The sequence below is a fragment of the Urtica dioica genome, chromosome 7 (genome assembly GCF_054948205.1).
Source record: "Urtica dioica subsp. dioica isolate 48M chromosome 7, U.dioica_male_clone48M_v1_H2, whole genome shotgun sequence".
Classification (NCBI taxonomy): Eukaryota; Viridiplantae; Streptophyta; class Magnoliopsida; order Rosales; family Urticaceae; genus Urtica; species Urtica dioica.
This window is the reverse complement of record NC_142762.1, coordinates 37,790,943-37,842,967: the sequence shown is the minus strand read 5'-3', so window position 1 is coordinate 37,842,967 and position 52,025 is coordinate 37,790,943. Positions and strand designations below refer to the sequence as shown.

Here is a 52,025-nt window from a genome sequence, read left to right as displayed (position 1 = left end):
AACGTAGGCTAGATCCAAAATCACATGTTTAAAGTGGTCTAATTAGTTACAAATCTCCATTTATATTAGCGATGTTGCTCTCCCAATAGGCGATACCCTTAAGAGTACGTGAAAATCATTTAAATTTTTTGAAATATTAGAAATATTTTGGGACAAAAACCAAAAATCAATATTTAATGAAAAATTTGAGAAGAAAATTTATACAATTTACGGACTATTATCATCTTGGCTTCTTTACTATTAAAACAATCACACACGCAGTACGAACAACAATTCAAACGATTACACTATATTTTAGAGTTTTCTACTAATATAGAAAAATTTGAGAAGAAAATTTATACAATTTACGGACTATTATCATCTTGGCTTCTTTACTATTAAAACAATCACACACGCAGTACGAACAACAATTCAAACGATTACACTATATTTTAGAGTTTTCTACTAATATAGGTCAACAATGACGATTCGAATATGAGAAAGACTATCTGCTCTCTCGAAAAACAAATAATATTAGATAACAAATCTAATGGTGATTAATTACAAGAAATCATAAAGCGCACTTCGAATCAAGCAACTATGTAATTGAAATAAACAAGCAGAGATCTGACTCTAACAAATTTTTCAACCATCATCAAATTTCGACTACATCGCAACCATGTGAAATACTTAGCCCATAATTGATTTCATAATCAAAATTAAACACACAATAATAGAAATCAACAAAACTAGCGCTGAAATTAAAAACAAACTCATATTGAATAAAAATTCGATGTTCAACAAAAATCTAAAGTGTACAAAGTAAAGAGAAAGGAAGAGGAAGAAGAACTAGTTAATTTGGTGAAGAAAAGCTCGTCAGGTCGTCGATTAGGTCGAAATCCTTTTTCCTTGTCCAAAAGCTCTAAACAAACTAGCCAAACATTAGTATAATTTATAAATCAAAAGCTAAAGTGTGTTTTTAGGTTCTCAATTTCGTGTATATAGGTTACATGGTGAATTTATGAGCAATTTGGGTCTTTGGATGAGATCCAATGTTCCAAATCACTCCAAAAATTAAAATAAAATACCTCAAGATTCGTGACACTGCAGCGCGAAAGAGGGGTCCATGTGCGGAGTGAGAATGGTGTCCTCCTGGATGGGACCGCGACGCGGTATAAAGCGTTTGCGGCGGGGTGGACCCAAAATTTCGATTTCTTTACCCCAAAAGCTTATGTTTGACTCATTTTAACCCCCGTTGCTCTTAAATAGTTCCAAACGGCTTGAATGGGATCGCGTCATTACATTTTGAGCCCAAAACATAACATTCACCATACATACTTCAAAAATTCATTAAAACATTTGAGAACAAGCTAAATTCAAGCTCGAAAGAGATTTATGTGTATAAAACACGCTCATTACATATCATTAAACTTGAACCATTGTTTGTCATCAAGCTATTCACAAAAACTAAACAAGATACATTACAGGTAAACACCAAAAAAAAGATACACTACAAGCAATCGGTGATCACAAAACTCATAGCGATGTCAAGTATTTGTCAAATGCTTCAATCTAAAGATATGAAAGAAAATTCTAAACTCAAGTCAACTTGGAGATAAAAAAAATATATATATATATTGACACTATTGCAAGAAAACATTCTCTCATTCTAAATTTCCTATGTGTGTGAAATATGTCACGAAGTAAAGATTGGTAAAAAAGAAAGTTCACTACGCTCTCGAATGTCAAATGTTCAGAATAATAATGTCGTTTCAAGACTAAAAACACCATATTACTTTTCGTAACTCACTCTTAACTAATGCAAGACACGAGTCGTTGAATTCTATCTATAGGGCTTTATCGGCATGTAATGTTAGCCTAGGGCCAGTGGAAGGATAGGATAAGATTAGGCTCAAGCGTCGACCTAATATAATTTTGTATATTAGTTAACGTTTGATTACTATTGTAATTTAGTCATTAACGAAAATAACAAAATAATAAGTACCATAATATCCTCATATTTACCAGCCCACGCTTTCAAAATAAATATAAAAATGAAATTGAACTAATTTTAAAAGGAAAATAAATCAATAATATTAATAAAACAATTCATATTCCACGTTTTTAATTAGCAATTAGTTATTTTTGAACTTTTTATCTCTCTCTCTCTCTCTCTCTATATATATATATATATATATATTTATATATATATAATATTCTTTTTCAAAACATCACATTAAAAAATAACTGAAATCTTGTTCCCTATTTTGTTGATAATGGTTTATTGGTATATAACGAATTTAGCGCATGCAGACAAGCACATTGTAATGGTTAATGTTGCAGCTCATTGTAAACAATCGTTAATTTTTTTTTAAATAACGAAAATGATGTATACATACAAAGTTCCACACATTTTAAGTTTCAAATACTAAATTGAATTAACAACAACGAAATATGAAGTAATTGCTTCTTAAATTTATCGTAATAAAAATAATTTGTTAAAACATAATTGATATTTAACAGAACTTAGTAGACGTTGGCTAGAGAGCCTTTTTACACAGATTCATAAGGAATAACAAAGAAAATCTCTATTTCATAATAAATGTCATGTAAGCCATTTGGCTAGTTTTCAAAAAATTTACAACAGTTGGATGAATTGCAATATGAATGTTTCTAGTGGCCTATTTAGTGTAATTTTTTCTTATTATTATGAGAAAATCCTATTACTCGACATGTTTAAAACTAACATGTCGTTCAATGTTATTATTACCGTGTTAGTTTATGGTACATGAATGTTCGTTGAATATTACCGTTTTAAACATCTTCTCTATTTGAGGTAATTCCAACATGATAGCAAACTAATTTTTTTTTTATATATGTGGATAAATATTATTATTGGATTATTATTATAATTATTAATACTCGACATGTTTGAATACTATCCATAATGTGATCATATAGCCAGACTTGGAGAGTGACTTAAAATGATTATTAGTAAAATTCATGTTTTTTTCTAAAAACAATGTTATAAGATCGATTATCTTTTTTCAAACCTAATGTAACTTTCAGTTTAAGGAGAGATAATATTTTAACATCTTATTTTACCCTGCAACATGCACGAGCCTAAAGTTAAAATGATAAAATATAATATATAAGCACACATTGTATGAGCTATCAGTAGTATCTAATACGACATTCATCTATCACAACACAAATCTTATTGATTTGCTCGAATATTATTATCAATTAAAATGTCGTGTGTACACTAAGTACATATTTATTCTTAACTTTTTAGATATTTACGTAAGAAAAATTGGTGATAAATAAGACACTATGCCTTTATTAATATACATATATGACTTTATTTTTCGTATGTCTTATTGACTTCAAAATTTACGTGATTCTATTTCAATATTTGTTTTTCAACGTTTTTTTTTTATTCTAGCCGGTCATAAGTAACTATTTCATACATATAGTAGAAATTCAACAATATCTCCACTACATCAATATAACATACTAAAAAATAAATATGGAAGTTACATGTGGTAGTTAATTTTTATAAGTTACCGCGAAAATTACGTGTAGTTATCGTTTTGTATAACCTTTTATTGTTATCCATTTAAATTTGGGCATTGTAGCAAAATAGCCACTTTGAAACTATAGATTTTGTTTTTAGCCTATGTTTCATAACTTGTAGGGAAATAGCCAACGTGTTTAGGTGTCAATAATTAATAGACTAATTTGCCATTTTACTTAATCAAATGGAAATAATGAATATATTTATATTAAATAATAGGCAATAATAATATAAAATAACAGAAAATTTCAAAATTGTTATACGTGGCACGCTAATCTAGAACGGCTCACCAAGATTGGCGTTACTGTTGAGAACCTGTCAACACAGATAATAAACGTAAATTACTGGAAATTATCTCATTCCTGAATGGAAATAAATGGAAATAACTGTAAATAAATCATCTGTAACAACACAGTCTGTACTATTTTTTTAAAAACCAGATCTGAGATCTGGGTTAAAAAAAAACCCAGATCTAGTTTCGAAATAAATGGAAATAATTGTAAATAATATACTACAGAAGCTTAATTGTAAGGTGCGCCTCCCATCGGGGAAGGCCGGGCACAGGCTGCCCGGGCCTCCATCGCCGCCGCTCGCCTGCCAAACAGTCTCGGTGTCGCCGCCCAGGGCCGACACGACCATCCCAGCGCTCGGCTCGACCTGCGCGACTCCACCCAGGCCGCGCGCGCCCCCAGAGCCGCCTGGGTCTCCTCTGGCGATGCTTCCGGCGCAGACAGCGCCGACGAGGGCCGGCGCACCTTCGCCCGGGCCCGCCTCGCCGAGCACGCCTCCACGCCGGTCGACTCGGCTCTCCCCGGCGCTCCTAGGCCGACGCCACCCGGTGCCGATCTCGCCGGGCGCAGCCACGCTCGGGTTGGAGAGAGAGAGAGAGAGAGAGAAAAAACGCCCAGATCCGATTTGCGGAGTGGCTGGAGAGAGAGAGAGAGATAGAGAGAGAGAGAGAGAGAGAGAGAGAGAGAGAGAGAGAGAGTGAACGTGGATAATGATTCAAAAGCAAAATAACTGCCTCCTACGTATCAGGAACAATTAACGCACAAAAAAAGGAAAAAAAATATGCTAATTAAAAAACTGATGACAAAAAAGTAACACATAATTTGCCACCTATTACGTTTGACTATTTCCCTAAAAAACTCCAAACATAGGCTAGATCCCAAACCTAACGTTTTAGGTGGCCTAGTTGCTTATAAAACTCTTTAAATTTTGTATATAGTTCAACAAATGTAAACATATGTATTATTAAAATATTATGATGTTTTATAGATGCATACATACTACTTAATTCTACACTAATTGCATGCATACTAAAAACTTTAATATATTGGTAATGTGGGAAATATGGTCAAAATATGATGATAAAAAAAAATCCATGCCCTGGTGCTAGAGCATACTATCATTGCACAGTCTCCACTATTTCTCATGTGATAAAATAATTAAACATATTTTTTTTTTTCAACTTGTCTTTGTTGGAATTATATTTTATCGTGATATGATTATCAATGGGGGAAATATGGTCATAAGATATCAAAAGGGAATCCATTTCCTATAGCTAGGGCCTACTATTGTTGCATAATCTCCACTTCTTGTCTTGTGAAAAAAAAAACTAATTAAATAAAACTTTTTAAATTTGTCTTTGTTCAAATTATATTATATTATGACGATGATGTCAATAGGAGAAATATGGTCAAAAGATATCGAAAGGAAAAGGAAATTCATGCAATAGAGCTAGAGCATACTATTGTTTTAGTCTCCACTTCTTGTCGTATGAGAAATAAGTAATTAAATAAATATTCTATTTTCATTGTAACAATTTATAGTTATTAAGCGAGTTGGTTATTTCATAATCTAAATGTTAGCTTGTGGAACTTTATAAAAAAAATGAGTCATTTTTACAAATAGTTGAAACACCACTGACAAAGTTTATTTATCAGAGAGATTTATAGAAGGTTTATTTGAAACAAATATGATAGCAAAGAGCCAATGACAATGTAGCAAAATTACTATTTGCAAACATTAAATTTGTAAAATAACTAGTCAGCATTTGACTAATTTTGCAATCTAATCGTTAACAAAAATAAACAAGTTGATAAGTACCCCATTACCTTTATATTTAGTAGTCCACGCTTTCAAAATAAATAAATAGAAACTGAACGAATTCAAAAACAGAAAATCTATCAATTTAAAAAAAAAATGATCTAATCTATATTTCACGTTTCTTATTAGCAGTTAGTTATTTTTAATACTCTCTCTCTCTCTCTCACACGCTCTCTCTTTCTCTCTCTTCCAATATTCTTTTCCAAACAATCGTACTAAAAATAACTACAATCGTACTAAAAATAACTAAAATTTTGTAACCATTTTATATGTTCATACAAGTTTATAGCGATTAGTTGCGACAAATAACGAATTATGCGCATTCAGATAAACACATTGTAATCGTTAATATTGTAGCCCATTTTAAACAATAGTTAATTTTTGCAAATAATGAGTATGACGCATATAGAAAAAATTTCACACAAATTATGTTTCATATTCCAAATTGGAGTAATCAATAACGAGATGTAAAAATAACTACTTTCTAAAATTACGGGATATAAAAATCATAATGGATATAAAATATTATTGATGTTTGTGTAGAAAAAACTTGTTAAACGCGGGGGAGAGCATTTTACACAAATTATTTCATAAGGAATAAACAAGATAATCTCTATTTCGAAAAAAAGATAATAATAATAATAATTGAATGACATGCAAGTCATTTGGCTAGTTCCTAAAAATATTATCTTAAATACAATCTAAATGTTTCTACTTAGTGTAAGTTTTCTTATTATAATGAGGTGATTTTATTACTCCACATGTCTAAAAACTAACATGTTTTTAAATTGTTATTATTATCATGTTAGTTTATGGTTCATGAATGTGGGTTGAATATATTCTTAAGACAGCTGATAAATGGGACACAAAATGTTAATATTCTTATAAGACTTTACTTTTTTTTTTTTCTTAACTTACCTCGAATGTTATAAATGATTCTTTTTCAATACATGCTTTTCAATATCTTTTTATTCTAACCGTTCACAAATCGTCTAGTACCTTATCTTCCAATTCCACTAACTTTCTTCCATTGAAATTTTATTTTTGAATGTGTTAAGGAGATAAGTTTTAGTAACCTTATTTTCTTATTCACGTAGGTGATCTACTCACCATTTAGTAAAAATAACATACTCGATTATAGTAAAAACAACATATAGTAACCTTGTTTCATACATATAGTAAAAATTCAACGATATCGTGGTAGTGGGTTTTATAAAGTTATCGCAAAAGTATCGTGTGTAATCGTTTTATATCGAAAATAGCTCGTGTGCCCAGTGAAATGTCAATAAAATTTACCCTTATTTAATCGTTTTGTCTAATGTGTCATTGTTACGAGTTTGATTTTTGTGTATAGGTCAACAAATTTATATTGATGTCTAATTAAGTATTCTAATATTTAATACATGTATACATACTACTTAATTGTATATTTGTTATATGTATGCTAAAAAACCCTCTGTCGATGTAGGGAATACGGTCGAACAATACCTTAGTAATTGTGTATTGGTTGCATGTATATACAATTATCTCCCTCTCTCTCTCTATCTGTCTCTCTATCTCTTTCCCCATCTCTCTATAGTGGTTAATTTTGGAAAATAATGAATTCGGTGCATGCAAAAAAAATAAAATTGTAGTGGTTAATTTTGTAGCCCACTGTAACAATGGTTAATTTTGGTAAATAACGAATACGGCGCAGACAAACAAAATTTCACATTATGTTTCAAGTACCAAATTTAAATTGATATAAAGTCAAATGTTAAAACGTAATTGATACCAGTTCTTAGTGATTTGTATGTTATAAAAAACTTGTCAAATGGGGATTAGAGAATATTTTTACACGGATTCATTAATAAGGGATAAAAAGACAATCTCTATTTGATAATTAATGCCACGTGATTCATTTGGCTATTTTTTTAATAAAAAAACCTTACAAACGTGGACTGCATTGCAATCTAAACGTTTCAACTGACCTACTAAGCATAGTTTTCTTGTTTGGGCATTTCCAACCGAGTATTGCAAATTATTCTCTTCGTTGCAGCAAATTTCACATCAAAGATAAACTCATCTCCAATCGAACTCCATTTTCAACTGCATATATAATATATATTATGTTGATATTCCATTTATCTCTTATTTATACCCTTAATTTATTTGTTGTTTTTCAACTAAATCACTTTAATTTAGAATTATTCTAATGCTAAATATTTACATTACTCCATAAATAATTTAAATATTAATACACATTCACTGAAATATATAAATACACATTTACAACAAAACACATGAATGAATTATTCCACAAGTTGTATTTTCATCCATAGATTTTCATATCTACACATTACTAAAAATTATATATAAGCTATTTTTAAAGTAATCTTATTTTTTTCTTCTCAAATTTTCTAGAATTTTTTAAATCTCTCTCTCTCTCTATTAAATTGGGGGTAAACATAAAATATTTTATTTTTATTTTTGGCCATTTGTATAATTAAATAAAATTAAAGGTCAAAAGTGTAATCACTGAAACATGTTTGCAGTAATTAATAGTACCGCACTATATATTGCTACTATTCTTTCTCTCTCCAAAATAGTATTTAGGAGTGAGTTATAGTTCGATTGGAGCTCAATCTTACTGCATTTGTAAAAAAATGAAGTTTCAGTTGGAGATGACCTTAATGGATAGAACTATCATAATATATACGAGTGAAATTAAAAAAAATAAAATAATTAGAACCATATTTTTATTTGCATTTAACTTTATTTGAGGGAATGTTCAATTAAAAAACAGTAAACTGGGAGACGAAATATGATATTTCTGAAAGCTAAATATAGTTGCAATATTTTACTTAAATTTAGAAAATATATATATATATATATATATATATATATATATATATAATATACATATTACCATTGTTAAATTTAGAAAAATATATTGCAAAAAAACTAGTGCTGTAATACTAGTTAATTATATAACATACCAATGTTTTTAGAAATTTTATATTAATAGTCAATTAAGTAATCCTATTCTCTGTTATTATTTTTAAAACCTTAATTTCCCTTATCTTTTCATATTCTATAGGCCAATGACAAGATGATTATTTTGAGGCTAGCGAAGATCTTCTCTCTAACTTGAATAACACTGCGGCATATATAGGCCAATGACATAAATCGTATCTACAGCTATTTATTGTCGTTATGATACGCGCATTTTAGGACGGCAATATCGATGAATTATGTCATTATAATAGGTTCATATCATATCAGTGGACATATTATAACGATGATGCCGTCTTAATAACACGAGACAACAACAGAAAAACAATATTTCCTTCTCAATAAAGAATTTCGTATTTTAAAATTTAAATAACTGTTAAGCCGATAGAGCTATCTTAATAGATATTTGCTTGTTTTGTTGCTTTTATCATCCATAGAGACGAAACTATAGTTTATATATCCCTTAGTTTGTTAAATATTTTATTCATGAATTTGATAATAAGTTAAACTTAAAAAAATGAAAATAAAAATATATGTAATTAGACCACTTCAAACATGATGATTTTATTTTAGTCATGATTTTGAAATCTTTAAGCAAATAGCCATATCGTTGAGGTGGCAAGGGAATCAGCGTGAGCAAATACCTAATGTGTTCTCGGGTAGTGTATAAGAAAACAAATTCAAATCATATATTCATTATTTGTTTATAAATTAATAATTTATTTCTTACTATTAAAACATGAGTTAGTTATTGCTGAAATCTCTCTCTCTCTCTCTCTCTCACGTTTATTGGTTTTGTAATTGAACTTCGTGTTTTGCAGAGATGAAGAACAAAGATACGACAGCCATATCTCAGGCTCTCCTCCTTGTTAGCGTGTTTGTCTGTGCATTGCCGGTGGAGTCTGTGCATTGGTCGGTGATGGTGATGCAGTTTGTGGTGATTATTAAGCTGTTGAAGTGAAGATACGATTTATTCATGAATATTCATTTGATGTTTTATTTAGGGGTGAAATTGGATAAGTTCGGTTCGGTTATTGACATTTTTAGTATCCGAATCCGAATTTTCGGTTTTTAAAAACTCGGTCCAGTATCCGGTCCAATTTAGATTAAAACCGAAATTCGGTTATCCGAATATTCGGTTATCTGTTTTTTTAAATTCAGTATCCAGTCCAGTATCCAATTTTTAAAATTCGGTTATCCAATTTGTAAAATTTTAGATCTAGTTTAATATCCAGATTTATAAAAGGGCATTGTTGCGAAATAGCCAAAATGAAACTATGAAATTTGTTTTTAGCCTATGTTTCACAAATTTTAGGGAAATAGCCAACATGATTATGTGGCAATAATTAATGTCTTATTTACCCTTATTTATTAATAAATTCGTCATTTTCTCTCTCATATTTTTTTCCTACAATTTTTTTACATAAAAACTTCAAAAAACCAAATCTATCTCATATGAACTCGAAATTGAGTGATTCCAAATCATACGGATTCGTGACGCCGAGATCTTCAAAAATAGATCCATTGTGTTTGATGAAAAATAATGTTTAATACCATAGATGTAGAAAAATCTACCTTAAATATGGAAATAACGGAAATTTTTTGAAATTATAAAACAAAATGGAAATGTAAATATGATGCATTAAACATAATTTTTCATCAAACACATTGGGTCTATTTTTGAAGATATCGACGCCACGAATTTGTAGTATTTGAAATCACTCAATTTCGAGTTCGTATGAGAAAGATACAAATTTTTGAAGTTTTGATGCAAAAAAAATTATTTGAAAAAAAATAGGAGAGAGAAAGTGACGAATTTATTAATAAATAAGGGCAAATCAGACCTTAATTATTGCCAGATAAGTCATTTGACTATATCCCTAAAAATTGTCAAACATAGGCTAGATCCAAAATCACATGTTTAAAGTAGTCTAGTTAGTTACAAATCTCTTTATAAAATGGATATCCAGTTTTTAAAATCCAAATCCGGTTTGTAAAAATTCAAAAAAACGAGTACAAACAACTCTTATAAAGCTCTAAAATGACAATACATAATCTAAAACTGAGTAAAAAAATAAAATTTAAAAGGACACTCGTCTCCAACTACCTACACATGTAAATATCATAATATAAATAAAAAAAAATTAGGAAAATAGCCATATTAAACATTTGACTTTGCTAAATAGCCAACGTTTGGTAAATTTTAAGTAAATAGCCACTTTTATACGTAAATCTTAGATAAATAGTCAACGTTTGGTATATGAAAGTGGTTATTTACATAAGATTTACGTCTGAAAGTGACTATTTTCCAAAGATTTACCAAATGTTGGCTATTTAACAATGTCAAACGTTTAAGTTGGCTATTTTTCTAATAGACCATAATATAAAATTAAAATTACAACCCTAATGATCATAATAAACCATACAACAATTGAATTTGTATGTTACCTTTATAGATCACATAATGAAATTGTAGTAACAGTAGGAGCTGATATATGAGAAGTTTTTTTTTTTTTTTTTTTTTTTTTTCAATATATATTTATTTTTAATTAAAAAAAAATCAGTTAAATAACCGATATCCAGATTTTCCCAAAATCAAATCCGATATCCGGTCCAGTTTTGTAAACCGGATCGGTTACCCGAATCCGAATTTCGGTTCGCTGATGTGGCTCCAAATTTCGGTTTCGGTTCGGTTTGGATATCGATTTTATTCGATTTTCGGTTCGGTTTTGTACAGCCCTAGTTTTATTGATGAAGAAAATCAGGAACATTTTAAAAAAAAATGATGCTTTGTTTGATGATAAAAATTGATTTTTTTTCTTCATATTTTAGGTCGAATTTTTACCAAAATAAAAAGACGAAAATAACTTTTCGATATTTTCCATTACTTGTGTTTAAAAAACGAATATAAGATATTTTGTACATATAAATCAGTTTTCTCTTCAAATAACCATCTTTAAAAATGAGTTAAAATTAAAAATAATAGAAAAATCTTACAAGACTATGCCACTTAAAATGTTAGATTCGTAAGCTAACAAACTTTTTCAAGTATGTTTAAAATCTAGCTCCACATAGAGAGAAATGAGGGAAAATTCAATAAAAAGGAATCGAGGGAAAATCAAATGCTCCGCTTGACCCGAAGCAATAGACCATTTAGCGAGAAATATACTCAGCCCGGACCCGGCTGGGAAATGCAAGTATTGGATTGGGAGCTGCGAGGTTAGGACTGTCCGATCTTCACCCATTCGCTCTTTGATCTGACGTTCTAGAATAATCCACGTATTCATTTCTTAAATAGACAGCCATTGATCGTTTTTCACCCCAACCAAAATCTCTCTCTCTCTCTCTCTCTTTCTCTTAATATTACACATACACATATTCTATTCGTCCTCCTCTATCCATCCCCGCCTATCTCCGACGAAATTCGGCGAAGCTCGGCCGCGATTCATCTCAGGTTCGTTCTGTCATTACCTTCGTTCATTTCGGCGTTGCCTTTTTATAATTTTGAAGGAAAGTGAATGGTCGATCGGGAACTTTTCTTCAAGACGATCAATATCGGATTAAGTGGTGAATTTCAATTATCTATGTTCTAATCTATAATTTTCCAATGATTTTTATTTTTTCCCGATCCGTGCTACTGCTAATTTTGTTTTTCAATCCCAACCCTAGTTGTTAGCCTTGGTTATCATTTTTTGTTTTCCTTTGCGGTCTAATAATTTGCTGAGGAAATGTATTTCAGCTCTGTATGTTTACTTTCGCATTAATGCCAAGGGTTTGTGAGAAAAAAAATCAAACTCGTACCGTAAGTTTTGGAGTGGTTAGGACATCGATTGATGGCGTGTTTTCTTCAATAAATTATCTTTGGTAACATTTTAGTGCAATCTACGTTGGTTGTTCGATTGTAATTTCTTAGAGTCGGTCTGGAAAGGCGGTCAATGTCGAATTGTACTGAATTTGGATTATTTATGTCTCAATCTATGATAGTCCAATAGTGTTTTTTTTAATGTTTTCCGACTCTGTGCTACTGATAACTTGGTCTTCCAATCCTAACCTTAGTTGTCAGCCTTAGTTTTGACTTTTTTGCTTTCTATTGCGGTCTGATATTTTGCTGAAGAAATAGATTCCAGTTCTGTATATTTGCTTTCACATGAGTGCCAAGGGGGTTGTAAGGAATAATCAAGTGAGCACACGCACAGTAAGTTTTGGAGGGTTGGGACATTGATTAATGCCATATTTTCTTAAAGAAATATCTTTGGTAGTTTCTGAGTGGAATCTACTTTGATGGTTCTATTGTTTTTCTTAGAGTTGGTCTGGGAAGAAATATAGAATCATGTGTTTAAAGTGTATATTGATTTATAGTTGATAGAAATATCATAACTAAACACGACAGTCACTGTGAGGCAGTTAATTCGCTCTAAGCATCTTAAGTCCAAGGTTGAGTGTGTTAAACGAGTTAAGGGAAGTGGAGGGGAAGTTTTCATTTTGAGTGGAGTGTGTTTTCAAGAAAAATTTTGTAAACTGAAAAAGGGAAGATTGTTGGCAATCTTATTGTCTAACTGTTATATTATAGTTAGGAACCATATTTAGTCAACACATACTCACCCGATGAAATCATGCGATAATTGTCCAGAGATGGTTGCTTTTTTTTTTTTTTCCAAATTCTCTACCAGCTAGTTTCATTTTTATTCTATGGTAGACTTTTGTATCGTCCAATTTTTTTTTCTTTCTTTCTATTCTGCATCAGCTAGCTAGTTTCATTTTTATTTTATGGTAGACTTCTGTATCGAAAAAAATCGCATTTGTTAACGCCTTAACGGTACCTCTGAGATAGGCTAGCACTCAAATAGACCTGGTAGTGCACTGAAGTGCAGAAAATGTGTGTAACTGCAGCTTAATCATTATAGATTGTATTATTATGGTCAAAGATTGTTCGTCATATATAGATTGTTTGTTTCATACTCATTATTTTGCGAAGCTGCATTGATGTTTGATCTGTTAGCTTACTGATATTGCATTTAGAGGGAAAATAATTACACGCTGCATTGACATCGAAGATTTAAGAATATAAGTATCACATCATGCTTAAAAGAAAGTCAGTTCTGTCACTTTGTTTAATAGACTAGAAATCAATACTTCGTCTGGTTTGTACTTTGTCGCACTGTTAAACTTCCCTAATAACTTGTTAGTAATAAGCCTTTTTCAATTTACTTTACTGGAGTAAAAAAATCCACCAAGAGTTACACTTGCTAGTTTACCCATAACATTGTGTCTAAATTCCTAATTGTATGAAAATAATGAGATTAATATGATTCTCTTCAACTTGCTAACAATTGGAAACTATTTTTCGGTCTCCTATCTAAGCGATGAGCTCTGTTTTGTAGGTGAAGAAAGCAAAAGATCTAAAGCGGTCACTCAAATTCCGTGCCAGTGGGTGTACAAGCTCTGCAAATTCTATCAGGCCCATCTAATTTCTGTCTCTATCGTTTCCTTTGATTCCTCAAACGATATGTCATCTTCTGGTGGAAACTTTGGCGGGGGTGGCGCTGCATCCCAACTCTACTTCTGCCATGAGTGCAATCGCACCATAAACCTGTCCCCCTCTCCAACCTCGGATCTAATCTGCCCTGTATGCGGTGGTGGCTTTATTGAAGAAATGGATAACCCGGACCCCACTCCCAACCCAAGCTCCGCTTCCGTATTCTCGTTTTCATCTGAAGGTTCTCCTTTTGGTGCTAGTGGGTTTCCTCTCATGTTCACAACTTCCTCTACGGGTCACGGTGGAGGCGGTTCAATTCCTGACGAACTTTCAGCCTTATTTGGCGGTGGACCCGACCGAGCGTCCTCACTTCAGGACCCAGAAGTGTTCAACCCCGTAGCATTCCTCCAAAACTACTTGCAGACCCTAAGGGCCAACGGTGCCAATGTTCAGTTTGTGATCGATGGAAACCCCGGGGACCCCGCCGGGTTCCGTGTCCCCACCAATCTAAACCTCGGGGACTACTTCTTCGGCCCGGGCCTCGAGCAGTTGATCCAACATCTGGCGGAGAATGACCCGAACCGTTATGGGACGCCTCCGGCGTCGAAGTCTGCAGTGGAAGGACTTCCGGTGATTACGATTTCCGAGCAATTACTGGGTTCGGACTCTTCCCAGTGCGCAGTGTGCAAGGACACTTTTGAACTCGGCGAGGAGGCTAAGCAGATGCCATGCAAGCACATTTACCATTCGGATTGTATTATTCCGTGGTTGGAGTTGCACAACTCTTGCCCTGTCTGTCGCTACGAGTTACCGACTGATGATCCCGAGTACGAGCAGAGAGCTCGTGATGACGCGGCCCCAAACTCGGCCAATCAAAGTCAGCCAGCTAGCGGTGGTTTTAGCTTCTCTGTCGGGGGCGGTGTGGGTGGTCAAGGCAGTGAAAGCGGAAGCGAAGAGGCTTCTGGAGAAAATCCTCCGACACCACGCTCTGTGGAAAGGAGGTTTACTATCTCGCTGCCGAGGCTGTTCAGTGCGTTTGGTGGCTCGAGTTCGGAGACGAGTAATGCTGGGAATCGTGATGGGGAAAGCAGGGGAAATCAGAACTCTGGATCAGAGCCACGGCAAGAAGATCTTGATTAAGAATACTGGTAATTAACTGCAACCTCGAAGTTCTCACTCACTTTCTTGGTTTTGCTTCTAGCTTTATATACTCGAAATTTGTCTTTGCTTACTTTAATTCTTGCAACATTATCTGCAAGTGAAGGTTTCAAATTCTAAGAAACGAATTCATGGATTAGTTTTTCTTCCTTGCATAGCCGAAGCTTGCTTACATTGCATAATGTTAAGGGTAGGCCTTGAGTGACATGGAATAAATTGGATTTGGTTGCGATTTCTTCTGTTTTTAGTTTGTTACATGTCAATTTTTGTGATGAGAATGAGAGTGAGATTTTACGCACAATCTCAAGCTCAGAGGAAAATAATAGTATCTTACGTGTATCTGCTTAATTGCGTTGGACTAGCAACCAAGTTTATGATATATGAGAGAGTTGAAACTAGAAAGGCTAGTTTAGAGACCAAACATTTTCACTTGCATGCATATATATACACATCTAATACGGCTTTGCATTACGTCTCGTTTCACCAGAAATTTTGCCTCCCTTTTGGTGGAGTTTTCAACACCCAAGGTATGCAGGTATTTATTTACACACGCAGACAAAAGAAAAAAAAAATCTTTGGTAAGTGTAGCTTTTTTCAGCAAATCTCTACAATTTTATAAATCATGAATGTATTGATGCAGGTTAAAGCAACACTTGGTTATGGGTTTTGAAGATATAAAAGTGGATACACCAAAACACTTGTAAAAATCCCGGTATCGGTGTGGGATTTTCCTTCACCTTGGAGTGTTGCATAATTAGAAGCAGCAAGTACAGTTTTTACATGGGCAGACTAGACATTATATGTTTCAATTCAACGTGCAAATATAACTGGAGAGGTTTTTTTTTTGTTCCTATCTTTTGGGATTGCCGTCATACCTCCTTTTATTACATTTTAAAGTCTCATTTTAGATAAAATTTATTCAGTTCTGTTCTGTATTGAACTGTCATTCTCTTTTCTCTCCTCTTTTTTATTTTCTTTGCTCCTGTGATCCAAAATGATCTCCATAGTTTAATTGTCATATCTCCATAGTTTGATTGTGAGGGTCTGATTTTGAGGTGGCGTTGTGAGCTGTACTTTTCCAAACCCCAAAAACTTCCATCTATCTAATTGGCTAACTGGCCATGAACTACGGAATTCTGGTTCTTTCCGTCACTCTGCACTTCTATGGAACTTTCAATTCGGTGATGATTAGATGTGGAAATTCCATTTCCGCCTAGGGTGCGAATAGACCATTTCTGTTCCAGTTCTTTTCAACACTATTCTTTCTCATTTTTTTATTTATTTATATTTTTTTTAGTATATTTGGACCGTTGGAATCTAATGGTCCAGAGTAATCTACAACCGAAACTGAATATTTCTATTGGTGGACCGGATATTTTCACTTTCATACATATAGAATTTGTGGTGACTGGAAGGACGGAAGAAGACAGAACAGGAAGTACCATATAGCATTTCGGTGTCCCATAGTGGCGATTTCCATCCACTGAAAAAATGAAGATAGTCGTATACAGTAACTCTTTAATTGAAAATATATATAGCAAAATATCAGAGTTATTTGGTGTCTGACTCACAGTTCACACACACCGTTAAGAGCGCACGAACTGTTTGATTGAACAACATCTTCATTTAGAGAGGGAGCGAATCTCTCGTTCTTTCTCTTGTTCTTTTTTTTTTTTTTTTTTTTTTTTTTTTTTTTTTTTAATTTTTAAAAACTATAAGCAGACATGTTTTAAAGTATGTGAGGTGGTTGGTTAATGGATGTCAATATCCAATTAAAGTGGAAGAAAGTAATAGCACTAAAAGAGGGATTATTGCATACTTTTAAAATTGTCATCAATATTCCGCGATCATAAGCGACATAAAGGGTTATTCTTGAGTTGAACCATAATAGGTCGTGTTTTATTTATTTATTTATTTTTAAACATATCTATCATTCTCTTAATTTTACAGGCTTGTTCTTATTGGACTTGAGAAGCAATATCTTGCTATTATTCTTGCCTTCCTGTATTATCAGGTGAGAAATGTGGCATTAATTTATGGAACGAATAGTTTTTGAACCTGAAAAATATTAAACTCGAATGTTTACCAAACATAAGATCATTTTTGTTATAGAACACTATTAGATTATATATATTTAGCTTTTGCTCTTAGTGGAGATTGAACCCACAATCTCCACTTCGAAGATGGTGCGTAATTACCAACTAGACTATGTTAAGTACATAGTAGGTGAATTTTATATTATTTGCACACCAATAACACCTCCACGTGTGGATTTTCTTCACACGAACTTCCAATATGTTTTTTTATATATATAATTCAACATACCTCATCTTTTTATATATGAGTATCTGAATTTTAAGGTCAAAATATTTTTATCTAAAATACAAATTTGTGTATTGTTGGTGTAAAACTTCGCCCCTTATGACAAAATTCATGTTGAGTCTCAACGCGATTGGTCTCGCGACCCAAGCATATTGGACTAGTCTTGACCATGTTCAGACCGTATTAGATGAACTAAACGAGACCAACCTAAGATCATGTCGTTAAAGACTCCAACTCACATGTCGCAGCTCAGTGTGGGCAATAGGCCTGGAGACAAATTTAACAAGCTACTCAAATTCTCGAAAACCAATTAAACGTATCTTCCACAACCGTCTCTCTCATTTCCGATCGATAAGGTACACGTGTTGCGAGCTGAATGAAAAATATCAATTCAATGGTGACATGTATTTTGTAGTATATAGAGCTCGAAGGTCAAGATGGAGGCTATGAATAGAACAGGCATACCACAAAAATTAATACTTTTCATATATTTAAGAATCTTTCATTCTATTTCTCAATGTAAGGTCTGAGGTGTACTCTCAAATGTACTTTCTTTAGTATAGTAAAAGCTTCCTTTTACTGATTACAAACTTCTTCTGTATCATGAGCAAATTGAACTTAAAACGAAAATTAACGGATCAAAATCGGACTTTAACTTTTTTAAAGCTCGAGATTGTTGAGGTGAATTTTGATATCACATCTATAATTTTGCTATTCTATTATATATAGTATAAATTTAAGATGGTTGTGCGTAAGTTTTTTCAAATTTATCTTATCCTATTTGGACGTTTTCTGTATTTTTCAAATGTTCATATATACTCGCGCCGTTCCATTATCATCCAAGCCCCATTATGAAAATCCAAGTTCCAAACCATAAACTGGTAAAGTTTGTGACTAAATTAACATTAGTAAAAAGTTGTACTAAACCTTTATTAATTAGGCGTAACATTTGTAAGACAAAATACTCATATGAATAACACAAGTGCAACATATTATGGCCGCTAAAAAAAATCGGTGAAATCGTAAATCAGAATGAATCATTGATTTTTAGACCAACGATTCGATTTTAAATGATTCAAAATTTCACTGCTCCGGTCCAGTTTCGAATTTTTTTAACCGCGGTCTAAACCAGACCGGACCGATTAGTATTTAAAAAAAAATACATATGTAAACACAACACAAAAGTTTTAACTTCATTTAAAATACATTTTTAATATTATATATCTCATAATTATGCTTATCTGAGAAATAAACATATTGGTGATGAATAAAGCTCTATTAAAATTGAAGGTAAATTATGTTTTAAACTTCTTTGATCACTTGAATTTTGAATGGAAAAAAAAGAGTTTGTGTTGTTTATATGACCAAATGAGTTTGATCACTTCTTTGAGCCCAGGTATTATGAAGGTAATTACTTTATCTCGATCGCTGTTTATTTTTTTTTACTCTTAAGGTCCATGACTTAATTTGACCTACATATTTAAGTTATGAATTAATTTTTCGACTTAAAAAGTCACAGTTCAATAAAACAAAGTTTATTGCGTCCGTGTCGTAATTTAAATTGACTTATTATTTTGATAAGAAAACGACGCTGTACAAATCTAAATCTAAAATAAATAATACAATTTGCAAATTTCAAAAAATAAGAGATACTCAAATGAAATAAAAAGAGAAACAACTAATATTAATATAATAGTTTAGGGAGTAGGGACTGCAAAAAGAGAGGGACAAAATAAAGTGAAAAATAAACATAGATATGACTTGCGTTGCATGTTTCAAGAAAATCAAGGAAAAGCCTGTCAGACACCTCATCTTGCCAATGGCCCGTTAGTTGACCCCCGATCTTTGAGGCTTTTTGGTACCATTTTCATTGAGATCTCTTTACATTAATTCCATCGGCACTATTTCATAGGATTTCCATTACCACGTTATTGTGTGAAAATCGTTGATTTTAACAGCCCCGCAAAATACCCGCGTGAACACGTAACTGACACGTATTCCCGGGTAAACGTATTATAATTGCACAGAAAAGAAATTATGGGTTCTTTAGTCCTAATTTCCAATTTATTTAGTTCATTTCCTAGTGGGCCCAGAAAGGAATTCGCTGTTTGCATGCGAAAGTCTATAAATTCAAAGATCTTCGATCATCATCTTCATCATCAAATCCCTCGCTTGGCTCTGAAAAGATACAGCCTTTTTTCAAAGTCGTCGACTTTTTTCTCTCGCTTCAAAGCCAGTTCTAGTTTCAACCCTCGCTCAACCTTCTTTCAGTCTTTGGGTAATTTCTATATCCCCTCTCTCATCTGGGTTTTATTTTATTCTCATCTGGGTTCGTCTACTGTTTCATTTTTTTTATCGACTTTATTGTATGTTATTCGAGACAATCAAAAGTGGGTCGAAAATACGAATCCACCTCTTTTCAATATCCTTTTGTAACCTTCAAGATTCAAAAAAAGGAAGAAGAACAAGAAGACCGAGTCTATTTTTTTTTTTTTTCATTCTTGGAGATGAATTTCTTTATTTATTTATTTATTTTTAAACGCGGTATTATACAGTGAAAGTAGGTAATAATTATGATATAGGGTTGAATTAACAAAAGCAATTACGAATTGTGTTGTTGGAATCGTTGCTCAGTGAGAGAGGAATCAGGAATGGCAATAAAGATAAACGGGCATGTGAAAGGGAGTGTTTCAGAGGAATTGGAGAGCATAATAAAGTCTGTGGCTTCTCATTACGGCGACGAGCTCGATGACGTGGAACCCCTTTACTTGGTTCCCCTGAAAGGCGCTATGACGAACGAGGTCTATCAGATCACTTGGCCCACCAAACACGGAGGCTTTCCTCGGAAAGTTCTGGTTCGGGTCTACGGCGAAGGAGTCGAGGTCTTCTTCGACAGAGACAACGAGATCAGGACCTTCGAGTACGTCTCGAAGCACGGCCAAGGTCCCAGGCTTCTCGGCCGATTCACCCAAGGGAGGATCGAAGAGTTCATTCACGCCAGAGTGAGTCAAATTAATGTTGCTTTTTTTTTATTAGAGAAGAAGTTATGTAGTTGCTTTAGATTAGAACCCATTTTTTTTTAAATCAAATCAGGGAAAGCACAGTGGCCTTAGAATCTTGACTGTATTCTTGTGTCCTTTCAAGAAAAAGAATTGGAAAAAAGAAAAAAAAAATTCCTTTTGTTTCAATTATATCCGGACAAACTAGATTCTTGTGTGAAAAGCAAGGTTTTTTCTGTCTTTATGCCAACACAGTGAAAATTCACACACTTGAAAGTTGAAACACAAGAAATGCTTTACTTTCTGTTCTCTGTCATGAACTGATAAATTTGTTGACTGGGAAATTCAATGAATTGCATCCTTCAATTCGTTGTACTCATTTGGAGGACAGATCTTGGTGAGAAAAGAAGTCAAATTTTGCATTATGATTTTTTTTTTTTTTTTTTATAAGACTAAGGTATCATATGTTTTTAGTTTGCTGTGCTTGCAATCCTTGTAAATTGATTTTTTTTTTTTCGAATTTGTTGAGGATTTCAGACACTTTCTGCTGCTGATCTCCGTGATTCTGAGATATCCGCTCTTATCGCTGCAAAAATGAGAGACTTCCACACCATCAAAATGCCATTTCAGAAAGATGTTCATCTTTGGAAAACAATTAGGTACCACGCTATGTACAAAAAGATTCAACATCCTCATCAACGAAGTATTTCCTTCTTTTTTGAATAGTGAATTTATATATTCTTTTTAATTTTTTTAAAACCAGGAAATGGCTTGTCACGGCCAAGTCTCTGTGCTCCGCAAAAGACGCAAAAGAGTTCGGCTTGGAAACTCTAGACAAGGAAATCGCAATGTTGGAGAAAGAACTGCCACATGAGAGTCAGGAAATCGGTTTCTGTCACAACGATCTGCAATACGGTAACATAATGATGGACGAAGAAACAAGAGCTATCACTCTAATTGTAGGTCTTTAAATACACACGTGCGTACATGTTTCATAAATTAGATGCGTTGGAATATAATGTAACTTGAATATTTTTCCAGGATTATGAGTACGCGAGTTACAATCCCATCGCATACGACATTGCTAATCACTTCTGCGAAATGGTAGCGGATTACCATTCCGACACTCCTCATATTTTGGACTATAACAAGTATCCTGGTAAAACAAAATGGCCTCTTAGTAAAAAAAATAATTCCAGCTAATATTTTAGATCCTGACTATGGGCATTTTTTTTTTCTTTCAATAGATTTGGAGGAGCGCCGCAGATTTGTTGTTGCATATCTGAGCTCCACAGGTTAGCCCGCCCCTCCCTTTTTTTTTTTTTTCTGTTTCATTATGTTTTTTTTTTTCATGATCTTGATTGACATTGATAAATGTTCTCTTTTTTCATTTTTTGAATTTCTGGTTCGAAAATATAGACACTGATAAATGTGTGTCTGTGCAGGAAAAGAAACGTGTGACGCGGAAGCGGACGAGCTTCTGAACGATGCGGAGCGATACACTCTGGCAAACCATATGTTTTGGGGCTTATGGGGAATCATTTCGGTGAGCGATTCAATTCAAACCCCTTTCTCAGTTCATGTGTGGGAAAAAAAGAAAATTAATATATATATATATATATATATATATATATATTTGTTTGTGCAGGACTACGTGAACAACATCGATTTCGACTACATGGAATACGCGAGGCAGAGGTTTCGGCAGTATAGGCTGAGAAAGAAAGAGCTATTGGGATGCTCAAAATGAATTTCCTGCTACTTTGATGAATTTTCACGTTTTATTTTTTGTTGCTTATAAATGTTGCCATTTACAGTGGTGTTTATAGCTTATGATGATAATATAGATGTTTGGAGGGAGATATAAACTCCGTTGTAAATACAACTCATTTGTCCGTCTTTTATTGCTTTGTGTTGTTGACTGTAAATTCTTTGGTTCACTCTTTTGGTATATTTCCTTGCATTGGATCCACCTTTTCTTTTTTGTGGGTGGAAAAACAAAAGATGACAGAATTGTGTATATTTAGTTCGACTAGCATCCATAACAAGTTTGCTTCAAACTCATGGATTTGTTTGAATGTGAAATAATAATATTCTTTATCTTTGTTTTTTTTTTTTTCTTGCTCTCAGGTCTTCTAACGTTTAGTGGTTAGATATTAGAAGAAGGGGTCCAAACTTGGGACATTAAATATCATAGGTCGGTGCGACTTTTGAATAGTTTAGTAGTGATTATTATTATTTTCTTTTTAGATCTTATCTTATTCTTATCCACTTCAATAGTTCGAAAAAAAAAAGAGCATCATCATATGGGTGATTGGAAAACTATATAACATTCAAAAGCAGAATAATTAATTTGTAACCGACAAACCAGATTACTTAATGATATATGTCTTTTACTTTAAAAAAAAAAATATTTGTCATAGAAGCACCAGTGGTCTAGTGGTAGAATAGTACCCTGCCACGGTACAGACCCGGGTTCGATTCCCGGCTGGTGCAATATTTTTATTTTTTAGTTACATTTGTGTTAAATGACATAACCCTCAACATAACGCGTATTCCTAATAATAATAATCCATATTCATAATACTGAGCTTCTTTCTTCTTACAAGAGTGAATCAATCACGTAAATATTACAGTAACATCCTCTCTTATTACTGCCATGCCATATGACAAACAAAGGTTTACATTCTCTAATTTTAGATGGCTCTCATGTGACATAACAAGAGCTTCGCTAATTCTGTCTCGGATCTTCGAGCTTTAAGAAGAGTTTGCAGACAAGGAACGTAAAGTGTCGAGGATCGAATCGATGAGAGAGTGTGAACCGCTTGTCCTTGCAAACATCAGGTGCTTTGTAGCTTCGGATCTATCGAAATAAAACGCACCCGAAACCAACTTCTCTTTGGGCTGTAGAGCCAACCATATCACTGTGTCCGCTCCTTCCTCGCTCGTTCTAAGCTTTCCGCTCAAACTACAAAAAAAAAAATAATCTGAAGAGTCAGAACCAGAAACAATCCAATATCTAATGCCCGAGATTTGAATTCCTTACGATTTAGAGAAACCGGGCAAGGAATTTGTGACACCTGGTGTCTCTGCCCAACCTGGATGCATCGAATAGAATCCGACACCTTTGTTTTTGTACATTTCGGCCCATTTCTCCGTTAGTGCCACCTGAGAATTCGGTACATATTAAACAGAAAATATTTAGCTATGTTGTTCTTGTTGACATGTGACCCACTAAATTACAAAATATAGTCCAACCATGTCATCAATAAGGAGACAAAATATCAAATTTACGAAACCTGAACGCGCTTGTTTCGAGAGTACTGCGCCACCCCATCAAACTTGCCATCCTCGAACTGCATCGAGCATATTCCAAACAAAAAAAGTTAGAACTAGTTTTTTTTTTTGGTTTACGATACATTAACTTATTGCGCAAGTCAACGGAAATGAACTCAATTTACCTGAAGATCTTTGGTCAACGGAGTTGCGTACATACCTCCGGACGATACGGTGATGACCCGGGCATCCGGCGCTGCTTTCTCCAACAGTGGAAGCAGCGACTCTGTCATCGCATAAGTGCCCAACACATTCACCGCAAAGTTCATTTCAAGCCTAGAGTTCAGAATTAAATCTGATTAATTTATTTGATATTATATTACTCAGACTTGGGTTGGTGATTAGGAACTCACCCTAGTGGGGTAGTAACTCGGTCGTGCTCAAGTATGCCGGCGTTGTTAACCTATCAATGGCTGAGATCAATCATGTTTCTTAAATGGTAATTTGTTTGTTCCAGACCTGACCCCAAAAAAAGAGCTGAGAGTTTACCAAAATATGAACTGGTTGATCCATGGAAGACAATTTGGTCGCGAAGGACTTTACATCGCTGACAGATGAAATATCGCACACCTGAAAAGAATCATTTGATCATCTATTCGCCTAAAATCGATGATCTCAGAAAGAAATGGAAGTACCTCCAAATGAACATCTCGGTTTCCCGTGGCGGACCGGATTTCGGACAACGCAGCTTCTCCTCTCTCCTTGTTTCGGCAAACCATGTACACCCTTGCGCCTCTGAAAACTTAAACAAGGATTTCAAAACTCCATTATGGTAACAGTTATAACGAAAACTTAAAAAAAAAAAAAAAAAAGGAGTACGAACCGTGAAGCGAGGCCTTGGGCTGTGGCATAGCCGATGCCGGAGTTTGCTCCGGTCACCACGCAGTTTTTGCCTTCTATTCGGGTTTCCATGTCCTCTGCCTTGAAATTCTTTGAATGTTCACTTGACAAAGAACGTGCATGTTATATACATTAGACAATAACCCATGAAGCTAGAAAAAAAAAAAACATAGGATATTCCATTTTTCTTGGGCAGAATTTAGGCCTTATGCAAGATAATACCATATGGGTTCGGAGAAGCAATGTGAATTTGGTCCAGGTAAAAGGAGGAACAAAGTTGGAAGAATCAGCGAGGAAATGCTTACATGAATCCAGATTTGGTGAAATTGAGGTACCCATATATCCCAAAAGCGGTTGATCTCCATGCCTGTCGCAGAAATACACAAAAATTATATAAAATAAATCAGAAATGAGAGAGTGAATACTTTGGCAATAAACAAAAACCCAGAAATGACGAGAGAGAGAGAGAGAGAGAGAGTACTTTGACAAGAAACATTGCGAATGGTACTACGGAAAAGCGAAGTTGGAGATTCAGAGTTTTTTTTTTTTTTTTTTTTTTTTTTTTGAAACGAAAGATTCAGAGTTTTTTTTTTTTTTTGCTCTGAACGAAAGATTCAGAGTTAAGACTGGCATTTCATTGTTGAGAGAGAGACTAGCGTATGGTTGGCTGCGTTTGAGCCACGTAGTCTCTCTTGCCTTACTTAGCAAGTCTAATTAGGGGAATTTTTTTTAACCAAAAAAAAAATTTAGGGGAATATTTTTCTAATATATATTTCTTAACGAATTTATGTATGTTTTCATGTACATATCTTCATTAAAAAAAATTACATTAAATATTATGTTTCGTTATGACTTACAGGTTACAGGTTAAGTAAATCTTGTTAGCCCAATCTGATACTATAGTCAACACGAATTGTAAAACCTTTTTGCATAAAGCTGGTAGTAGTTAGTAAACCACTTGGTCTCGCCTCAAAATTTTTTTGTCCCGATTCCAATTTCCAACATTAAAAAAAAGGAAAATTGACAACAATAATAACATTTGCTCGACACTTATAAAAAATCACATAAAATTCAAATATTGACGCATCTAATACCAAATCAGTCACAAACTAGTTGATTTCGTGACATATTTAGTCACGAATTGGTTGATTCCGTGACACGTTTGATACTAAATGTGTCAATATTTGAATTTTGAGTGATTTTTGGATAAGTGACAAATAATTGATATTATTGCTATCAATTTCCCTTAATAAAATCGAAAAAAATACTAATACTTCCCCTCCTACAAAAAAGTTGGAACAAGACTATAAACATATCTAGGCTCCTTTGCATGGTGGAAGAATGAAACTGGCTTCATATGGGATCAAAGTGGCCAACTCATGGCCATCAATTACTCATCTCATGTTCACTGACGACAATTTCTTATTCCTAAGAACGTCAGTCCTTTAAGCTTGGATTTTCATGAAAGCTCTACGAACATTTGTGAAATGGTCAGGATAAAAGATTAATTTTCCGACCTCGGGTATAGCTTTCTTTCCGAATCTCCAAAGTGCGAGGGAGGCGTATTATCGGAATAAAGGGACTTGATCAAAATGAGAAGCATGTTGGGACTCGATTTTCTTGGCTTCGATTTGCGATGACATTGATAAGATGCTTCTTCAGTTTTGGTAAGCGAGTTCACGAGAGAGCAATCGGTTTGAGATGCTAGAATGAGATTCGCAAGCCAGAGAGGAATGGTGGGCTTGGCTTTCGCAAGATACAAGACATCAACATAGCTTTGTTGGCTTAGCTCGGAAGGCGACGAGACTCCTTAGTGCAAACTTCTTACACCTAATACCAAGTTAATAATCTCAAAGGATAAAGCAAGTGGCTCGATGGTGTGACTAGTAATCGCTTCGACAGCCGAGTGGCTTCGAAAAGGCTCCGCGGTGATCATTGGAGACGGGCAAAACCACTGATTTGTGGGATGGGAAAGGCTACGAATTCAGTGTGACGCTCGGAATCTGGTGGAGGCTTGGAACAATTGTTGGACTTGCGAATAACGGGACAGTTCGACAGTCTCTGTTTTTATATATTTATGGTTTTGTTGAATTTAAGGTAGTCTGGTTGGGTAGAGCTTGTAAGGTAAGAGTTCACAATGTTAGTAGGTGGGCAAATAACTTTTCACTACCAAGGACCTTTGAGTTTTATGAAAGACCTCTTTTGCAGGGGAGGAAAAAAAAATCAGAAATGTTTTTTATTGATCCAAAATGTTCTACCGGCCAATGAAGAATATGAAATGAAAACTCTATTGATAGTATTGGTTTGATTGATGGGACAACGTCTCCAAGATCTGTTTTCATATTTACACTCTCAAGCTGAGAACAAAAACACAGACTCGCTTTTACAACACTTCTGGTAAAAACCCTGCTTGACTCAACAGACTACATGGAATATACACTATTAATTATAGTAAAACAGAAACTCATGCCAAAAGAATCAATCAATAGTAAAAAGGTTTAACAGGGACACGTGTGCAAGTCCCCTCTCCAAGGCTGATCTCCGCTTAATCCTCCCAGTTGGAATAACCCTGGACTAAGAAAGGAATTTTCGTTACTTTGGTTGCCAAATCAATGAATGTAATTATTCCGAGGCAGACAGAAAATTCCGAAAAACAAATGTTGACCTGTTCTAACGTTAAGCAGGTGATTCCAGCTTCGGTGCCGATGTCTGTGAGGACATCTGTGTTCTCGATCTCGGCGTCAGTGAAGGTGAGAGCTTTCTGAAGTCTCCTGGGAGAGAAAATCTCGACCTCGGCCATGAAAGTGGCGCTCACAGGGCGATGATCCGAGAGTCTCAGTTCGGCCCGCTTGTAGTTCAGTTGCTTCATTCCTCTCCCACTTGACAGAATCCGGTCACACCTGTTATGCACACAGAAACAACAATATTAATTAATGAGAGATTTTTCATGTAAAAAGACTTCGATATAAACTGAATAGTATGTTTGAATCCTGAATTTGAAATAGAAGTTCATAAGGGAAAAAAATGTGAGGAAATCAAAACTCGTTATCTAGAAGCCAGTAAAATTTTGAGGAAAAAATAGTCACATCGGAAAACCAAATTCAGGGAAAATATCACAGGGAAAGTTTAGTGGATTATCACATATATTTCCTAAGATTTTCCAGGTTTCAAACATACAATTGAAGCTATGGTAAACCATATCTAGTTTTTGTGACGATTTAATTACCATGCAGGAGTACGTCTTCCAGCTTTTGGATCATCTCCGATGTATTTATCCGAATTTATTTCATATTTGTAAGTTGGTGGAAATTTCAGTTGACCCTCGGACCATCCATCGAATACACGGCCTCTTTTAAGCTCCCGAACAAGCTATATGAAAGAAATGTTAAGAGAGATGCATTTGCAGGTACTTACAATCCTCTATATTGCCTTGCCAGTGTAACAACATTGAAACCGCTTGTCCCAACTTGTCTTGCGCTCTTTATCACTCTATAATGGTATTTGCACAAGACAAGCAGTCTCTATAATACACACTAGGAAATACATTTATGTTTCGCGGCGCCATGAAAACCGCAGAAGAACATAATTGAACACAGGAATATAATATCAATGCTACAAGACCTGGGTTTGGTTTATGTCCATGTTGAAGTGGTAATGCCGAGACAGAGTGTACTATCTACTAATAAAAATGGAAAATAGTATCTCAGCGGTATATATATACCTGGTCACTCTCAAATAGTTCAGACCATTTCTTCTTGGAGATCAGCTCTCGGGCTTTCTCGTATGACAAGTTGAGCCGGTAATTCAGATCACCCAACCAAATTATTCTCCTGCCAATGAGAGAGAGAGAGATATATATATATATATATATATATAGGATAATTTTGATCAGAAAAGAGGGTTTATTATTACATTCGACATTTCAAACAGTGATCATGTACTCACTCGTGGTCCTGAATGCCTTGAGGAAGCCCTAGACCCGAAAGCGAATGGAAGAGTGTTCTCCGATATATCATTTGGACATCAGCGTTCCTTTTGAGTTTATCCACCTCTTTTTCGCCAGAAGTCAAGTGAGTGCATATGAAACAAAACAGTGTCTGGTATATGGACATGCTCACTGATATCGATCCCTGAAACAAAATAAGAAAAACAAGGGAATATATTAAGGCAAATCAATTGAGAATTTACAGTATTATAAGTAAAAAAGGATCATTCATTTTCGAAAACTGCAATTGTAAGAATAAGTGAAAAGAACTAAATTGCAATAGAGTAAAAACCTTGTTACCAATGTAGCCCATAACCCCAACACCAACTGTAGAAACCTTCAAGTTCTGAATGTGCCTTCGCAAGTTTCTACGGACCCAAACAGTCAGAAAAACGCCGACCATTTGCTTACTAACGATCCGTACGTACGGAACACGTCTCTTTCTCTTCATCAGAGATTCGAGGTTGACTTCCGCAAAAAAAGCCATCTCCGATGCCACGTCATTCGCGTAACTCTTGAAGGATTTGAATGTCTTAAGAGACTTGGAGGCCGACAAAGACCTAACCGGTTTGATAGAGGTTGGTACCTCTAAACCGTGCTGAGGTAGCAAGTTCAACGGACGCTCGGGCCAGCTCAGTCCAAGTCTTTCGGACCCGCTCAACATTCTGGTCAACTTCGCAACGGGTTGACCAGTCCGGTCGGGCAATTGTTCGCGCGACGAATCCTCATCATCATCCTCAACTTCTGGCAAACAATTCAATCTGACCATCCTCTTCGGCGAAGAAGAGAACCTCCTGAGCAACTCTTCCTTCTCAAACACGTCTGTGCTTTCCCTTTCGCCGTTAAAGGGATGGACTTCTTCGCCGATGTCATGGATTTCCTCATCAATGTCGCTATCGCTATTCAGTAATATCTCCTCTTGTATGTCGGGAAGGTCTTCGAACGGCTTGAACTTCGTCGGGGACGGAGGGTCACTAAAGGATTTGATCTTGGTTACCTTGGGCCGAACTCTGTTCAGTGAATCGCGGATAACATCTTCCCACAGCGTAACTGGCCGGTTATCTTCGGCCCCGAAAATGTTTCCGGCGTTTAGCGGCACAATCTCCTGAAGCCTGGTTATCGCGTATATCCATTCGTTAATCGGATAAAATCACGACAAGGATTGGACGATAATCAGAAGGAGAATCACGGAAGAACTAACCCTAGCACATAAATATCAGCTGGGTCATTGATATCTATCCATTCGTCGATGTCGAGGTCCTCTGGTGGAGTTTTTCCTCCGACATTCCATGTCCCGACGCGGACTCTAAGAACACACACGAATAAATAAATGAACATTTCACACAAAAAATTCCCAAGACGAAGAAATTTTTTATTTTTTATTATTACTATTTTTTTACCCAGATCATGTGGTACCTGATTTCCTTTGTGCTAATATACTGTGCCCTAAAAGTTTCTGATTTTCGTCTCCGTATCCTGGGGAGAGTACCTGAAGGCAGAAAGAAAAAGATGAAAAATAAAATAAAGGAAAGGAAAAGCACAAACAGAGAAATAGTAAGAGTATTGAATGCAGAATGTAGGAATGGAATAATGACTACAAGTAGAAAGGAATTAATATGAGAAAGTACATATGAAATAGCTTATTTTTTTATTCAAGCTGTTCAATCTGTCGAGATCACATCTACAGTGACGAAATTCACCTTTACTATCCACTTGCGCATCGTTGTTCTCTGCATTGTGTTTAAATCTCGACGGCCTAACTCGCTGAGAAGCTTCTGCTAAAAAGAACAACATTAACGATCAAATATGAAAAATCCCTAATAACACCATTCACCGTTCGCCGGAAAACCTAGCCAGGCGTGCGGTTCACGGTACCAACCTTGAGCCTCGTCGGCGGAATCGGAGTCGGCGTCGGCGTCGTTCTCGTCGTCGGTATCGGCGCTGAAATTCGATTCCTTGTCGGAGATGTTGAGCAATTTGCGAACCACGGTCCTGGGCCAAAACAGCTGCGACCACCACCAATCCAAACAACACAATTCAGCCCAACCTCCCACTTTCTTTTTTCCAATTGCAAAAAAAAAAATAAAAAAAATAAAAAAATCATACCTCAGAGTGAACTCTCGAGCCTTGCTTCATCTGTGCACGCATATATTAGTAAACTAAGCAATGTTCTAAAAAAATATCTACAGAACGAGAGAATGGGTCTATTGGTAGGCGAATGTAATATAGGAAGGAATATCAATGTCCGTAGAGAAATTACTAGCTGTAGAAATGGAGGCTTTTTGGATCCAGGTGAAACACGACAAGACGTACACACGGTCCCGCAATCGGTGTCTTGAAATTCCGTTTTCCGATTTTGTTTCATTGGTTTATTTATTTATTCATTATAGCCTTTAGTTTTTTTTTTTTTTTTGGAAAATGAATTGTAGCTTTTAGTTGGGTTTCTAGTTTTATTTTTATTTTTATTTTTTTTCTGGTATAGAATAGTGACGAGACGAGACGAAACCGACCAACTGTTGGCTTTTATTTCCACCGGTAAGTGTGTATATAAATATCAACATGAGAGGATTGGGCAAGAAATGTGTCTAATCAGCTTCAATAGCCGGTTTCCTTGTGTCACGGAATTTGGCGCCCTTTCCACACCTGGCTTTGGACATGTCGATTATTTCACCGTCGGTTGAAATTTAATTAGTAATTTTTTTTTATTGATAAGAAGAGTATACAGTTACTTGGAGCATATTAACACAAATTACTATGTTTCAAGTTATAAACATTGTCATGTAAATTCTTACGTTGCGATATTTTTTTTGTCAAATATTTCAACGTTTTATTATAATATAAACTATTTTGTTATAAATGAATACAAATACACATAAGAGATACAAGTCAATAAAACTTAAAAAAATTAAGAAAATAGCCAACTTTAAACGTTTTGCTAAATAGCCAACGTTTGTTAAATCTTAGATAAATAGCTGTAAATAATGAATGGTCTTATATATGTAGGTGACTATTTATTTAACATTTACGTATGTAAATACATGAAAATGTCTATTTACCTATGATTTACTAAAAGTTGATTATTTAATAATGTCAAATGTTTACGTTGGTTATTTTTCTAATGGACTCATTAAACTTTAAGGTTATTTTGAAATAAACAAATTAATTAAACATTTTCTAAGTACTTGCTTTTTATTATGGAGTTGTATATGAATAGTGAAACTTTATATTGAGATATTATTTATTTTCTCCGTGAAAAATGGAATTAGATCAGTGATAATATAACTATATTGAAGTATGTTGGTTTTGTAGTATTTGTGCGACTTTTGGTTTGTTTTATGATGGGATGTAATGATGACGAAGTTGATGTGAAACGGAATTATCGTAATGAAACGTGATTAGTAATTTAATGGTGATGTTAATTTTTTTTTAATGTGTCAAGATAAAGTAAGAACTTTTTCCTTCTTAGTGGGAAATTGAATGAATGGTTAATAAAAATCTTTGAAGATAAAAACGGTTGTGGGTGAAGGGGACATCTTCATTAATGAAGCTTACCTACAACCATATATTTTGTGGCTTCCGTTTATCCAAACCAATCGGATTAATTAGTTAATTTATTTAGGGATTATATTAATCTACTCGATATCTTCAATCACCAATGAAGCCTTCAAAATTCCAATGTAAGTCCACTCTAGTTACGTAGTACTGCAGTAATGTTGAAGGAAAAATATAATTCTTTGAAACGAGGGCATCTATTCTTTTTTAAACGAGGTCATTTACAATTTTAATGGGAAGAAAAAAGAGAAATAAAAGCTAATGGTCATCAACTTGTTATCCTCTTATTTCTAACGGAAATGATTGATCGCTAACGTGAGAGAGAAGGTGGGACCCACGTGACAGATGGGAGCTCATGTGACAGGTGGAGCTCACCTGTATTAGTATATCAGGGAGTCGCTAATTGTGATATAGCTCTATTTTTAATGACTTGGTTTTAAGATTTTTTGCAAAATCATCTTTGTTAAAAAAAATGCACAAAAATGAACACGCCTTATCAATAGCTTTCATAACGTATAAAAAAAAATATTATTAAGCGATAGCATGCAATGAGGCGAGTTAACTTCGAATATTTTAAAAGGAAAAATAAATCTCATTCATTGATTATAGATGAAGCCATAAACTAAATTTAAGTTATATTATGCTCCAATAGAATTTCCATCTTCGATGGATCGGAATTTTATGATTTTAATGATACTAAAATGTAAATCAAATTAGAAGATAACATTCTATTCCAATTCATTCCGACACTATTCACTTAACAAAAAATAAAACAAAATTCAAACTAAAACATAATTTACATTTACGAAAAGAAATTGCTAAAGGGGAACTTGAATTTCACTCTGTGAATAGTACCATGCATAGTTCCGATACAGTGAGCAATACTAGTACCGTAAAAAAATGACATTAAAATTATCAATGCGTCTCCAATAACTATAGATTTTGTATTATATGATATCCGATTTAAAAAAAAAAAGAATTTGTTATAACTAGTTAATTTTCAAGTTTCTTTTAAGATTCTAGCAAAACTTCCACCAGACCGAAGTTAATTAATTAACTAAACTAGTTGATTTAATTTACTTATGTCTGATAAGCTATTTTTCGAAGTAAATTAAATTAATCTAATAAGTTATTAATTTCGGTCTGATAAGCTATTTTTTTTTTATTAAATACAACTTTGACTATTTTTTTTTATAGTGAGTGGACTACTGACTTAATTGTCCAAAAAAAATCCTACTAACAAAGTAATAGTATATAGCATTAATATTTATGATATATATATACACACATATATATATACATAAAGTAACGTGGCAGAACTTGTGTTGTGGTGACGGTGAGGCAACTATTATTTAGGAATAAAATAAAGTCAACAATTATAGAGTTTGACCCACACCCACCCACCGGCCACGGCGTCGATTACAATAAAAACAAGTTCTTCATTCTTTATTTTCTGGAACACCATAAATACCATATACATCAGATTCACATGTGCCCAGTTGTGAAAATGACAAAACAAATTAAAATCTTCAAACTGAAAGGAATATAATAACACTATTGAATGTATTTTAGTAAACATTATTTTCGACAGACATATTCTTATGAAAATGATCAAAAGCACTACATTTATATCGACTACTCTCTACTAATTTTAGTTTGACATATTATTGCGTTCCTTTTTTGGTTTCTAATCCGAAACAATGCATTATTTTACGTGGAATTTAACACGACGCCAAGAGGAACATAATACTGTTTGAAGTTGAACTTTCAATTAAGTTTGAAATTGAATAATGTCAAATTCGTAAATTGCGATGCGTACGGTACCGGACAAAATGCATTTATTGAATAAATATGATTGGACAACGAACCTACCAAAATAGCCTTAATTTCAAAACAAGATCAAGTCTCATCACCACTGTTATGACAAAAAAGGGGAAGAAGAAAAATAGAGAGCTATGATATTGCTGATGAAATCTCTACCTTTTTTTTCCCATAAAAAGAGATTGAAAATCGCAGGTAACATGATATTATTATAGGTTGTTGCTATTATATGAAGCCCAATACGGTGAAATGTCATCAAACAGACTCAGACTCAGATTTCAAAATCATTTTTCGGTCATAAAACGCTATCTATAAAGCAATATTTAGAGATAACGTATCTAGAATCTAGATCAATGATCGTGATTCGCCCTACTTTCATTTTCCTTCCAACACATTGACAAATCAAATTAAGACATTAGAGCACTACACAACAGTCCAGAAAAAAGAAAGGAAAAAAAAAAGGTTTAACCCACCTTGAAAAGTAAAAAGAAGTTTATACGCAAAAATGAAAAGAAATAAAAGGATGTGATGTTTGTGGGAGAATAACCTTTGAAAATGAGTCTCACAATGAGTCTAAAGTCTAGAGTCTAAAAAGAAGTTGTTAGCTCCCCGGGGCGGAATAATATTCTAAAGGTTCAGCCACTTGATGAATTGACCATGACTCTTTTCGGAATCTTACTATTATCTTTGGAAATTTACGGCACTACTTTCTTATTGCATTTTTTTTACATATAATAAATAACACATAAAATTTAATTTTGATTTTTGTAGTATTAAAAATAAGAAAAATATAACTGAATAAACCAAATTACATATGAATATTAAATTACCTGATAAATTATAATTTACAATGTATATGTACATCAGATGCTTCTATTATTTATTTATTTATTTAATTTTTTACCCGGTTACGAAATATGCAGCAGGATACAATAATTTTTTAATTATTAAGAATATTTTAGTTAAAGGAGTTATATTTCAAAAAAAAAATATATACTTACAAGTATAATCTAAATTTCATGTGTTATTAATTAGTTGTATTTTTCCATGCTCTTGTTTTTATTTTATTTTAATTATTTAATTTACTGTTTGTTTTTGTGCCACATTCACATGTGTAATGGCGGTAGTAGACCCCACCACCACCTTGAATTGAACGCAATATCGCATGCACATTTTTGTTGTATTTATCATTATCAATTTTACCGTATCTGTTTGCTATTTATTCAATTCATGAATCTTATTGACTTTTACAAAAGTGAAAGTACAGTTATACTTTATGTTTCTAATATATAATCAGAAAGAATTAGTCATCAGCTAATCTTTTCTCCAATTTTAGCTGATATAGTCTCGAGTCTTAACATATTTTATTCCATAATATAATTTAAACATAAACTTTAGAGGTATTATTATACTTTTCACAACATAAAAAATAAACAAAATCTATGAATAAAGTTTTAAGTAACATAATAGTAATAATTAGTTAAAAGGGTAGATACAAAAGATATATATATATATATATATGTATATAATCGAATTTAATATAATTAAAAAATGCACACGACATCTCATTATAACACATTATATATTCACATGATGCTTATAAAAAAATTATTAATATAATAAGATTAGGGTGTAAAGTTCTTTCCAGTAAAAAAAAAATGTGTCCCTATGAAGAAGGATAAGATAAAGAAAAGTATTGAACAAAAAAAGGGAATTATTAGTTTCACTTTCAGTCTCTCGTAAACGACGCAGAACTACCCTTTGGCGGTGCTCGTATTGTTTTCACCAAAAAAAAAAAAAAAAAAACCATCAAAATTATATGGTCGGAGTCGGACTTTAATTATTTTCTAAGAAACAAAAGAGATCGGGTAGTTATTATCATATTTTATTTTTATAAGGAAAATAGATCAAGTGGTGTGGCCTCACAAGGAAGAACCAAAGCAGATTGGCCCACTATGTCTCGTTTTTGTTTGATTGCAAATTTAGAGGTCAGAAACAATATTACTCTCATCCATATTCGTACAAATTTCATGTATATACGCTCAATAATCGCTGTATCCACAACCAAATAATAGTATCGTACAGAAAGGTTCCATAACCAGAGCAATAAAGTTCAAAAATTTAAGTGCGTTGGGATATGTGACGTCACTATCTAGTTGAAGCAACCATTTGGTTCATAATCATAACTATATATGCACTGTTTCGGACTAATAAATATGCAAACACTAATAGTCAAAACGCACTAGCTCACTCTCGTCCTGGACTCACGAGTCGTCCATAATGAAGAGCAATTAATTTGAATCATGGTAAAATAAAAAACAAATTATTAAAAAGTCTAAGATGTTAATTAATACCTTATTTTTAGATACATAGGGTCATAGGTTTTTCTTAGTATTAATATAGGGTACTTAATAGGGTGATAGCTTATTCAACAGCCCGTCATCTTTACAAAAAAGACATTATTAATAACCAAATATTAACTTACCAAAAAAATAATTACCAAATATCAATTAACCAAGAACCCGTATAAATTAGGGTTCTACAGGTTTGTAAACCTTTGCTTTTTATCAAAATATTAATTCTTTGAAAAGCCGTATATAAAAATAAAATAAAAAATTTGTTATTATTTCTCTAGAAAATATATTATAAACTAGTTAATTGTTTTATTAAATGGTATCAGTTAATGCCACCTGTTGTTGCTTACAATTTACAAAAGCAAATTTCGTCTGCGCACCCGTTATAGGTGAAATTATTGATAAACCGGTAAAAGACTGTCCCATGAATCGGTAATATATTGGGAAATAAAGGGGAAATTGATTCTTTAACAATAATAATAAAAAAAAATAACAAAACCCTTATTTTAGTGATAAAGAAAATGAACTTTTCGTCAATATTTCCATCAAAATTAGCAATTCTTCAAAGGAATTTCGTCGGGATTTCAATACTTGAATTTGAATCTTTTTTTTTTAAATAAAAGCTAGTTAGGTTAACAAATTAAGTTAATACGGGGACACCAATACCTAAAATTGAGAATTTTTTTTTACATAAATGCAATATAAAAGTTAGGAATCAAACAGTCCGCGATTAGGTAGTCAAACAACTGAAACTCTGTAAAGTGTAAACTCATACTTGAGAAACTAAAAGTAAAGGTTGAATAAATACGAGATTCAAAGGATTCATAATAATCATTCGATTTAGTTTCTGTAAGACCCTTAAAGCAGCCACTTTAATGGCTGAAGAAAAAACTGTAAGAAAATTCAGAGAGACATAAATGGATCACGAAGTTATTACCTGGAGATGTGCGTGCTTTTAAGTTTTAACCCTTCACAGAGGTTCTTCTGTTGAGATTCTGTACGGCCTGTGGATACCAGAGAGTGAGAGAGAGAGAGAGAAGAGAGAGTGAGAGAGAGCATCGATAAAGTTGAAGAGATTTCAAAGCGCTAGCTCATAGATCAAGCTAATAGCTAAGGTGACATTTCTCTAAAAATGAGAGAGAGAGAAAAGATATTAAAGCCCTAGATGCTTGTGTGTGTGTTTATGTCACCAAATACAGGCTAAGCTAATATGTCTAAATGAGAGAGAGAGAGAGAGATTCAATGCCTATTAAATGACCAGGAAGAAAAACGCACTTACCTTTATGGTTTTAGACGCTAGTGGCTATCCTTTGAGAATATTTATTGGAAGAATCGGCAAAGAACTGTAATATATAATGATTGTTTATATATATATATATATATATATATATATATATATAAGTGATCACTCTTTTTTCCTTCTTCTTCTAACACCGAAAAGCATGGCTTGCCTATTTCATTCCATGTTTTCATAAATAAAATATTCTTTCTTTCTTAATTCTGAGACATGTTTTTATAATATATAATGATTGTGTTTTTTTTTTTTTTTTTCATCACAGGCTTACACGAATGAATTGGGGACTCAGACGAAAGAATAGGCACGCTGATCGGGCCCCGTCCCTGATTTCATTATTTTCATTTCAAAATTAATTGATAAAATAAAAAAATAATATTACGCCATCATTTTCACGAGATAAAAATGATACTCCGAGAGCAAAAACGACAAGAATCGGTAACGTTCAAGATCTAACTATCGACGTGTTGAAACCATCGTTATATGTACCATCGGTAAAGTTTAAGACCAAACTATCGGCGTCTCAAAGCCTTTGCCAAAGCAAGACTATCGGCAAAGAGAAGAATCCTTGAACTATCGGCGGCCATACCATCGGCAACGTTCGAAACCTAACTATCGACGTGTTGAAACCATCGTTATACGTACCATCGGTAAAGTTTAAGACCAAACTATCGGCGTCTCAAAGCCTTTGGCAAAGCAAGACTATCGGCAAAGAGAAGAATCCTTGAACTATCGGCGGCCATACCATCGGCAAAGTTCGAGATTAAACTATCGGCGACCTAAAGCCTTTGGCAAAGCAAGACTATCGACGAAGAGAAGAATAATTGAACTATCGGCGGCCATACAATCGACGAAGTTCAAGACCAAACTATCGACGTCCTAAAATCTTCGGCAAAGTAAGACTATCGACAAAGATAAGAATCTTTGAACTATCGGCGGACAAGACTATCGACACAAAACAATCGGCGTTAGACCATCGGCGAGCTTCATGGCCGAGACTATCGGCGAGCTTCATGGCCGAGACTATCGGCGTGGAACTATCGGCATCCAAGGCACACCATCGGCCAAAAACGACCTCCAAGCCTCAATTGCCTCCAAAACCCACTCAAACTCCAAGATGAAAAACTATAAATACCCGTCTTCATCCACTCTCAAGGTAAGTCTTTCTCGACTTAGAAAATCTCAGTTTCACTCCCGACTCACTATATTTTTCTCTCTCGACACTTGAGATGAGAGATAAGCCCCCCACCTCGACTAATGTTGAGCGTCGGAGCGCGCGCCAGGGGAAAACTCTCCGCGTCCCTCTAGTTCACGTTTATTGTCTTTTCAGACGAACAACACGACGAACACGAATAACATGAAGATCGTGAAGAACCCGAAGAACACGACTAACTATAAGGACTCGACGAATCCGAAGAACGTGAAGAACCTGACGAACTCGACGAACTGGAAGGTGAACTAATCAGGAGTGACGGGAAACCGAAAACCTCTTTCTGATGAGGCAAAGATGATGAGAAGAGAAGATTTCACCACACCTAACCTACGTGCGGTCATAGGGTCCAGCCCTAAACCGAACCACAGACGGTTCTAAGTGTTGACCCAAAAATGGCGTTAACAGATAATAATCATGATCTTATAAAGGTTTTCAAGTCTCTTTGGTCTATTTGGTACTCGAAAAAAGAAATGGAATCCTCTTATTTCTTGTTTATACAGGTAAAAAGAAAAGGAAAATAAAAATAAGAGAAATTGTACAACTAATGGGTGAATTTCATTTTTTTTATGAAAAAATTGGTGCAAAATAAAATTCATCCAAATCATACATGTGTGTGGATGTGGGGACTATGTTTGTGTTTATTTTCTTTTTTTTACTTCCCCCTCTTCTTTCCTTCTCATTTGGGAATTTGATATCAATAATATCATTTGTTTGGTAATTACCAAAAATCAACCAAAATTTAAATATTAACACATTTAATACTAAAGTTACGTGAGAGAAATAAATGTTTCCACAACTAATTTCCACATTTAATACTTTTTCTTTTTGTTTCATATGTTTTTCATGCTTTCTTTTCTCGTTTTTCATTGACGACTGGCTCAGATCCGATTTGATTGGCCGAAATCCCATTGTGAAGCTCACCAGAATCCCGCAAAGTGAGCTCGTCGTCCTCCTAGTTTCAGGTTCTCCTCGTCGTCATCCTTGTCGGGATCCCATCATGAATGTTAAACCTAATTTAGTCTACTTCTTCTTCGTGCTTCTTCGTGAATGTGTTACTCATCGTCCTCTTCGTTGGTCATCGTCTCAGTGTAGGTAAGCCAGTCCTTGATTTATAATCCTTTCTCTTCGTGCTTTGGGTCGAGATCCAATAATACATTCACTAGATTTGGGTTAGTTAGTCCTTTTAACAAATTTTGGTCTATTTCAGCGATTTTGCTCAATTTAAATCTGGCTCCAATGCGTTTCTGTGTTATTAAATAGCTAATAATGGGGTGTGTGGCTGAAATCAGAATTTTCGTGACTTATGTGTCACGAAATGTATGTATTTCATGACACATCTGCCACGAAATATTAATTTTTCGTGCCACATCAGTCCCGCAAATTATGTTCACCTTTGTTTGTATATATACTAAGCATGTCTATATACTAAGCATAATGGTAAATGGGTACAACCAGATGTATACCAAGAGGGTGGTATTCTTATACTTTTATTGCCTACCAACTTGAGTTACTCAAGTTTGATGAAAAAATTGTACTTGGTTGAACCTAACCCTTGCAACGCATTCAATCGCCGTCAAATACGAAGCTGACATGCTTATACCGCAAGCCATAGAATACAATGAAAGCTTCCGATGTTATTTGCATATGCGGAAGAACGAATCGAACCGGAAAAAATTGAATCTTGTAGTTGAAGTTAGTCAAGAGCTATTTAAGGATAAAAAACAGATGTGACGCCTTCTTCATGTGTTGGATCCACTCCAACACCAAACACAGGCGAGAATGGATGTGCTGGTAATCAAACCAGGATCATTCCGAACATGCCGAGTCCAATATCCAAGTCACGTAAATGGGAGTTACTAGTCACAAACTTCATACACTTTGTTAGTGATGTGTCACGAAATACCATGATTTCGTGACACATTAGTCATGGAGTGTATGAATTTCGTTAATGATGTGTCACGAAATTGATCTATTTCATGACTAATGTGTCACAAAATTGCCCAATTTTGTGACAAAGCAGTCACTAAGTGTACCAAAACCAGTCACGAAATGTACATATTTTGTTGATAGTGCGACCAACTTTATCTTTACCTTTACCTCAGATATGATGCAAAGTATACTTGTTCAGTGGAGGACAGACAAAAATGTCAATCTCAAGCTACTGCAATATTGGTTGGAGAGTCAGTGAAACATAAATATATTGATCCAGGTCTACATAGTTGTACCTTAAACGAGATCCAAAGTTACATGCAAATAGAGGTTGGAGTCAGTGTTTCATACAGAAAAGCATGAAGGGCAAAAAAGTGTGCAATAGCGTCCTTATATTGGACAGAAGATGCGTCGTATGCCTCTTTCGTGACATACAAATACACGTTAGAGCAAAAGAATCCAAGTTCTCTCATCGAACTAGTAAGTGATCGTCACAAGTATTTTATGTACTTTTTCGTTTCTTTGGCTCCGTTTAGAGAGAAATGGAAGTATTGTCGGCTTAATGCAACCTTCTTGAATTTTTTTTCACAATGGCAGCATGTTTACGGCGTCCGCGATGTACTCGAATAAGCAAATTTACCACTTGCCTTTAGTGTTGGTGAGTCGAAAACTTCTAAGTCATGGTTTTACTTCTTCAAAAAATTGAAGGAAGCATTAGGTGTTATGCCGTCTTTTTCATGAAGTAAAAACGACACCCGAGAGCAAAAAAGGACATAAAACCGGAAGATCCTTCTGCCAAAACTTCGAGACCAAAGGATCCATCCGCCAAGACTCCAAAAACCGGAGAATCTCTCTGTCAAAGGTCCCGAAACCAGAGGATCCCTCCGCTGGCTTGTCCAAAAATCAGAAGACCTCTCCACCAGGACTTACAAAACCAGAGGATTCCTCCGTTAGAACCCACAAAACTAGATGACTCATCCGCCATGACTCCCAAAACTAGAGGATCCATTCGCCAAAAAGTCCTAAACCAGAGGACCCCTCCTCTAGGACTCCCAAAACCAGATGATCCATTTGCCAAAGATCCCGAATCTAGAGGATCCATCCACCAGGTCTCTCAAAACCGGAGGACTATTCCACAAAAATCCACAAAACTAAAGGACCCCTCCGCCAGAATCTAAAAAATTGGAGAATCCTTCCGACCAAGTCGTCCCCACATGCCCATGATATTGCACACTCAAAATCCTATAAATATCCATCATTTTTCACAATTTAAAAAGGGTCATTCTCTACCAAGAAAAAGAGACTAAAACTTCTCTATCTAAAATTCTCGCTAGAGTTAAAAGAGAACACACACACTCTCTCTCTCTCTCTCATAATCGAGACAAACTATCTCACCTCAAAACACAAAGATGAATGATCTACTTCATTTCTCTCTAGAATTGAAAAAGAAATATTCTATATCTCTCTCTCTCATATTTCTTTCACAAACAAAGGCTAAAATTACGCAAATTACAACCCCTCTCAAAAGATGTCCAAGAACTTGAGAAATCTAATTATCTTGTTCTTCACTTAATAAGAGGAACATTCCAAAATATATCACTATTTTTATCTTCTCTTTCAGCTAAGGGAAAAAAAAGGGCACGGCGAAACACATCACCCACGTCGAGTTTCCGAAGTTCTCAACCACGGTCATAACACTATCCCCGACCCCTCACAATCCATTTGGAACCATAGGAGATTCGACACTTTGCAACCCAAGATCGAGACACGTCTCAAGCTTGCACCCCCCGACACGTGTCCCGTGAATGATGATCTAAAAAAACGCATTAACATTAGGGGATAAAGAAAACATGGTGGTCGTATCTGACCGAAACATCGAGATCATTAACGTTGTGAAGAAAGCTTTTCCACGAGAAGAACGTGGTTTTTGTGCATATCATCTGAAGAATAACACCAAGACAAAATTCAAAAGACAAGGAAGACCACTGATACAGCCGTATCTTGTGAACAAAGTAGGAAACGAGAAGTGGGCACGTTCTTTCTTCAAGACCTTAAGGTACCCATCGTGATTTCAAATAATGATGAGTCTTTGAATGCGATGATCGTCAAAGCTAGGTCATTTCCAATAAAGAAGAGCATTGATTGGTTAGGGAGAAAATGCAAGTTTGGTTCTACGAATGAAGAGAAAATGAGTCATCAACTTAGAGTGTGTTGTCACTAAAATGCCAGGCACAAATGGAAAAAATAACGTGGTGACTCGGCTGGCATGATGGTATGTGTATTTGTTATGTTTTAATTTTGTTTGAATGAAGTGGCTATATCCTAATTTCGTGACAGTTGTGTTATGAAACTACTGTATGTCGTGACACATCTGTCACGAAAAATCATCACTTAGTAACAAATTTTATGTTCACCAATTTTTTTCTTATGTTTTAGGTCCGACCTTCTGCACTAGACGAATTCGAGGTTTTAGACAAGGAATGAACACCATGGGCAGTGAACCTCACTGATAAGACGTGCTCATGCCGGGAATTCCAAATTGATTTATTTGTATGTGTCCATGCTATTACGGCTTGTCGTCCACGTCACTTACTTGATGAGAGCTATTGTTCAGAGTACTACACGACCGTGAATTGGAAATTGGCTTATGCAGGGGTTGTTCATCCTCAAGGAAGCGAATCGTCATAGACTATTCCCAACGAAACCAAATAGATCAAAGTAAATTCGCATAAGTTCCTAGCTCGTCCCGCAGGTAGACCTAGGAAAAGAAGGATACCCTATCGAGGAGAATATGATGCCGTGCCTCGTAAATGTTCCCAATGCGAAGGTTTAGGGCACAACTGAGCTACATGTTGCAACCCAATTCCACGAGAAATGAGAGCTCAAGGGATGGGGTCATTGGTTTGGTTTGTAATTTGAGACGGACCTCTTGTTTAGAGTTTGGTATGTATTGCATTTTGAATGTTTAGAACTTCATTGGTGTTGCTTGGTTTCTTGAACAGCAAAATTTTCGAACTTTTACTTTGTTGCTATTGTCTACTAGTTTCGTGACATCTTTGACTGATTAGCGATTTCATGACACATTTGTCATAAAATCATGGTATTTCGTGACACATTTGTCACGAAATCATGATATTTCGTTACATATTTGTCACGAAATCATGGTATTTCGTTACACATCTATTGTCCGTTTAAAACTCAAATAGAACATACATACATACAAAACTTTCAAAATAAAATTGGGTAGTTTTGACTCATATACATACAAAACTTTCAAAACGAAAGCATATTGTTTCGTGACACATACACACACACACATACATACTAACTTGTCTATTGCTCGAACATAGTTAAATTTTATCATACAGACATATATATAAGTTTTTTTTTAAGTAGCATCCTGATTGGGCTTTGCACGTGTGTGTATTTTAAGCGCTCCGTGTCTATATAGAACGGTGCCCGTCAAGCATATCGCCAGGTACAAGTGAATTGTCATGCGAGGGGCCCATCTTGCCCGTCCCAAGCTAGGAGTGAAGCCTGTCCAAGCGTCTTGTCGATCCTACGTGAAGAGCCAGGCCCATGTAAGTGCCCGCTCGGGCCAAGCGTCTCACTAGCCGAGGCACCCACACATAATATATTTCCCTTGTGGATCACATGAACTATCACAATCACCTCCTTTTTGGGGTCCGATGTCCTCATCAGCCATACTTCTGAGCCAAGGTTTTACCCCGAGTTGAGCATTAGAGTCTTAGCTCATTTTCTGTTGTCTTGTTTAGGTGGCAGAGATCATAAAACCAATTTTACGATGAAAAGAAGACCAAGGCAATAAACACCATATTGCACCACCTTGGTTATCTTTCTTAAGAAATCTTGAGGCCTGCTACTTTATTTTGTCAGAAGAAGTTAGAAGTAGTTTGAAATGTAAGGTTTGAATTTACAAAAAATATAGGTTACCACAGTTGGATTTCTCTTATTTATTTATAAATTTACAAGACAAAGAATTTGACAAAATCAGTATTCTAAACTAATTTACTATAAAAATAATTTAATTCTACGTTATTAAGTTAAGTAGCCATTTTGTTTTTAATCTTTAAGCTAAATAGTCAAAGTTTTAAGTTTTTAAGCAAAAATAGTAATTTTTTTACTTCACACACACACACATATACAAGCAGTATGCCCGCGCGTTATTTCGAAATAATTAATATATTTTAGTATGAATGAAGAAATATATAGAGACATGTCCAGAAATATTTAGGTTGAGAAAAATGAATTTAAATTTTTTTGGAGACATTTTTTATCTTTCTGATAAAAAAATAAATCGGTACGAATGAACACTACTTGTGTCTGGGGTCCAATCTCTTACTTTTTTCTATAAAAAAAAGTTTTTCTAAATAATTTTTTTTTGTCTCTATAGAGAATTCCGCTACTTTATATATATATATATATATATATATATATATATATATATATATATATATAATATAATATAATATAATATGTAAAGTGTATAAACTATGCGTGGATTTTTTTTTATTGTTTATATAACTTGTTTTTGTTTTAACTTAATCAGGTTAAATCATTTTCAAAATTTATATTACTTTTCTTCTTTCAATTTTTTAATGGTATTTATTTTTCTAGTGTCTTCGTGTAATTAATTTATTCATTTTTCTTAAATGTAAATAGAATACGGTATTTGAATATAAATGATTCGATATATTTAAATGATTTATAGCTAGTAGTTTCAAATTTCAATAACTTTTAGATATTTAACCTATATTATTTACACGGTGACTATTTTCTATTAGTTTCTATAAAGCTTTAGCCATTACAATAAAAAATTAGTAAAATTTTTAAATTAACGGCTACTTCACACGAAATTAGTAAATCATTGATTAATTTAATGTTGTATTCACAATTGGTTTGCCAAAATTTTGGCATAATTTTCATATATTATTGAGAGCTATACGGAAAATTAACAAGTGAATTTAAATTTTAAACAAACATATAGACTCCATATCATAACTAAAAAAGGTTTAATTGATAAATTATTTTCTAATAAATAAATTATCAATTATCAATAAAAAAAAAAAAAAAAAAAAAAAACTTTGACAACTAACGAAAAGTATAAAATACCAATGATATCTGTGAGTGAAACGAAAATTTGTTTTGTGATGCCCTTAACGTTTTGTACATCCATAAAAAAAAAATGCCGACAAAAATTTTGTTGAAAACGAGTGAGCTAGGTGGATCTGGTGGACCCCAAAGTTGTGTGGCAAGTGGAAATTGAAGTCAATTTTATCGTTTGTGCAGTGCAAAGGATGCTCTTAACAGCAACCTTACAATATAAACGTACGCTATATCACATATCAACATATGTTGGACGAAAAATAATTTTTGAATTCATTTTATGTAAATAAAAGAACAAACTTCGGCAAAGGAAATTATATATTTGGTTTATTTTATGGGTTCGTTATATAAATAGTTACATTTACAGCAAAGCTGCCTTAAAAAAAAAATAGTAAACGTTTCATAAATTTTAAGTAAATAATCACTTTTATATATTACAGGCGTAAATCTTAGATAAATAATTATTTTTATTTGTTAAATCATGTCATTTTTATGATTATTTATCTAAAATTTACGAAACATTGACTATATAAAAATTTCAAACATTTTAATCGACTATTTACCTTTGTTATTTTATTACATTAGTGAAAAGAATGAAATATTGTCAGCGAACACTGATCGAACATGATTTATTGGATATTATATATGTTGCATAGTAAGAATACCGAACCTGCTTGATTTTGAGCTGTTTAACGTTTTGTCTCTTGTCTCATAAGATTGAAAGGAATTAGCCAATTAGGTCATATCTGAGTTATATGACTAATGCATATAAGTTTAATTTTGTGTTCACTATTTCCGCAGTGTGAATATAGAAGTCAGAATTGCAATTATATATATGTGCATGAAAGTAAGACCAAGTTCCAAACTTCCACCATCGAAAATAAATCATTACTCTTTGAAAGATGACAAGTAGCTTTTGTCAACGTTATTACCTCTTGATCCAGCTGTAACACGCACTTAAAAAAATATATATATATATACAAAACCTTGGCCACCCATATCCGAGGCTTGATTCATTTACTTTAGTTATTTTTATTGATTTATCAAACAGTAAAAAATGTGACCTTAACATTTATTTTCAAGCTGGAAATTTAATTGAAGGACCAGTCTCGGGTAGTAAATAGTCTCTTCCAATGGATTAGACCACCCAAAAAAAAAAAAAGTTCATTAGGTAAATAGTCACATTTATAATTTGACATTGCTAAATAACCAATCGTTTCTTAAATCTTAGATAAATAGCCACTTTTATATATTTATAGACGTAAATCTTAAGTAAATAGTTACTTTCATTTGTTAGACCACGTCATCTTTATGGCTTTTTACCTAAGATTTACGAAACGTTGACTATATAGTGATTTCAAACATTTTAATTTGCTATTTACCTAATTTTTTGAAGAAAAAAAATTCCGTTCAATTGAACTCTCAAATTGATACAGCAAATGGGTTGTGGCATTAGCTGAGTGTGGTGACCGAATTGTTATCACGGTGTTGTAGCCTTATTTTTTAGGATTGATAAAACGGGTCTCTTAATATGTTTCATTATGTGTTGAGACATCTTTGATTAAATCTCGTTAGATATAATCTCTCGTCTGATTTGTAAGGTAATTTCTAATTTTATTGAATATACATCGACTAGGTTAATCACTGTCAAAGATATCTTCTTCCTTTAGTGGTTCCTTTAATTAATAATCTCTCGTCTGAAAATATTGTGATTGTTCACAGGTCGACCCACTAACGGTCCCTGCTTAAAGAACTCAAACTTGATTTAACTTGATATTCTTAGATTACATGAATTATTTTAATTCACTTTGTGAAAATCAACGACTTCCCATCCGTCACTAGAATATCTTATTTTATCCTTAATCTGGATAGGAAAAAATGTTCCAAGCATAAAATTTCTTTCAAAATATATATGAACTCATAGCAAGTTAGATTTGGCTACCACATGTGTAACACTCTCGCTTCAAGCCTAATTTGATTCGTCATTCACATACTTTGGGTTCTTATACGCGAAGACGTTACCATGGATGCTTTATGGATCGATGACTAACCCTAAAAACAAACGCGAGTCTTTTTAATGTACATTGTCTTCACTTACATATTTCTAGAACATTTTCAAAAGGCCACTCATCTTGGTACTATTTCAAGCTTAACTTTGCAATTCTCAAGTGATTGAGAAAAGAACATATACCTTGTTGTATAAGTAGTGTTGTTACATTAATTGGCGATTTAATGTTGGCAAAATATTTAAAGAATCGTGATATATTATTTCGGTTATAATTGAGCCTTATTTCGGATGGAAGTGTTACAGTTTCTGTTTTAACAGTTTGCGCAACAATTACGGCCCATTCACTTTTGGGCTTTTCTATTCCGAATTGAAGTAGGATTCCAGTGTGGATTGATGATATAATGGGCTGGTGATCCTAATCCGACTTCAAGATTCGTTTTGACCTAATTTTCTCTATAAATAGGTCATAACCACACCATCTTCACCGACGCCTTTGGAGAAATTTATTTGAGTGTTTTAGTTGAGCTTAGAACGACCTGTGTTCAAGCTTTTATTAAAGTGTCTTTTACCTCTGCTTTGTTGTCTATATACGGATGATTGTATTAGAAGCTAGAGGTTAGGTTTTTCAATTGTTTTTTGTTGGGAAACACGTTTAGAAGTCTTGGGAGAGATTTTCTGTGGGAATCGAGGGGATCTCGTACTTAGGGGGAGCCTAAGTTGCTGTTGAAGATGATAGACGTAGGTTGAGTAGCTAGCGAGGGAGTCGTTGAATGTAAATCCTTATTGCACCACGTTATCATAGTAAATTGCTTTCCACCGGGCAAAGACTCTCCAGACGTAGGCACGAATTGCCGAACTGGGTTACCAACTCTGGTGTCTATTTATTATTTCCGCACTCATATCGTTAATCTTTTGTTTCTCTAAATTTCAGCAACTGTCGCACTTTTTGTTACAAACACTTTCGGAAACAGTTGCGCAGATTCAGTAATTTCAAGTAGTACCTATTGAACTAAATAAGTTATTCTCAAATATGTAGTCTCGTAGCTATGCACTCTCAAAATATTACACTCGACCTTCTCTGGGTGAGGTGAGATTGCACGACTTACCCAGTATTTCTCTAGCGGATCACAGTCAAAATAATGTCAGTGTCACAATCTCCTTATGAGGTCCGACATCAGGCACTTCTAGTTGGATCATTGATGTGATAGCAAATTGTGCTTTTGCTTTAAGTCTCCATTAGGTGTCAACCCACATAGTTCTGACTCTTATGCACATGGATGTCACTATGACTGATTTATGGAACGACGGTTGGCATGCAAACCAATACGAGTATGTCTAGTGTGCTATATTAATCTCACTCACACACGACCTGAAATGTGCCATACGATAAGAAGAGCTAGGCCAAGATGACGGTGGAAGTGGGGAAATCTAGGAGGCCTTGGATTCTTTTGGGGGATTTAAACCTTATCCTTTCCGAAGATGAAAAGCGAGGAGGGGTCGCGGTGGCTTGGCACACTTGCAAAATTTTGAGGGGATTTCTAAGAGATACCGGAGGAGTAGACTTGGGGGCGTGCGGAGATACTTTTACATGGACGAATGGTCAATCGGGAGATGATCGGATTTTCGAGAGATTGGATAGGGTCATTTCTTGCCCGCATTGGCTTCGTAGATTTGAGAAGGCAGGAGTGAAGCATTTTCCTATTTTGGGATCGGATCACGCTCCGATTCTTTTGGATAGCTTCATGTTTGACGAGAAAGGCTTCAAACCCTTTAGATTCTTCGAGGCTTGGGCGGATGACGACGAGTGCCGGGAGATGGTTGAGGCGGCTTGGAGGGGAGCAGGTCGAGGTCCGTGTTCGTGGAGACTTGCAAACAGGATTGAATTGGTTGGTAAATCTCTGAAGACTTGGCAACGAAAGAAGTGGGCATGTACTAGAAGCCGAGCGGAAGAGTGTGAGAGGAAGCTCACGGAGATACAAAGCCGGGGTGCGAGGCCTAGTTCGCTTCAAGGAGAGAAGGCTTTGAAAGATGAGTTGGCCTCCTTTCAAAAGACCACATAGAAGATGTGGCGCCAAAAATCTCGGGAAGTTTGGCTCAAGGAGGGTGACTCAAACACAAAATTCTTCCATGCCGTGACGCTTATACGGAGGAAAAGAAATTATATTGGAGGCATAAAAAATGATGATGAAGAGTGGTTGGGCAATCGGGCAGAGATCGGTAATTTCCTCACCAACAAGTATAGAGAACTCTTCTCGACGGAGAACCCGGAATTCCCCGAAGGCTTGGAAGGGCTAATTCAGCCCATCCTTTGTGAAGCGGACAACAAGGAGTTGGAAGTGATTCCGACGAGTGAAGAAGTGAAGAAGACCGTGTGGGAGATGCATCCCTTGAAAGCGCCCGGTCCGGATGGCCTTCAAGGAGTGTTCTTTCGAAAATATTGGGATATAGTTGGTGGAGATCTCGTCGGGTTCGTCCAAGAGTTTTTCCGAAATGGGAAATTGTTGAAGAAAATGAACTTCGCTCATATTGTCTTGATTCCAAAGACCGGTGGGGCGGATTCTTTTGAGAAATTCAGACCGATAAGTCTTTGCAACTTTAGCTTCAAAGTGATTACCAAGATCTTGACGGCTAGACTTCGGAAGCATTTGGATAAGATGATTTCCCCTTTCCAATCGGCTTTTGTCCCCGGTCGGTGGATAGCAGAGAACACGATTCTTGCCCGGGAAATTATGGAGGCTATGAAGAGGAAGAAGGGGAAGAAGGGATTGATGGGCATCAAGATCGATATGAGCAAAGCGTATGACCGGCTTGAATGGAGGTTCATATTTCAAGTCTTGAAATGCTTTGGTGCATCGGAAAAGGTCCTAGTGCTTATTGAACAATGTGTTACGACGGCTTCCGCGGCCTTGCTTATCAATGGGGTTCCTCACACAAAATTTTGGCCGACTAGAGGCCTTAGACAAGGTGATCCGTTATCTCCGTATCTCTTCATAATATCGTCCGAAGTCTTGAGTAGGATGCTTATGAAAGAGGAGTGGCTTGGGAAGTTTCATGGTATTAGCATCGGGAGAAATGTTCCGAGCATCTCCCATCTCATGTTTGCGGATGATACTATTATCTTTTGTCAAGCTAAGGAAAATGAAGTGGAAGCGATTATGAAGTGTCTCGAGGTGTACCAAAGATGGTCGGGCCAAAAAATCAACGTTAAAAAATCCGGGGTTATTTACTCGAAGAATTGCAAGGACTGGGAGCGTGAGAGGTTGAACTTGAAGTTGGGAATGAAGTCTTGCGATGAAGATATCACATATTTGGGGAATCCCCTCTTTTTGGACCGAAACCGTTCAAAAAGCTTCAAAGTTATCAAAGATCGGGTGTATTCTCGCCTTGAAGGATGGATGGCGAAGTCGATTTCCAAAGTGGGTCGAGGTACTCTCATCAAATCGGTTGTCCAAGCTATCCCATCGTATGCTATGTCTAACTTCCGGCTGCCAAAAACCTTTTGGCAAGCCATTGAGAAAGACTCTCGGAAATTTTGGTGGACCGGTGACGTGGCTAAGGAAAAATACATGGCTCTAGTGGCTTGGGATACGTTGTGCAGCCCAAAGAAGAGTGGTGGGCTTGGGTTTAGAAATTTGAATGATTTTAACCGAGCCTATTTGGCTAAATTGGCTTGGTGTGTAGCTTACAAACCAGAATTGTTATGGGTAAAGATTCTTACAGCCAAATATTGCAAAGAAACACCTTTTCTCCAATGTATGCTGAAGACGACGGCCTCCGGTGGGTGGCGTGACATTCATTTAGAGAGAGATCTGATTCTAGAAAACTCTACGAGGCTGATTGGGGATGGAAAAAATACGAGGGTGTTTACTGATCAATGGCTTGGGAGTGAGAGGATTGAGCGGACGGAGAACAATGGGATTGTGAGAGATACAAGAGTCAGTGATTTGTTCAA

The 52,025-nt window shown here is 34.9% G+C and overlaps 4 protein-coding genes and 1 non-coding gene across 12 annotated transcripts; 3 read left to right on the top strand and 2 right to left on the bottom strand.

Moving 5' to 3' along the window:
• Positions 1–11,972: 11,972 nt before the first annotated feature.
• Positions 11,973–16,239, top strand: LOC149391310 (RING/U-box superfamily protein). 3 transcript variants are annotated; one of them, XR_016300231.1, is made up of 4 exons: positions 11,973–12,113; positions 14,041–15,283; positions 15,781–15,828; positions 15,934–16,239. XR_016300231.1 is itself a non-coding variant. In XM_089620554.1 (4 exons), exon 2 carries the CDS (start codon positions 14,166–14,168, stop codon positions 15,273–15,275), a length of 1,110 nt encoding a protein of 369 aa, XP_089476680.1. In that variant the 5' UTR covers positions 11,973–12,113; positions 14,041–14,165; the 3' UTR covers positions 15,276–15,283; positions 15,781–15,820; positions 15,934–16,239. The 3 variants fall into 3 exon arrangements, 2 of the variants coding, with proteins under 2 accessions (XP_089476680.1, XP_089476681.1); XM_089620554.1 differs by having other exon boundaries at positions 15,781–15,820; XM_089620555.1 differs by lacking the exon at positions 15,781–15,828.
• A 3,443-nt stretch (positions 16,240–19,682) lies between these two features.
• Positions 19,683–22,554, top strand: LOC149391309 (putative choline kinase 3). Its single transcript, XM_089619123.1, has 8 exons — positions 19,683–19,893; positions 20,250–20,617; positions 21,152–21,273; positions 21,378–21,573; positions 21,656–21,773; positions 21,862–21,909; positions 22,060–22,160; positions 22,263–22,554. Exons 1-8 carry the CDS (start codon positions 19,728–19,730, stop codon positions 22,362–22,364), a joined length of 1,221 nt encoding a protein of 406 aa, XP_089475249.1. The 5' UTR covers positions 19,683–19,727; the 3' UTR covers positions 22,365–22,554.
• Positions 22,555–23,039: 485 nt separating this feature from the next.
• TRNAG-GCC (transfer RNA glycine (anticodon GCC)) lies at positions 23,040–23,110 on the top strand. Its single transcript has one exon. It is a non-coding gene; the product is annotated as a tRNA-Gly (tRNA).
• Positions 23,111–23,370: 260 nt separating this feature from the next.
• LOC149391307 (NAD(P)-binding Rossmann-fold superfamily protein) lies at positions 23,371–25,472 on the bottom strand. 2 transcript variants are annotated; one of them, XM_089619125.1, is made up of 11 exons: positions 25,413–25,454; positions 25,272–25,375; positions 25,096–25,157; positions 24,774–24,893; positions 24,586–24,685; positions 24,440–24,520; positions 24,304–24,353; positions 24,076–24,226; positions 23,914–23,970; positions 23,661–23,782; positions 23,371–23,582 (listed from the first exon to the last, which is right to left on the bottom strand). In XM_089619125.1, the coding sequence occupies exons 2-11, from the start codon at positions 25,284–25,286 to the stop codon at positions 23,372–23,374; spliced, it is 969 nt and encodes a 322-aa protein (XP_089475251.1). In that variant the 5' UTR covers positions 25,287–25,375; positions 25,413–25,454; the 3' UTR covers position 23,371. The 2 variants fall into 2 exon arrangements, with proteins under 2 accessions (XP_089475251.1, XP_089475250.1); XM_089619124.1 differs by having other exon boundaries at positions 25,272–25,472.
• Positions 25,473–27,062: 1,590 nt separating this feature from the next.
• On the bottom strand, positions 27,063–37,800 carry LOC149391306 (DNAse I-like superfamily protein). 5 transcript variants are annotated; one of them, XM_089619217.1, is made up of 13 exons: positions 37,782–37,800; positions 37,440–37,506; positions 30,882–30,911; positions 30,655–30,781; positions 30,476–30,553; positions 30,192–30,264; positions 29,977–30,081; positions 29,068–29,887; positions 28,736–28,920; positions 28,512–28,620; positions 28,017–28,159; positions 27,456–27,690; positions 27,063–27,364 (listed from the first exon to the last, which is right to left on the bottom strand). In XM_089619217.1, exons 3-13 carry the CDS (start codon positions 30,909–30,911, stop codon positions 27,269–27,271), a joined length of 2,001 nt encoding a protein of 666 aa, XP_089475343.1. In that variant the 5' UTR covers positions 37,440–37,506; positions 37,782–37,800; the 3' UTR covers positions 27,063–27,268. The 5 variants fall into 5 exon arrangements, with proteins under 5 accessions (XP_089475343.1, XP_089475344.1, XP_089475340.1 ...); XM_089619218.1 differs by lacking the exon at positions 37,782–37,800 and having other exon boundaries at positions 30,476–30,550; positions 37,440–37,702; XM_089619214.1 differs by lacking the exons at positions 37,440–37,506; positions 37,782–37,800 and adding an exon at positions 31,036–31,614.
• Between the last annotated feature and the right edge of the window lie 14,225 nt (positions 37,801–52,025).

What these genes read in the sequence shown, in the direction of transcription:
- LOC149391310 (XM_089620555.1), top strand. Translation starts at nt 14,166, where the DNA reads ATGTCATCTTCTGGTGGAAACTTTGGCGGGGGTGGCGCTGCATCCCAA.
- LOC149391309 (XM_089619123.1), top strand. Translation starts at nt 19,728, where the DNA reads ATGCGAAAGTCTATAAATTCAAAGATCTTCGATCATCATCTTCATCAT. An exon ending in CAAGAGCTATCACTCTAATT is followed by an intron (nt 21,574 to 21,655) that starts GTAGGTCTTTAA and finishes ATATTTTTCCAG; the next exon opens with GATTATGAGTACGCGAGTTA. An exon ending in TGCATATCTGAGCTCCACAG is followed by an intron (nt 21,910 to 22,059) that starts GTTAGCCCGCCC and finishes GTGTCTGTGCAG; the next exon opens with GAAAAGAAACGTGTGACGCG.
- LOC149391307 (XM_089619124.1), bottom strand. An exon ending in CGTTGACCAAAGATCTTCAG is followed by an intron (nt 23,971 to 24,075) that starts GTAAATTGAGTT and finishes TGCTCGATGCAG; the next exon opens with TTCGAGGATGGCAAGTTTGA. An exon ending in TTGCCCGGTTTCTCTAAATC is followed by an intron (nt 23,583 to 23,660) that starts GTAAGGAATTCA and finishes TTTTTTTTGTAG; the next exon opens with TTTGAGCGGAAAGCTTAGAA.
- LOC149391306 (XM_089619214.1), bottom strand. Translation starts at nt 31,140, where the DNA reads ATGAAACAAAATCGGAAAACGGAATTTCAAGACACCGATTGCGGGACC. An exon ending in ATTAGCACAAAGGAAATCAG is followed by an intron (nt 30,082 to 30,191) that starts GTACCACATGAT and finishes GTGTGTTCTTAG; the next exon opens with AGTCCGCGTCGGGACATGGA. An exon ending in GCTGATATTTATGTGCTAGG is followed by an intron (nt 29,888 to 29,976) that starts GTTAGTTCTTCC and finishes CGCGATAACCAG; the next exon opens with GCTTCAGGAGATTGTGCCGC.